The sequence below is a fragment of the Nerophis ophidion genome, linkage group LG26 (genome assembly GCF_033978795.1).
Source record: "Nerophis ophidion isolate RoL-2023_Sa linkage group LG26, RoL_Noph_v1.0, whole genome shotgun sequence".
Lineage (NCBI taxonomy): Eukaryota > Metazoa > Chordata > Actinopteri > Syngnathiformes > Syngnathidae > Nerophis > Nerophis ophidion.
The window spans coordinates 21,293,345-21,365,433 of NC_084636.1; the positions used below are offsets into that span (position 1 = coordinate 21,293,345).

At 39.2% G+C, this 72,089-nt stretch overlaps 4 protein-coding genes across 14 annotated transcripts in view; 3 read left to right on the forward strand and 1 right to left on the reverse strand.

Annotated features, from left to right (window-relative positions):
• The window catches only part of LOC133543476 (uncharacterized), a 16,213-nt gene extending 10,391 nt beyond the window's left edge, over nt 1–5,822 (forward strand). For 3 of the 5 annotated variants that reach the window (XM_061888060.1, XM_061888062.1, XM_061888066.1), the window contains 2 exons: nt 1,176–1,313; nt 5,522–5,822. In XM_061888060.1, coding sequence (XP_061744044.1) covers nt 1,176–1,313; nt 5,522–5,664 — 281 coding nt within the window. In that variant the 3' untranslated portion in view covers nt 5,665–5,822. The remainder of the gene's footprint in view (nt 1–1,175; nt 1,314–5,521) is intronic. The other 2 variants (XM_061888061.1, XM_061888063.1) reach the window with 2 other exon arrangements.
• Nucleotides 5,823–13,584: 7,762 nt separating this feature from the next.
• On the forward strand, nt 13,585–32,333 carry firrm (fignl1 interacting regulator of recombination and mitosis). 5 transcript variants are annotated; one of them, XM_061888497.1, is made up of 25 exons: nt 13,585–13,754; nt 15,469–15,590; nt 18,223–18,262; nt 18,354–18,442; nt 18,557–18,661; nt 18,740–18,877; nt 20,803–20,965; nt 21,050–21,134; nt 21,257–21,395; nt 21,469–21,558; nt 21,636–21,700; nt 21,776–21,924; nt 21,999–22,131; nt 24,120–24,306; nt 24,462–24,544; nt 26,783–26,834; nt 26,986–27,075; nt 27,150–27,335; nt 27,442–27,549; nt 29,476–29,571; nt 29,649–29,762; nt 31,516–31,620; nt 31,695–31,775; nt 31,840–31,971; nt 32,040–32,333. In XM_061888497.1, exons 2-25 carry the CDS (start codon nt 15,495–15,497, stop codon nt 32,235–32,237), a joined length of 2,724 nt encoding a protein of 907 aa, XP_061744481.1. In that variant the 5' UTR covers nt 13,585–13,754; nt 15,469–15,494; the 3' UTR covers nt 32,238–32,333. The 5 variants fall into 5 exon arrangements, with proteins under 5 accessions (XP_061744481.1, XP_061744482.1, XP_061744484.1 ...); XM_061888498.1 differs by having other exon boundaries at nt 15,487–15,590; XM_061888500.1 differs by lacking the exons at nt 15,469–15,590; nt 18,223–18,262 and having other exon boundaries at nt 18,354–18,481.
• A 13-nt stretch (nt 32,334–32,346) lies between these two features.
• On the reverse strand, nt 32,347–59,782 carry scyl3 (SCY1-like, kinase-like 3). 3 transcript variants are annotated; one of them, XM_061888502.1, is made up of 14 exons: nt 59,528–59,782; nt 59,267–59,451; nt 48,556–48,741; nt 48,355–48,468; nt 45,612–45,668; nt 45,430–45,532; nt 45,254–45,365; nt 45,089–45,166; nt 43,312–43,451; nt 43,067–43,240; nt 41,841–42,017; nt 41,612–41,770; nt 37,746–38,467; nt 32,347–32,930 (listed from the first exon to the last, which is right to left on the reverse strand). In XM_061888502.1, the coding sequence occupies exons 2-14, from the start codon at nt 59,429–59,431 to the stop codon at nt 32,865–32,867; spliced, it is 2,253 nt and encodes a 750-aa protein (XP_061744486.1). In that variant the 5' UTR covers nt 59,432–59,451; nt 59,528–59,782; the 3' UTR covers nt 32,347–32,864. The 3 variants fall into 3 exon arrangements, with proteins under 3 accessions (XP_061744486.1, XP_061744488.1, XP_061744487.1); XM_061888504.1 differs by having other exon boundaries at nt 59,712–59,769; XM_061888503.1 differs by having other exon boundaries at nt 59,267–59,782.
• Nucleotides 59,783–70,367: 10,585 nt separating this feature from the next.
• Nucleotides 70,368–72,089, forward strand: part of lpxn (leupaxin) — a 19,637-nt gene continuing 17,915 nt past the window's right edge. The window contains exons 1-3 of the mRNA XM_061888012.1: nt 70,368–70,460; nt 70,955–71,022; nt 71,102–71,157. Of these exons, the coding sequence (XP_061743996.1) occupies nt 70,448–70,460; nt 70,955–71,022; nt 71,102–71,157 (137 nt within the window). The 5' untranslated portion in view covers nt 70,368–70,447. The remainder of the gene's footprint in view (nt 70,461–70,954; nt 71,023–71,101; nt 71,158–72,089) is intronic.

The following is a 72,089-nucleotide window of genomic DNA, read 5'->3' on the forward strand; positions in this document are numbered from 1 at the left end:
TCTAGAAGTCTAGCATGAAGGAGTATATAAGAGAATTGACAGAGTGTGTACCTTCATTGCTGAATGATGAGCAGAGGCAGTTTGGAGAGTTTTCTTTCGCTCGCTTTACATATTTATGTACTCACTGTCCAGGTACGTGGAAAATGTTTTCCGTGCTATTTGCTGTTTGACGCCAGGTATCATGCTAATTAGCTGCCTGAAAGCAGGTGACTCCACCGTAGAAATAGCCTGCATGTCTTCTAGCACATACGCTGCAATGGCTCTATCAATGTTGTCCTGGCTAGCAGTGCCTCCGTTAAAATCCTTAGGTGGAAGTGGAGGTGAAGTGGCATCGGAGTCTGTGTCTCTCTTTACGAGCTTTGTCGAAGCATGTTGCTTTTGTAGCTGTTTCAGCAGATTTTGAATTACGGTTTTAGGCACTAGATGGGATCTTTGATCCAAAACACAACTTACATTTAACTAAAATGTTGTTTTCTTTGTGCTCGACAAAAGCAAAGTAGGGAGAATATCTCCATGTTAAGAAACTCGACTTCAGCTCCGCCATGATGTCTTGTTAGTAAACACAGACACGACCCCCCCCGCCCCCCCACCTCTCCACTCCCCACACCCACGCCCACACTCTTCTCTCCCTTGTGACACAGGAAGATTCAGAAGGACGACACCGCAGCTGTCCAATAAAACAAACTCAGATCTTCTCAGTTTCTAACCGATACTACATAAAAAAAATTATGTAAAATAACGCAGTAACGCATTAACGGTAACTGAGTTACTGACCATAGAAAGTAACGCGTCAGACTACTAGTTACCGCCGAAAATACAAAGTAACGCGTTAGTCCCAACACTGCTCATCATACATACAGAGGTCAAGACCAAAATTATGCGACTAATGTTAATTCCTCAACCATAAGGGGTGTGTTAAAAGTACTAAGCATAACCTTGTTGTCGGGATTCATCAAATGATGAGTAGCTTTGCTGTATTTTAGTTTAAAATACAGTGGTTACTCTCTTTTCATTGACAGCTAAGAATGTCAAAATTGTATGTGTCGCTTCAACTATATAAGTAAAAAAGTTTTAAAAAATCAACCTAAAAGGCCAACAGTTGTGCTCGAATTTGGAAGTTACACTTGTTGTTGTGCGAAAGATAAATTGCATGAGTGTTTTTTTCTTTCTTTTAGAAGGTGTTTCTGTGCCTTTCACAGTTGGGGCCTCGCGGGACACCTGGTGGCTTTGGGTCTCGGTTGGAGTGTTAGGACTCGTCATACTTGTTCTGGTAGTCCCGTGTGTGCTGCTCACCAGGCAACGTAAACACAGAGGTAGACCTTTTTTTGATTACTGCACTGTTTAATGACTTTTTTTCTTATTTCTTATATATTTTTTTTTAATTATTTTTGAATTACACCTTTATTTCTCTTTTTTTAATTTATTTAAATATTAATGACATCCAGCATCAGACATCCCTATCCATTACATTATATTTGTTTACATCATATATCTATTGTTTGCCCTAAATGTCAAAATATTTTTTTGGTTTATATCCCAACGATGCCACCCTAGCCCCCCGCCCAAAAATTAAAAAAGCCACAAGAAAACAAAACGAAGTAATTATAAGGTTAACAGATAAATCAATTAAAAATATATACTAATAATCATAATCAAAAATTTAATAAAAAAATATAAACACATAGAAAAATACTAATTAAAAAAAATATATATAAAATATAGGGAGTACCGTATTTCCTTGAATTTCCGCACGGCATATAGTATGCGCCTGCTTTGAATTACTGCCGGGTCAAACTCGCTTCGCAAAATAATTAGGGCATGCTTAGTATTACCACCTGGTCAAACTCGTGACGTCACGAGTGACACTTCCCCTGTCATCATTTTCAAAATGGAGGAGGCTGATTTCAATACCGGTAATTTGAAATCGCATAAAGGGAAGAAGATTAAGAGCTATTCAGTAGGATTTAAGGTCTGAGCTTATATCACACTCAAATTTTTACTGCATGCCTTCGGTAAGATCCGGAGTGAGAAGAGGTTTTCAAATAATTAGCGCATGCTTACTTTTACCGCATGCCTTTGGTAAGCGCAGGAGTGAGAAGAGGTTTTAAATCAATTAGCGCCCCGGCGGCAATTCAAGGAAATACGGTAATCTTTTTTTTAAACAGTACAATCATTAATTCGAGAAACTAAAATAAGGCTAATGGGGCGTGAAATAATTGACCCCGTTTCCCAGTATGAAGTAAATTTCTCCAATTTATAGTTAATAAAAGCATTTTCATAAATATCCATTGTGATTCCCATCCATTGTTTCAAAGTTGGGCTCGCCTGTGATATCCATTTCCTTGTGAAGGTCTTTTTCAAGCCACTAGCTCAATATTCACAAGTGCTTATCTTTTTTCAGTAATACCTTATTTTCATCAACTATTTAGCCGGTTACCTGGGTGAAAATCAAATCTGACCTGCTTCCTAATACTGAAGCACATACTGTGGCACATATTTCAACCTACATAGGATTTCATAACCAGTGTGTGACAGACGTGGGCAAAGGCTGAGTGGTTGTTGTGGTTGAACTTGTGTTAAGCTGAAGTAGAAGTAGGATACAAGTTGGCTCGCAAGTGTTATCCTGTGTGGTCTTGAATCGTCTACCATAGAGCCGAGAGTACATGCAACATTTCGTGTTTGCTTCCTTTAGCAACACAGACTCACTGCAGCAACCACAGGGCTCAGTGCACATAAAGTCACAGCGCATAGTAACAGTTGCACACCACAGCAAACTTCAACCATTTAAATTACGACCACTCAGACTTGATGGAATTGAATAGAGCCATAAAGAAAGCACAAAATAAAAATAGCAGCACAAATATATATATGTATATATAGCGAACAATTATTTTCAAAATAAGGTGTTTTTTTTTATTGAAAAAATAAATCAGTTGGATTTTCTCGCTCATGCTTCAAGTTTCTTTGTGTGTGCATCTTCATTCAACCAGTATATTATAGAGATTTCCTTTTTTTTTCTCCATAAACACACTTTTCCTTCCAATTGATTGGTAAAGTACATTGTTCCGTTCACTATGATATAAATGATTCTTAAGCAGACACCTGCAAAGAAATGTTTATTTTTTTAACCTAGTCAGTGGCTTAGTGGTTAGAGTGTCCGCCCTGGTATCGGTAATTTGGGAGTTCAAGCCCCGGCCGAGTCATACCAAAGACTATAAAATAAAATGGGACCCATTGCCTTCCTGCTTGGCACTCAGCATCAAGGGTTGGAATTGGGGGTTAAATCACCATAAATGATTCCCGGGCGCGGCACCGCTGATACCCACTGCTCCCCTCACTTCCCAGGGGGTAATCAAGGGAATGGGTCGAATACAGTGGACAAATTTCACCACACCAAGTGTGTGTGTGACAATCATTGGTACTTTAACTTAAATTACATTCAGATAATATTATATTTTATATTTAATGCTTTAATTAAAATGTTATATATTGTATCAATGTTTGTTAGTATATGTATATATATATTATATATATAAAAAAATATGTATATAAATATATACACATATATATATATACACACACAAACACACACATTTATATATATATATATATATATATATATATATATATATATATATATATACACACACACATATATTTATACATACATATATACAAACCCTGTTTCCATATGAGTTGGGAAATTGTGTTAGATGTAAATATAAATGTAATACAATGATTTGCAAATCATTTTCAACCCATATTCAGTTGAATATGCTACAAAGACAACATATTTGATGTTCAAACTGATAAACATTTTTTTTGTACAAAGAATCATTAACTTTAGAATTTGATGACAGCAACACGTGACAAAGAAGTTGGGAAAGGTGGCAATACATACTGATAAAGTTGAGGAATGCTCATCAAACACTTATTTGGAACAGTCCACAGATGTGCAGGCTAATTGGGAACAGGTGGGTGCCATGATTGGGTATAAAAACAGCTTCCCAAAAAATGATCAGTCTTTCACAAGAAAGGATGGGACGAGGTACACCCCTTTGTCCACAACTGCGTGGGCAAATTGTCAAACAGTTTAAGAACAACGTTTCCTCAAAGTGCAATTGGAAGAAATTTAGGGATTTTAACATTTACGGTCCATAATATCATCAAACGGTTCAGAGAATCTGGAGAAATCATTCCACGTAAGCGGCATAGCCGGAAACCAACATTAAATGACCGTGACCTTCGATCCCTCAGACGGCACTGTATCACAAAAAGACATCAATCTCTAAAGGATATCACCACATGGGCTCAGGAACACTTCAGAAAACCACTGTCACTAAATACAGTTCGTCGCTACATCTGTAAGTGCAAGTTAAAGCTCTACTAAGCAAAGCCAAAGCCCTTTATCAACAACACCCAGAAACGCCGCCGGCTTCTCTGGGCCCGAGATCATCTAAGATGGACTGATGCAAAGTGGAAAAGTGTTCTGTGGTCTGACGAGTCCACATCTCAAATTGTTTTTGGAAATATTCGACATTGTGTCATCCGGACCAAAGGGGAGGCGAACCATCTAGACTGTTATCGACGCAAAGTTCAAAAGCCAGCATTTGTGATGGTTTGGGGGTGCATTAGTGCCCAAGAAATGGGTAACTTACACATCTGTGAAGGCACCATTAATGCTGAAAGGTACATACAAGTTATGGAACAACATATGCTGCCATCTATGCGCCGTCTTTTTCATGGATGCCCCTGCTTATTTCAGCAAGACAATGCCAAGCCACATTCAGCACGTGTTACAACAGCGTGGCTTCGTAAAAAAAGAGTGCGGGTACTTTACTGGCCCGCTTGCAGTCCAGACCTGTCTCCCATCGAAAATGTGTGGCGCATTACAAGGCGTAAAATACGACAGCGGAGACGCCGGACTGTTGAACGACTGAAGCTCTACATAAAACAAGAATGGGAAAAAATTCCACTTTCAAAGCTTCAACAAATAGTTTCCTCAGTTCCCAAAATTTAATTATAATTTCCAAAAAAAAAGTTTATCAGTTTGAACATCAAATATCTTGTCTCTGTAGTGCATTCAATTGAATATGGGTTAAAAAGGATTTGCAAGTAATTGTATTCCGTTTATATTTACATCTAACACAATTTCCCAACTCATGTGGAAACGGGGTTTGTATATACGTATTTTTTATATATATATATATATATATATATATATATATATATATATATATATATATATATATATATATATTTATATATATATATATATATACATATATATATATATATATACACACACAGTATATATATATATATATATATATAAATATATATATATATATATACACAGTATATATATATATATATATATATATACACATATATATATACACAGTATATATACTTTGGCTTCCCATATCATCGCAAAGTACACAGTTTGCGATGAAAGGACTTAACGTTTTACGATAAATCCTACTTAGTTCTTGACTGTTTTTTTTTCATGTTCTTCTAGAACGGAGGTTTCCAATATACATGAACACACACCCTCGCCCACGCCAACCCACAACCGCTCAGCTGAAGGTGCCTCAAAGCTCCAAGAATCTGCGCACCCCAAGTCCTGCAAGGGGCAGCAACAGCAAACAAAGCCCCAAATAGGAGCAAAGATCATACAACTGATCAAATCTTAGTATTAAGATGGCTTTGTGCTGGGATACAAGCCAATATGTTATATATATTTAATACAGAGTTTATAAATTGAGTCAATTGTGAAATCAAGCAATGTATAAATAAACTTCATCATGTAATCCTTTCCATCTTTTGGAGTATTATTTATTATTCTATCGGGAGCAGCTAATAAAAAGAGCCATTTGCTAAGTCTCCAATGATGGGACAAATTAAGACAATACTTTTTACAAAAAGGTATGAGAACAACAAAATATTTTTTATAATGCAAAACGATGAAAATGGCTGATAAACCGAATGCATCACGATGTAGAAATAAATATACTGTATGTCGAAACCAAGAAGAAAAAACGCCTCTTTAGTTCAAGCAAAGGCCTTTGATGTCAATTTGAATATACTAAAATGTAAAAAAAACATGTCTGTAGAGCTATAAACTATTTTACATTTGCCTCATTGCTCTTATCTAAACAGCAGGAAAAAATAAAGAATAACTGATGAAGTGGCGGCTTGTCCAGGGTGTTTACGCCGCCTTCCGCCCGAATGCAGCTGAGATAGGCTTCAGCACCCCCTGCGACCCCAAAAAGGACAACCGGAAGTAAATGGATGAATATATGGGCAGTGGATAACAATTCCATTGCAATAAGACGCTTTTGTGGCAAATTGTTGTCAATGGCAAATATTTATTGCAAATAAACCTTATTCTATGTTTGTTTGCAGGTCGCAGGCGGACATATGATATTGTACAAATAAAGTCAATGAAAATGTGACAACAAACTTGATAGGAAAAAATATTATATTTTTTCAATATTTAGATTTTGTTGTAATTTAGAATGCTGATGAGTTAGACATGGAATTTAGAGTTGATGTACAAGGAGTCAGTTTGATAAAAAAAATTCCAATCTCTATAAAATCCTTGGTCACACAAAATATACTATTCTTAAAAAACAAATGCTTGTCTGACAAAACTTTTGAAAGATGTGGATTTTTGTCTTAGTGGATGCACCAACCAATATCAAGAATGCGCTATTAAAATAATACTTTCCAGCCACAATTAAAGAAGAATATTCACTTAAAAATGGACTAAAGTATAAATACAGACAATTAGGACAAACACTTTACTTATTCAATACTTCCAAAAGTTAATGAAATACATTTTCAGATCTTTAAAGGAATTTACCCAACTGAATGATTTTCTGAAGCAAAAATGTAACCTTAGTGTTGACTTTTCTGGCTACTTTTTGTAATGTTAACATTGAAAATGTGATTTCTTTTTTTGTATTTGTAATGTGATACAAATGTATTCATTTTGGCAGCAGATGAGCTGCTGGCTTCATTGACTGATTTCGGGGCATTTTTGTAAAGCACAACAACATGGAAATGATTAGTTAATGTAGATTATTTAAAGGAAAACAATATTATTTATGTCAGACGAATGAGTTAAACATGGAACATTTCAAAAGCTAAACACATTCCAAATACTTTTTAAATTCCATCCATCCATCCATTTTCTGCCGCTTATTCCCGTTCGGGGTCGCGGGGGGCGCTGGCGCCTATCTCAGCTACAATCGGGCGGAAGGCGGGGTACACCCTGGACAAGTCGCCACCGTTTTATTTATTTATTTATTTTAATTTTATAAACCTTTATTTATAAACTGCAACATTTATAAACATCCATCCCATCCATCCATTTCCTACCGCTTATTCCCTTTCGGGGTGCAGGGGGCGCTCGTGCCTATCTCAGCTACAATTGGGCGGAAGGCGGTGTACATTCTGGACAAGTCGCCAACACAGATTGTTCAAAATAAGTACAAAAACAGTGCAAATCAGCACCAGGTGGTTGTAAACTCAAAAAAGTAACTAAAATAGAATGCAAATAAATAAATAAATAATAATATATATATACATATATATATATATATATATATATATATATATATATATACATATATATATATACATATATACACACACATGTATATATACACATGCATATATATATATATATATATATATATATATATATACACACACACACATATACAAAACCTGTTTCCATATGAGTTGGGAAATTGTGTTAGATGTAAATATAAACAGAATACAATGATTTGCAAATCCTTTTCAACCCATATTCAGTTGAATGCACTACAACATCAAATACAAGGTATTTGATATTCAAACACATAAACTTTATTTTTTTTTTTTAAATAATAATTAACTTACAATTTCATGGCTGCAACAAGTGCCAAAGTAGTTGGGAAAGGGCATGTTCACCAATGTGTTACATCACCTTTTTTTTTAACAACACTCAATAAATGTTTGGGAACTGAGGAAACTAATTGTTTAAGCTTAGAAAGTGGAATTCTTTCCCATTCTTTTTTTTTGTAGAGCTTCAGTTGTTCAACAGTCCGGGGTCTCCGCTGTTGTATTATACGCTTCAAAATACGCGACACATTTTCGATTGGAGACAGGTCTGAAATGCAGGCGGGCAAGAAAAGTACCCACACTGTTTTTTTACGAAGCCACGCTGTTGTAACACGTGCTGAATGTGGCTTGGCATTGTCTTGCTGAAATAAGCAGAGGCGCCCATTAAAAAGACGGCACTTAGATGGCAGCATATGTTGTTCCAAAACCTGTATGTACCTTTAAGCATTAATGGTGCCTTCAAAGATGTGTAAGTTACCCATTTCTTGGGCACTAATGCACCCCCATACATCACAGATGCTGGCTTTTGAACTTTGCGTCGATAACAGTCTGGATGGTTCGCTTCCCCTTTGGTCCAGATGACACAAGGTCGAACATTTCCAAAAACAATTTGAAATGTAAACTCGTCAGACCACAGAACACTTTTCCATTTTGCATCAGTCCATTTTCGATGATCTCGGGCCCAGAGAAGCCGGCGGCGTTTCTGGATGTTGTTGATACATGGCTTTCGCATTGCATAGTAGAACTTTAACTGGCACTTACAGATGTAGCGACAAACTGTATTTAGTGACAGTGGTTTTCTGAAGTGTTCCTGAGCCCATGTGGTGATATCCTTTAGAGATTGATGTCGTTTTTTGATACAGTGCCGTCTCGGGGATCGAAGGTCACGGTCATTCAATGTTGGTTTCCGGCCATGCCGCTTACGTAGAGTGATTTCTCCAGATTCTCTGAACCTTTTGACGATATTATGGACCGTAGATGTTGAAATTCCTAAATTTCTTGCAATTGCACTTTGAGAAACCTTGTTCTTAAACTGTTTGACAATTTGATTACGCAGTTGTGGACAAAGGGGAGTACCTCGCCCCATCCTTTCTTGTGAAAGACTGAGCATTTTTTGGGAAGCTGTTTTTGTACCCAATAATGGCACCCACCTGAAATCATTGTATTCCGTTTATATTTACTTCTAATACAATTTCCAACTCATATGGAAACGGGGTCTGTGTATATATATATATATATATATATATATATATATATATATATATATATATATATATATATATATATATATTTATATATATATATATATATATATATATATATATATATATATATATATGTATATATATATATGTATATATCAATCAATCAATCAATGTTTACTTATATAGCCCTAAATCACTAGTGTCTCAAAGGGCTGCACAAACCACCACGACATCCTTGGTAGGCCCACATAAGGGCAAGGAAAACTCACACCCAGTGGGACGTCTGTGACAATAATGATTATGAGAACCTTAGAGAGGAGGAAAGCAATGGATGTCGAGCGGGTCTAACATGATACTGTGAAAGTTCAATCCACAATGGATCCAACACAGTCGCGAGAGTCCAGTCCAAAGCGGTTCCAACTCAGCAGCGAGAGTCCCGTTCACAGCGGAGCCAGCAGGAAACCATCCCAAGCGGAGGCGGATCAGCAGCGCAGAGATGTCGAGGCGGATCAGCAGCGCAGAGATGTCCCCAGCCGATACACAGGCAAGCAGTACATGGCCACCGGATCGGACCGGACCCCCTCCACAGGGGAGAGTGGGACATAGAAGAAAAAGAAAAGAAACAGCAGATCAACTGGTCTAAAAAGGGAGTCTATTTAAAGGCTACAGTATACAAATGAGTTTTAAGGTGAGACTTAAATGCTTCTACTGAGGTGGCATCTCGAACTGTTACCGGGAGGGCATTCCAGAGTACTGGAGCCCGAACGGAAAACGCTCTATAGGCCGCAGACTTTTTTTGGGCTTTGGGAATCACTAACAAGCCGGAATCCTTTGAACGCAGATTTCTTGCCGGGACATATGGTACAATACAATCGGCAAGACAGGATGGAGCTAGACCGTGTAGTATTTTATACGTAAGTAGTAAAACCTTAAAGTCACATCTTAAGTGCACAGGAAGCCAGTGCAGGTGAGCCAGTACAGGCGTAATGTGATCAAACTTTCTTGTTCTTGTCAAAAGTCTAGCAGCCGCATTTTGTACCAACTGTAATCTTTTAATGCTAGACATGGGGAGACCCGAAAATAATACGTTACAGTAGTCGAGGCGAGACGTAACAAACGCATGGATAATGATCTCAGCGTCCTTAGTGGACAGAATGGAGCGAATTTTAGCGATATTACGGAGATGAAAGAAGGCCGTTTTAGTAACGCTTTTAATGTGTGCCTCAAAGGAGAGAGTTGGGTCGAAGATAATACCCAGATTCTTTACCGTGTCGCCTTGTTTAATTGTTTGGTTGTCAAATGTTAGAGTTGTATTATTAAATAGAGTTCGGTGTCTAGCAGGACCGATAATCAGCATTTCCGTTTTTTTGGCATTGAGTTGCAAAAAGTTAGCGGACATCCATTGTTTAATTTCATTAAGACACGCCTCCAGCTGACTACAATCCGGCGTGTTGGTCAGCTTTAGGGGCATGTAGAGTTGGGTGTCATCAGCATAACAGTGAAAGCTAACACCGTATTTGCGTATGATGTCACCTAGCGGCAGCATGTAGATGCTGAAGAGTGCAGGGCCAAGGACCGAACCCTGGGGAACTCCACACGTTACCTTAACGTAGTCCGAGGTCACATTGTTATGGGAGACACACTGCATCCTATCAGTAAGATAAGAGTTAAACCAAGACAGGGCTAAGTCTGACATACCAATTCGTGTTTTGATACGTTCTAATAAAATATTATGATCGACGGTATCGAAAGCAGCGCTAAGATCGAGGAGCAGCAACATAGATGACGCATCAGAATCCATCGTTAGCAATAGATCATTAGTCATTTTTGCGAGGGCTGTCTCCGTCGAGTGATTTGCCCTGAAACCGGATTGAAAGGTTTCACATAGATTGTTAGACGCTAAGTGTTCATTTAACTGCTCCGCAACAATTTTTTCGAGGATTTTTGAAATAAAGGGAAGGTGAGACACCGGTCGGTAGTTTACCATGAGGTCAGGATCGAGGTTAGGTCTTTTAAGAAGAGGATGAATAACCGCTTTTTTGAATGCTAGGGGAACAGTGCCCGAGGAAAGTGATAAGTTTATAATATTTAGCACTGATGGACCTAATAATACAAAGAGCTCCTTGATCAGTTTCCCAGGAAGAGGGTCAAGTAAACATGTTGTTTGTTTTATTCCATTTACACGTTGTAACAATTCCTCTAATGTTATTTCCTCAAAACGAGAGAAACTATTTTGGAGGGCAGTATCCGCCGTATATACAATCGTGTCAGTGTTAATAGAACCCCGTTGTAGCTGGGGCGCATTGTCTTTAATCTCCTTTCTAATGACTTCAATTTTCTTACTAAAGAATTGCATAAAGTCATCAGCTGAGTGGGTGGAGCTACTGGAAGGAGTCCCTTGTTGGGTAAGCGATGCTACCGTACTAAACAAAAATTTAGGATCGTTTTTATTACGGTGGATGAGATTTGAGTAATAATTAGCTTTAGCTAAGGTAAGCATGCGTTTATAATTTATTAAACCATCACTAAATGCTTGATGGTGCACCTCAAGTTTAGTCGTGCGCCATTTGCGTTCCAGCTTTCTGCATAATAATTTCTGAGCTCTAGTTTCTTCTGTAAACCACGGGGTGCGCTTTTTTGGAGCCTTTTTTAACTTTAGCGGTGCTATGTTATCAATGGTTTCGCGCAGGGCGTCGTTAAAGTATATATGTCTATGAACAAGCGGTAGAAAATGGATGGATGGATCTATATATATTTTTATACACATATATATACACACATATATACACAGATACATATACATATTTAGGGCAGCACAGTGGGATCTTTCTGTATGGAGTTTGCATGTCCTTCCCGTGACTGCGTGGGTTCCCTCCGGGTACTCCGGCTTCCTCCCACTTCCAAAGACATGCACCTGGGAATAGGTTGATTGGCAACACTTAATTGGCCGTAGTGTGTGAACTAGAGTGTAGAACACCAAACCTACTGTGAAGCATGGGATTGGAAACATCATGCTTTGAGGCTGTTTTTCTGCTAAGGGGACAGGACGATTGATCCGTGTTAAGGAAAGAATGAATGGGGCCAAGTATCATGAGATTTTGAGCCAAAACCTCCTTCCATCAGTGAGAGCTTTGAATAGTTGACCAAATACTTATTTTCAACCATAATTAACAAATAAATTCTTTAAAATTCCTACAATGTGAATTCCTGGATTTTCACATTCCGTCTCTCACAGTTGAAGTGTACCTATGATGAAAATTACGGACCTCTGTCATCATTTTAAGTGGGAGAACTTGCACAATCGGTGGCTGACTAAATACTTTTTTGCCCCACTGTATATTTATATACATATACACACACACACACACACATATATATATATAGCATTCTATTTTAGTTACTTTGAGTTTACAACCCCCTGGCGCTGATTTGTACGGTTTTTGACATTTTTATTTTCTTAGCGCAGTGACGTAGCGCTACTGTTGTGAAACCGGAAGTGTGTGTGATTGTTTCGAGAATGGGTATCGCTTTCTGACAAGTGACGTGACTGTTGAGTCCTACATTTCCGATTACTTTTATCCAATATTATTTAACTCTTTGTTACACCACCTCCTTGAATATAATTTATTTTATTTTGACAAGCCCGGTTGGATGGGTTTTATTATATTTTGATTTCAACTGTTTGGTATATTTTATTTAGCCTTTTTTGTAAATTGTTTCTTCATTATTTATGTTGTTCTTGTCCTGTGTGAATTAATGTTGTACTATTTTTGTATTGATATGTCAATTTTTCATCTTAAAATGTGTCAAGATATTGGAATAAACATGTTTTTTGTTTGTACACGAACTATGTTCATTGTTCAAAAGGAGGAAAAGTTAGAAACGGAAGTAAGAGGCGTGGAACGTGACGTCACATCCCGTTCAAGCATCTTCTCATATTCGACATGATTATTATACATTGTTTCTTCCCTATTTATGTTCTTCCTATCTTCTCCTGTATCAATTAATGCTGTACTATTTTAGAATTGATACGTCAATCGTTCATCGTAAAATATGCCAAGATATTGGAATACAAATGTACGAGCTATGTTCATTGCTCAAAAAGAGAAAAAGTTAGACACGGAAGCAACATAGAAATGTTGGTCAACATTATTATGCTGCAGGCAAAACTGTTTCTACACAAATGTCGATTTATGAAAGCAAGGCCTACTTTTTCTAATTGGCTTAATGGTTTACAATCATCAAGCAAATCTTGGAGGATGATTAAGAGTTCAAAAGCCCTTAAATGTATATCTTTTTTAAAAACAGAGTGATTTAGGTAGCCCTTTTTTATCTGTATTATTATTATTTATTCATATTGAATATTTTGCCTGTATTTGCTTTTGTCTTCTGTCCTTGCTAAAAGTGCTTTGATTCTTGAGTGAATTTTAATCAAAAAATGTTTAATAAAAAATAAAAGTTAGACACGGAAGCTGCGTCAACCGTGACGTCACATCCTGTTAGAGCACAACGCGCGAGACGTTAAACTAGCAACTTTCTCATATTCGACATGATTATAAGTTGTGTTGTTGACGTGAGGTGAAGCTACTTCGCAGTATTTTGATGCTGTTAATGCTTTACTTGGGAAAGTGACGACAGCAACTCTCGACTAAAGCTGTAAGTACGATAATAATGTGTTACTATATCGCTACATTAAAGACAGACGAGCTAAGATTTATTTAAGACGAGCTAGCTAGTTAGCCATGTCTTCCCCTTAACACTATCAGCGGATTATTCATCCATCCATTTCCTACCGCTTGTCCCTTTTGGGGTCGTACACATGCTATATTCAATGCATATAGAGCTAAAGCAGGGTCTTTACAAGCTAACAGAGTAATACAGTCGTGATCAAAAGTTTTCTTCCACTTGTAAAGAACATAATGTCAGGGCTGTCATGAGTTTCCAATCATTTCTACAACTCTTATTTTTTTTTTGGGATAGAGTGATTGGAGCACATTCTTGTTGTTCACAAAAGAAAACATTCATGAAGTTTGGTTCTTTTATGAATTTATTATGGGTCTACTGAAAATGTGACCAAATCTGCTGGGTCATAAGTATACATACAGCAATGTTAATATTTGGATATTGTGGCTCATTTTTTGTTCCATCTGACCACATAACTTTCCTCCAGAAGGTCTTATCTTTGTCCATGTGATGTCAGATAAAACAAAAATTGAGCTGTTTGGCCAAAATACCCAGCAATATGTTTGGAGGAGAAAAGGTGAGGCATTTAATCCCAGGAACACCAAACCTACCGTCAAGCATGGTGGTGGTAGTATTATTGTTGAAAGCACAATACCAATGGGCGCAATATGCAAAATGCGCAACCGCATTTTGCAAATTTAATGACAAATCAAAATCAAATCAAATGTTTATTGGATTCATCGCTATACAGTGTACATCCACGACTAAACTACTGACTAAACTACTACCACAACTTGGTTTACTATTTATAAAATATAATAATGTAGGGTTACCTAGAACTTGAAATAGGCCACCCGGCCTGAATCCACACTTCCCTCGCCAAACACCTTCGTTTCCCAACCCTCACGCTTGGATAAATAGGCCTTGATGCCATCTACGAAGTGTTGGGAGACTGTTTTGCTGTTAGATTGCGTCCAAATTTGCAAAGTGCGCGAAATGCTTACAACATGATACTCAGGGCCTGTTTTGCTGCCAGTGGAACTGGTGCTTTACAGAGAGTAAATTGGACAATGAAAAAGGAGGATTACCTCCAAATTCTTCAGGACAACCTAAAATCATCACCCGGAGGTTGGGTCTTGGGCGCAGTTTGGTGTTCCAACAGAACAATGACCCCAAACACACGTCAAAAGTGGTAAAAAATGGCTAAATCAGTCTAGAATTAAGGTTTTAGAATGGCCTCCCCAAAGTCCTGCCTTAAACGTGTGGACTATGCTGCAGAAACAAGTCCATGTCAGAAAGCCAACAAATTTAGCTGAACTGCACCAATTTTGTCAAGAGTAGTGGTCCAAAATTCAACCAGAAGCTTATGGATGGCTACCAAAAGCACCTAATTGCAGTGAAACTTGCCAAGGGACATTTAACCAAGTATGAATATTGCTGTATGTATACTTTTGACCCAGCAGATTTGCTCACATTTTCAGTAGACCCATAATAAATTCATAAAAGAACCAAACTTAATGAATGTTTTTTGTGACCAACATGTGCTCCAATCACGCTATCACATAAAAACAAGAGTTGTAGAAATGATTGGAAACTCAAGACAGCCATGACATAATATTCTTTACAAGTGTATGTAAACTTTTGAGAATGACTGTATGTCACTCAATAATTGACTTCATTTTGACAGCTTCCTGCTGGTTGACAGGCTTCATCATGTCTCAGACCAACACTTCTCTCCTGGAAGAGGTGGTGCAATGGAGCCAGGAAACATGCCGCCTACAACTTAAGTCTGTCTTGCCTAAACTTACTATATCCTCCTATAATGTTGCATAACTAATCACAGCACAGCAAACTGCATATTCTGAAAGTTTGTTGAATCACAAACATGACACTAACTGACTAATATAGTTATATTAAGTTATGCAGTCAGAAATTGGAACAGAAAAAATATTTTATGCCAGGGCAACTTTTGTGTTTTCTTAAGGACATGCTGCGAAAACGAGTCAACGATCTTCTGTTTAAACGGGTACTGCACTTTTTTGGAATGTTGCCCATCATTCATATACCTTTATAAAAGACAAGAGCATGTGTTTTTTTTAGCATTCTAAATAGTAAATAAATGCGATCAAAAGTCTGCTTACAATGGACACTATTGGAGTCGCTCTATTCTGCCTATAAAAACCTTAAAAAAAAACAAACACCTCCATTAAGGTTTTATATACATGCTCTAAGTAGATATGGAATGTAGTAACAGGCACATTTATAATATTTACAAAGTATGATCATTTTAAGCACTTTTAAAAATGCATCACAACGTTCCCTTGTTTTTCCCCAACATCACTGATTATACTCAGTGCAGACTTCATGAGAGCCAACAAACATAATACACCATCACTTACTGTACAATGTCTGCTGTCATTAGGATGTCGACTGATAGGATGTTGTTATATTGCCGTTTAGATGAAGAATGACTCACTGAGACATGGCTTGGCACTGGCGCACCTGTTCTCACTGAGGCTTCCCTACCAAACTTTAACTTTTTATTTTCTATTGGAAGAGGCAGAAGAGGAGTGCATCAATTTTATATAACTTACTGACCTAAATGGCACACAAACCTTAATGATTGGGACGGCGTGGCGCAGTGGGAGAGTGGCCGTGCGCAACCCGAGGGGCCCTGGTTCAAATCACACCTAGTACCAACCTCGTCACGTCCGTTGTGTCCTGAGCAAGACACTTCACCCTTGCTCCTGATGGGTGCTGGTTGGCGCCTTGCATGGCAGCTCCCTCCATCAGTGTGTGAATGTGTGTGTGAATGGGTAAATGTGGAAGTAGTGTCAAAGCGCTTTGAGTACCTTGAAGGTAGAAAAGCGCTATACAAGTACAACCCATTTATCATTTATTATCCACAAGGGAAATTGTTCCACACAGTAGTTCAGTTACAAAGGATGGATATGGTAAGGATGGAAAGGATAATACAGGTATAAAGTAGAACACAAATGTACCAAAGTAGCAATATGAAATAAAACCTATGTAATATTTACATATTATATATATATAGTATATGATATATTATGATATTGTATTATATTTTTAGGGCTTCACGGTGGAAGAGGGGTTAGTGCGTCTGCCTCACAATACGAAGGTCCTGCAGTCCTGGGCTCAATCCCAGGCTCGGGATCTTTCTGTGTGGAGTTTGCATGTTCTCCCCGTGAATGCGTGGGTTCCCTCCGTGTATTCCGGCTTCTTCCCACTTCCAAAAACATGCACCTGGGGATAAGTTGATTGGCAACACTAAATTGGCCCTAGTGTGTGAATGTGAGTGTGAATGTTGTCTGTCCCTCTGTGTTGGCCCTGCGATGAGGTGGCGACTTGTACCGGGTGTACCCCGCCTTCCGCCTGATTGTAGCTGAGATAGGCGCCAGCGCCCCCCGCGACCCCAAAAACGGAATATGCGGTAGAAAATGGTTAGATGGATGGATTATATTTTTATATAATGTATAACAAATCCCAATGACCATGTACAATATTGTAGTATATGTAACAGCTGCAGCATAAAATGAAGAGTAGATCCAGCAGAAAATATACATGATAAACAAAGAGAAGTAGCTAACATAGATGCGGTCAGGTAATAGACAGTAATAACACCTACACATCATTTGAGTAAAGCAGACTTTAATTTACGTTTATTTACAAGTTTGAATGTATTAAAAAAAATACATCCGTTGTTATGTTTTTCATAATGATTGGGAACTATTAGCAAAATTCTCCCAAAAGCACTGTTCTTTAACAGAAATGATTTGCAAAAAAAAAAAACCTAATCCTTCTATCCATCCATTTTTTACCGCTTGTCCCTTTTGGGGTCGCGGGTCGTGCTGGAGCCTATCTCACCTGCATTCGGGCGGAAGGCGGTATACACCCTGGACAAGTCGCCACTTCATCACAGGGCCAACAGATAGTTTAAACGACCTACTACCAAAATGCTAATTATAGCTCCTTGATATGTTTAGTGCTCTGGAGATTTTAGAAATCTGCTGCAAAAAGTTTAGTCCATCCCCATTTTTTTTAACTTAACTCAAGGGAAATTATTGTGTTTGTCAGATTTGACTTGCGTGCTGCCAGTTAAAAAAAGAGATAAAATCATGCTGAATAAGAGCTATAGCCTTCCAGCGAAATTTTTATTTTAGCCTTTGAGCTTTCTGCCACAAAACTTTCCATCCATCCATCCATTTTCTACCGCTTATTACCTTTGGGTCCAAGTTTTTATAAATATTTGCTCTGGCCAAATAATAATATAACAGATTGTAATCTGTCCTCTAACTCAAAATATTGATAACTCAGATTTTCAATTTCAGCCGTCATAATTTTGCTAATATTTCTATAAACAGTAGTGTGTTTAAAGCATGCAAATTATATGCTCATAATTTTCCTTAACTGTTCACACTCTTTACATAACAAGTCTGATGGTTGGGATGATCATATACGTAAGTTCTACTTTCAGTAGTCTTTATTTGCAAATTTTAGATCTGTTAGTGATTATTGTGGATCGTTTTTAACAATGTTATTTTCCCACAGGTGTACTGAAGATAATCATAGACTTGTTCCTCCCTCATATTGCTCTAACAGACATGGAGAATGAATGTTTCTCCAAGATTCTACCAAAGGTTGCCTTTGTATTAACTTTGTAAATCCAGTTGCAAATTGTAAGCTGAAATTTGAGGTTTAAAAAAAGTATTTTTGTCTTTGTGATTGGTTTTCCGTCTTCATAACGTTTCCAGGCAGTGACAATTTTTGACAGTATGAGGAAAGACATTTTAATCCAAGTTGGAGGCCTGTCGAGTCAAAACACAGAGCTGTGTTCCTTACTAAGGAACATTTTGAAGGTATGTTACTGTATATTTCACCAAATCTTTTTGAATGTACTCCCAATGCGTTGACAAGTGCTTATGCCTCATTTTTAGTCAATGATGCAGATCATTGATGCTTTGTCTACATGCGTGCGTCATGTTGGCACATATGAAGTTCTAGACCTTGTGGCTATTCGCACCTTACCAACCTGCATTCTGAAGGTGTTGCGAGACACTTTCCAGCACTGTAAGGTGAGTTTATTTGCCAGTGCAACACTACACTGCCAATGTAACTTAACATTTAATAATATTGGTTCTGTTTATTGATATGTCCCGTGGTTTGCATTTTGATACACAGTACAGTACGACCTTGATTTACGAGCTCAACTGGTTGTATAACCAAGCTTTTAATTCAAAATACTCAAATCAGCACCAAATATTGAAATGAGTTGAATCAATCAATTTAATCTGGGTTTTGCCCCCCCAAAACACCACCATTTTAAAATGTAACATGCTTTTTGAAGAAAAAAGGACAAACTTTTAAATAGCAAATATTGTTTTAAATTCAATACAATGTACTATAAACAACTACAGTGAAGTAATGTAGTAAGGTTTTGTGGAACTAAAAATATCGATGTAATCATAGTAGTATCGACTAGATACGCTCTTGTACTTGGTATCATTACCGTGGATGTTAGGTGTAGATCCACCAATGACGTTTGTTTATATTGTAGCGTCCCGGAATTTGTTCTTTAATGTTTATGTTGTGTTGCAAATATTCTCCAAAAATGTGTTTTTCATTGCTGTTTAGTGTTGTTTTAGTATATAGCACATGTTTATGACAGTTGTTCATACCGCCACCCTTAGTGTGACATGTATGGCTGTTGACTAAGTATGACCTTCATTTATTTGTGTATAGTGTGTTCAAATTTAAGAAGTTCCTCTTGATGGTCAATGGGTTATAGGGACACCTTGTCTTGACCCTTGGGACTCTGTCAATTTGAGACAGTATTTAACACTTCCAATGGTGTGTAGTAAAGCACGTAACGCAATCACTTCTACATGGATGATGATGGAAATGGATTTGCTTGATGTGTTGCCATGGAGACAAGGATTAGTGATTTAGAAGGACTGGACTCTCACCGTTATGTTAGATCCACTATGGATTGGACTTTCACAATATCATGTTAGACCCGCTCGACATCCATTGCTTTCGGTCCCCTAGGGGGTGGGGGGGTTGCCCACATATGCAGTCCTCTCCAAGGTTTCTCATAGTCATCATTGTCACCGTCACCGACGTTCCATTGGGTGAGTTTTTCCTTGCCCCTATGTGGGCTCTACCGAGGATGTCGTTGTGGTTTGTGCAGCCCTCTGAGACACTTGTGTTTTAGTGCTATATAAATAAACATTGATTGATTGATTGATTGATAAAACACTGCTAATTGCGGACGGATGTTAGCCGTGCGGCTACCCAAGTCGTAAAGCACCTCTTCCCAAGGGCGTTTCAGTGTTATAACTTTAGGGCTATATAAAAAAACATTGATTGATTGATTGATAAAACACTGCTAATTGCGGACGGATGTTAGCCGTGCGGCTACCCAAGTCATAAAGCACCTCTTCCCAAGGGCGTTTCAGTGTTATAACTTCAATTTTATTTTTAGTTAATAATCCAAAATTAATTCGTTCTCCCTTTTCAGTGTACACACATTGTCTACTTGTAAGTACTCTGTGATTGTGCGCTGCCGAATATGCTCATCTGCATGACACGACGTGAGAACAACGATGGGTGGGGGACTGGTACTTTTTAGAGGCGGTATAGAACCGAATATGACTCATTAGTATCGCAGTACTATACTATTACCGGTATACCGAACAACCCTACAAAGTTATGTTGATTTCTAGGCATGAAACTATTGCATGCTCGTAAAATCGGATGTTTTGGGGTGGAACTTATGGAGTTGACTTTAACAATTGCTATGCCTGGTAGCAGCAGGGAGGCTCGTAACTCACATTCATGCTGACAACTTAAAGTATAACAAAACGCTAAGTAAGTTTATATGTCAAAATACTCATAAGTTGAGGTACCACTGTAGTACCATCCCATTAGTCATGAGAAACCACAAAAATCCTGCTTGAGAACAAGCAAATAAAAATGTTATTTTGTATGTTATTAATAGGAGAGTGAGGCGGTCTACTGTGGGCGCCTGTCCCTGGTCGCTGATCTGCTACAGGGACTCTTCAAGGAGGCCTACGCACTCCAAAAGGGTCTGTTGGAGCTGCTGGACAAAATCTCCCTTGATAGCACTGCCTCTGAGGAGGAAGTCAATGACATTGTCACAGGTTTGCTGCACAATATTGACCCAGAATAATACCTATTTACTTTTTGTTTTACTAATTACATTTTTTTTTTTGTCATAATTTCAGTTATCCACAGCCTCTTGGATATTTCCTCGGTTATTTGTAACCTGGACATGGCGCTACATGCAAACACCTGGAAGTTTCTCATCAAGTCAGTCTAACAAACTCCGGCGCAAAGCCATGTCTACACTCTCATATACTGTATATACCGGTAGTTAGGTGACTAATTTGGCTGCGGAGCGACCTATTGTAAATTATCACCACTTTGCTCAGGCAGAGTTTGAAATACCAGACACTGGTGGAGGAACATCTGCATCATGGTGACATCAGCACGAGCCTGTCTAACAACCTGTTGACTTCTTTCCACAACGCTGTAGATCTGGCTGAGCAGATAAATCGTGCTGGTCTTCAGGTGTGTGGCTGCATACTTAGCAAGTATGTTTTGAACCAAATGTATCTTAACCCTCTTAGTTGTTGTCTTTTAGGAGGCAACTCAGAGCGCCGAACACAAGCTGTTTCAGAAAACTGCAAAGATGTGCAGATTTTTTGCCAACACTTTAGTTCATTACATCAAGGTAAGAAAAAAAGCTTCCACTAATCTTGTTTTTAAAAATGTGCTATTTAAACACTATCCCTTACATTCTTTGTACAGGAATTCAAGACTTTTTTAACAAAGTCTTGCAGGGAGTTTCATCAACTGTACCTCCAGATCGTCAGGTGCATTATTATCTAATTTCTTTTGACACATCAAGTATTATTGACAAATTTAAACAATGGGGGATGTCTTTTCAGTAAGTTCCCTCCTAGCTTGTGTGCGCCAATGTTGCCCCCCACTCTTTATGAGGAGCTTAATGTGGCAGCTCTGGTGCCCATGGATGCGCTACTTGTCCAGCTTTTACCACTCAGGCCTTTTGCTGAAGTGGTTCTCCAGGAGGACTTGCGTAGGTTAACTTGACCAAATTAAATGTACTATTTTTTTCGATTTTTGATAATATTCTTTCGCCACCTTGTGCAGACATACCAAAGGAGCATGAGCTTCCTCAGTGCCTTTTGCTCACCAACGTCTTGAGTCAGTTGCCCTCCCAGCCAGAGGAGGAGGTGCTGCAGCTTTGGCACACTGGCAGTCAGTTTTCTGAGGAGACACCGAGGTAAAGTTCTCACAGTCTTTACTTTGTGCGCATAGAACTGTGCTTTTTCCACAAAACGGGAGTACTGTATATCTGATGTAGGGGCCTGATGACATTTGCATAATTCGCCAAGTTTAAAAATAGTTTTGTGGTTTGTGTCGTAAGAATTCTGTGACTTTGACTCATGTGTTTACTTACTATTAACAGAACATCAAGTTATTGGCTTACAGGGGTGGTTTTGATTTTATTCAGCAGTACAGCAGATGCTTTTGGGTGTGTCTAACAACAAGCTCGGGAGATTTAAAGAGGATCTATATAGTGGAGCTGCGGTCCACTCCAAGGTTTCTCATAGTCATTCACATCGAAGTCCCACTGGCTTTTGAGTTTTTCCTTGCCCTTATGTGGGCTTTGAACCAAGGATGTTGTTTTGGATTCTGCAGCCCTTTGAGACACTTGTGATTTAGAGCTATAAAAATAAACCTTGATTGATTGATATTATGCGACAGCAACTTTTCTTACCTATTGGGACCTGTTTTTTGTATTTGGTCTGCATAAGTCTTGAAAGTTTTCCATCAAACCACATTCTTAAAACATCCTCCAAAATTTGGAATTTGCCCAATTGGTTTGTTTTTCCTCCGGTGTGACGTCAATGGATATCTCCATATACTGTAGATATTTACCCAAAGCGCATCCGCAATTGTAGTCTGATGCAGTAGTCAATAATTTCTCTATCATCTTGTTGTGGGGCAGACAGGCGCTATACAAATATATAAAAAGCTGTTTCCATCTACTAATATAAAGTAGCGTATAACTTGAACTTATATCCGTCAATAAACTTGCTATGAAAGTGCTAAAAACTACAACATGGCTGGCGGGCAGAAGATGCAATTAAAGTGGTGGCACGTAAATAAAACTGCCTACAAAATGGCACATCATGAAGAGACGGTCAGAAAGCGGCTTGAAAATGGTCTGTAAAACATAATATTTGCAACATTTTGACCAAAGAACCACCATAACATGTGATTTAGACCACAAGGAAGTGTTTTTTTAAATCTAGGGGATAAAAAAAATCACAATATGGCCCTTTTTGAAAAAGATAATTTAACATATGGTTATATGGTTGTCAAGAAACTCAACCCAACACTGAACAACACCTGCTTGAAGCCTACCAACCTGAACAACCTACAGTACATCTCTTCGCTGGCATTGCCCCTGCAGACGTGAGACGGGAAATTGCCAACCGAGTAAAGTTCACAAAAGCTACCAGTGATGAACGCCACCTACTCTACGGCTGTGACCCTTCAGTTCAACATCTGAAGTCAAGGAGCAGCTTCCTCAGTAATGTCCAGCCCCTAAAAACATCTCGGGAAGATATGAGACCCCAGCTATGGACACAAAGACTGGAAAAAGAACCCCTCCTATTGACATGGGAATCCACCCTTCTGAAGACCTGCCCTGCAGGTCAGAAACACCATGGATCCAGTGGAAGACACTAAACCGCCTGAGAACAGGAACAGGGCAATCAAAAGCTGTTATGGCCAGATGGGGCTACAAAAGCGGCCCAACCACCTGCGAATGCAGCACTGCCTTGTCTGTTCTCAGCTACCCAACCAGTGCAGCTTAAAAGATCTCGCAGATTTCAACGACAATGCAAAAGACTGTCAAGAAATGGGAAACTCATACAACCACATGCTTCAAAGACACAAAAAGCAGATGTATGTGGTTGTGGTAAGGGGCAGAGTTACAATGTCACCTACTGTACAGTGTTGGAATGACCTGCTGCACAGCCAGTCCCATCATAAAGTGTTAGTGAGTGAGGACGAACGCGCCAAATCTTAAAAATAAAAATCCTCATGTCGGGGTCAAATTTTAATTGTGGCGGGCCACTGCAAATAGGTGAAGGTATGTGAAACACTGATTTATCATATATTATTAGGTTGGTATCAAACTGGTGATTGTGCAGTGTATTATGTACATGCATTGAGGAATATTGGGGTATCTGTTTCCAGGCTGCCTCTCTACCAGGGTGTGTTTAACAGTTTTCGGCGTTGTTATGTTGAACGGAAGGTCCCGGTGTCGTTGCCCGGGGTGATGATGAAAGGTCAGGCCCAGGGTCAGGTATCCCTGCACCATCACGTCTGCGTGCAGCTCTGTGCCAGCATAGCTGTGCTCCCGACACGATACTTCCCTCTTCTGGTGAATTCTACACACAACATAAAATTCCTTTTTGGGCAAAATGTGGAGTTGTTTTGTAAACATATTCTAGGATCTGTCAGTTTAAATTCCATTTTACTGCATTTTCCTCATTTCATGATAACATTTCTGTCCGTTTCCCTCTTTCTTTGTTCCAGGAGCGGTGTTTAGTTGAGGCCATACTACAGGCTGACAATCACACGGCTCTTTTGGCCACAGACGTGTGGTGCTTCACTGCTCGGTGAGAAGTAACTACGGCCTTTGTAGAATAGCACGTGTTGTTAGTACTAAACATTAGGGTTAGTACAGTGATACCTACTAAGCGTCCTACGCGCACAACAAATTTATGCAGCGCTAAAAAATAGGTCCAACTTGAACGCCAAACAAAATAAACATTGTTTTCTGTACCAATTTGCAGTGCAACTCTGAGTGACAGGTAACAACACAATCATGTGGTAAAAGGTTTTCAAGAGGACATGGAAGGGGTCCATCAACAATCACTTAGAGTGCCTACGCACAAACAGAAGAAGTGCAAGAGAAGCATCTAACAATTTGTGGTGATGTTGTTACATTAGCTGTACATTAAATGATAGCTAACATTACCTATGCAAATTTCTATTATTAGCTAATTAGCTATCCATATTGCTATTGTTAGCTAACACAGAAAGATAATGCAGTTAAGTACGAACGTAGTCACAGTAGGTCATTATGTGTTGAAAACTTAGAGAGTGGGGATCTAATGCTTAAACCACAGTTGAAAGTTGCCGCCCTTCAGGCAAAAGTTGCAAAAAATTTTAACCATCCATCCATTTCCTACCGCTTAGCCCTCTCTGGGTTGCTGGGGGCTGGAGCCTATCCCAGCTGCACTCGAGCGGAAGGCAGGTTACACCCTAGACAAGTTACCATCTCATAACTAAAGTTTGTGAATTTATAAGTTTGACTTTGTTTAACTCAATACAAATAGTCCATCCTCTTCACCGAGGGATGCAAAGGTCAAACTGAGGACAGTTATATTCGTAGCAATGACGGAAGACCAAAATGTGTCAAATGTCGTCAGGCGCTTGCAAAATAATCCTTGAAGTCAGGACATTTTACTTCACAGTAAGTTCTAATAAAACCCCCAAAAACATGATGCTAAAATTATGTTAGGTTTAACTGTTTTAAAACTATGGAACCAACTGGACTTAATACACAAGCAATGCCAAACTATAAATCGATTTAAACTATTATACAAACATCGGGTCTGGGTCGAATATAGAGATGAGGGTCTTTAATTTGACTTGCTGTTGTCTCAATGTTTCCTTACCATTATTGCTACGTTGTCCATTATCATTGTTGGTACTTTGTCTATTACCATTCTTCCTACATTTTTGATACAAATTATTGTTTCAGTGTAATAATTATTGTTACCTGCGGTAATGCCACTATGATACAACTTAAAGTAACAGTGAAGCTCAATGTATTAATTACTGAATGGAGAACTGGGGGCGGGATTAAATCAATTTTCTTCTTCTCACTCCTTTTCAGGTAAAATTGGATCACCATGCTTACATACTGTACATTACATTTTGCATTACATTAATAGTATTATGTATTTTCTACCTTGTACTTTAGTTTTGTCATTGCCTAAAATAAATGAAAAATTTGAAATGAAAAAAAATACAATGGGTTTGTACAGACTGTTCCAGTCTAGTTATTTTTTTGTAAGCTTTATAATTTACTTGAAAATTTGAGTTTGAGCTTATTTCAAACATGCAAGCATACAACATGACACATCACAATTTCCAGTTTCTCTTTTCAACATGTTCAAAAAGGAGTAGGAAGAAGCAAAGCTTATTTAGTCTTATCCCGTTCCTTTTACATAAATTGCTAAAACTTTTCTTCACTTCCTGTTGTCAATTTATTCACAATATACTCCATAAGTAATCACAATTCAAAAAAAATAAATAACTGGTGAAGTAAGTTCATATGATGAGATAAGTAAGATTATTTTGAGAATGAAAGAATGGATGGATGAAATGCATTCAGAATGTTTATCATGGTTATTCTATGTACTTTGTAAACACTTTAGTTTTAAAGAGTTTCTTGAAGTGGCTCATATTAGTACATTGTTTGATTGCTTTGCATAATCCATTCCATAGTTTAATCCAACGTACTGATATACTGAAGATCTTAAGTGTTGTATTTGTGTACAAATGTTTTAAATAACAATTTTCTCTAAGATTACATTTCTCCTCTTTTTTTGAAAAGGATTGTTGTATATTCTTGGGTAGCAGGTTACAGTTTGCTTTGTGTATAATTTCAGCTGTTTGAATTTAAGTCAATTTTTTTGTCCTTATAGTTTGAGTTGAAGTCAATGTTGATTTAAAAAAGAACATAAGCTTCTTCAACCCTTTTTATTTTATAAGTAAGCTATTTACTGCTGCTTACATCTGACTTTTTGTTCTGTATTAAACCCACAACTTGTCTTTTCTTGCAGGTATGGCACAGCCGAACTTTGTCTACATCATGTCCTTCTGATTGCCTACTTGGTGGGTATTATTTAGAGACCCTGTGCAGTTTGGAGGGTGTCAGTGCTTTTCTCTACATGCATATGTCGGAACAACAATGTTATTACTGCCAAAAAGGATTGTGCTTTTTATCATAATATGTACTCTCTTCTATTTCTGCATCCTTCCTCAGGTGAAAGCCTGTCCAGCCGAGTGCTACCAGTCTTCCCACCTGGGCCTGCTGCTCAGACGCATGCTTTTCCTCATGACACCCACCCACCAGGTGAAGCGCATGTTTGATCAATGCCTATTAACAAGTACATATGCCAAGATAATTAAACATGAGTAATAAACCAGATGGAGCTGCTAGAACGCTTCCCTACATCCAAGTCAGAAAATCTCCCCGTATGGCGCCACGTCCTCCTCCGAGCCCTTTCAAATGACGCCCGTAAACGCGTGGAGGTGGATGTCATCGCTTTAACTCAAAAAGCTCTGACCGAGTGGCAGATTGAAGGTTACAAACTGGGCCAAGTGGACAAAGTGGTGAGGACAGTAACAGGCTTGATGCATTGATGGAAAATGCACAAGTGTCATATTAGTGCATGTGGAAAATAAATGCTGTACTACTGTAGTGTTTTTGTCTTTCCAGAATGCTGTGTTACAATGCCTCCTAGTGGTGGTTCGAGGAAAGTCCCCTTCCGAGCCGTCTACGTCGAAGATAGTCACACAACTGTGGGCGAGGATGTGCCCACATCAGGTGAGCAGGGTATCATCTGCGGGGTCTGTAAAAGACTAAAATCTATTCATTTGAATTTAGGCCTCTAAATGTAAAAATTCCTTTAAATTTAATAAAATCTTGATTTTGGAAGGTCTTAAAATTTGGTTCATGTATCTGGGTGGGAATTTTCCAATATAAAGCGAGCTGGGCTGCACAATTTTCATAAAAAAACATAATTGCGATATTCTGCCAAAAATTGTAATAGCCATCTGATTTGCAAGTTTTAGATTTGTATTTGTTTGAATGCTGTGGATGTCGTTCCCTACCCGCTCCACGATAACCACGTCACAGGAGCCAGCAGGTTTTAACAAAGTTTTAACGTGCATGTAAATCGAAGAACAATCGTTTCAGATGTTTTCCTCTCCAGTCTCTCCCATATCTTTCTCCTGCGCTGCCCGTTCTGTTAAAGACAACAGATGATTATATCACCACCTACCACCTGTGAAATCTAATCACCTACCAGCTGTGTCTCGCTGTCCAGCACATGCCCCGCCCCTAGCCGATGGTGCGCCGCCCTCAACACCATTGACAGAGGCGTTGACCTTTGCTCCTGCAGGTGCGCCGATCGCACTCTCCCTGCACAAATGTATAAAACTGTTCAAATAAGCTCAGATACCACATCAGGGCAAGATAAAACTCAACCCAATGGGAACAATGGGAAGCTTTGGAAGGGACCGCAGATGTGGGGACCCCCGCCCGGTGACCGGTGCAATGGATGCAGAATGGATACAGTTAATAATGTGAGAGCCCAGTTCATAGTGGAGTCAGCACGGGATCATTTTGCATGTAGACACGTCAGTGCGCAGAGGAAGTCACCGACTGATGCATAAGGAGTGGTCCAACTCGGGTCCCGACTTCATAGTGTAATAGTCCAGTCCATAGTGGGGCCAGCAGGGAATCATCTTAAATGGAAACAAGTCAGCAGCGCAGAAATGTCACCGACTGAGGATTTAGGACTGTTTTTATTGAGGCGGACAAGATTGATAATGAGTTTCAGCTAAGGTAAGCGTGCGTTAGTATTATTTACTATAAACCTAATTGTTTTTGTATTGTTTGTTTCATAAATTTACCATAACATCACTGTGGAGTAATTTTTGTTTTAAAGTCAAAAAACTTCAACTAATTTGTAGTTTGGCGCGATTAGCGGTTTGTGTCTGCGCTCGATTAACTTAAGGATTTAGAGCTAACTTTCTTAACAATTGAGGGAGCTACAACCAGCGTAGCCTAACCAGCCACTTCTCAAGCAGGATATCCGGTTGCATCTGCGGGGTATTGTGTGTTTAATTTTGAGGACAAAATTAAATGTATTCTATTTTGGAATAAGGCTGTAACATTAGATGTGTAAAAAGTGAAGCGCTGTGAATATTTCCCGGATGCACTGTACATTGCAGGGCTTCACGGTGGCAGAGGGGTTACTGCGTCTGCCTCACAATACGAAGGCCCTGAGTAGTCTGGGGTTCAATCCCAGGCTCGGGATTTTTCTGTGTAGAGTTTGCATGTCTTCCCCGTGAATGCGTGGGTTCTCTCCGGCTACTCCGGCTTCCTCCTGGGGATAGGTTGATTGGCAACACTAAATTAGCCTTAGTGTGTGAATGTTGTCTGTCTGTGTTGGCCCTGCGATGAGGTGGAGACTTGTCCAGGTTGCACCCCGCCTTCCGCCCGATTGCAGCTGAGATAGGCACCAGCGCCTCCCGCGACCCCAAAGGGAATAAGCGGTAGAAAATTGATGGATGGACTGTACATTGCAAGCAATTGTGCCTTATTTCCCCTCATATCTTTTTTACTGGTATAGTTGTTGAATAATTTACATTTTGTTTATCATGGTTCTTAAATCTGACATACTTGCAGAGACCATGGTGAGACATGCAGCTGTTGCACTACTTACTGGATGTATCTATTGTACAGGTGCAGACCCATGATGTGCTGCAGTGTACTCTGCAGCTCCTCTTGTCAATGACGGCAGTCTTGGTGAAAAGCATAGGACCTCAAGTCATTCTTCAGGTAAATGTGGTTTTAAAGACTGCATCGAGAACACACTGGACATTGTCTGGGATTAATTCGGTGGTGTTGTGTCCTAGGCTCTGGTGTGTGTGGAGGCTGTCGTGTCCCAGAAGTGTGCAGACCAACTTCTCTTGACTGTGCTGGAGTTCCTTTCGTCACTCGGGAAGGTGTTCATCCCTCCTAACAGCCAGGTGCTGACACTATTTAACAACACTATTATCAGTGATGGGCATTAACAAGCTACCTCGCTTAACCGCATTTTCTAGTAGATTGGTGATAGCTTAGCTACTTTTTTAACGAGTCGCTTTTCTTGTGGCTTAGCTACTTTTAGAGCCAAGTAAAGAGGTCACTTACATCAAAAGCTACAAAGAAAGAAACTGGACTGCAAATTCAGGCCCACCCAAAATATGGAGAAAATACAATGACCTGGATCAGGGGTCGGCAACCCGCGGTTCCGGAGCCGCATGCGGCTCTTTGGCCACTCTGATGTGGCTCAGCTGCACAATCGCCTACCCCCCCGATTGTTATGGGGGGATTCCGGTTCTCGGAGCCTCTTCCGGACATCAATCGGGGTCAACATTCTTCGATTTTCACTCGGACAACAATATTGAGGGCGTGCCATGATGGCTTTACTTTTAGCCCCTCTACATTTTGACGCGTTTCACAAATTAAAGAAGACAATGGGAGCCGCAACCATTCTCACGACTAACCGCTGGTGGTCACCCATATAACAGTAATAAGGGCATGCCATGAAGCCATTGCCTTTAACGCCTTCTACAACATGTACAGACATCTTGTCAGTCCAGTAACATATTGTATGTGGCTTCAGCAGACACACGCACACGACTGCAAGGCATACTGGGTGACACAGAGTACACTGAAGGTTGTGATATAAATAACTTTAGCACTCTTACTAATATGCAGCACACTGTGAACCCACACCAAACAAGAATGACAAACACATTTCGGGAGAACATCCTCACAGTAACACAACATAAACATAACACAACAAATACCCAGAATCCTTTACATCCATGACTCTTCCTGACTATATTATACACCCTCGTCCACCTCTACCGACGCACGGAAAAGGGGGGGGAAGCGGGTTTTGGTGCTAGCGGGGTGTATAATATAGCCTGAAACAGTCATGGATGCATAGCATTTTGGGTAATTGTTATGTTGCATTTATAATGTTACAGTGCGGATGTTCTCCAGAAATGTGTTAGTCATTCTTGTTTGGCGTGGGTTCACAGTGTGGCGCATATTAGTAAGAGTGTTATAATTGTTTATATCACAACCTTCAGTGTACTCTGTGTCACCCAGTATGCCTTGCAGTCGTGTACGTGTATCTGCGGAAGCCACATACAACATGTTACTGGACTGACAAGCTGTCTCTACATGTTGTAGAAGGCGTCAAAGATGCAATGGCTTCATGGCACGCCCTTATCACTGTTACATGGGTGACCACCAGCAGATATTCGTGAGAATGATTGCGGCTGCCTTTGTCTTCTTTAATTTGTGAAATGGGCCAAAATGGCCCTTTGAGTGATAAAGGTTGCCGACCCCTGACCTGGATGAATGAGAACATCCATACATAAGGAGAAAATCCCATGATGATTGGTTGGTGTTTGTGTGATGAGTCACCATACATCCATTTTCTACCGCTTGTCCCTTTTTTGAGGGGGTGCTGGAGCCTATCTCAGCTGCATTCGGGTGGAAGGCGCTTACACCCTGGTCAAGTCTCCACCTCGTCACAATTGGCTAAATCAGAGGCAAAATAAGGCGGGTCATTGAAGTCTGACACAGGATTTAACAGTATCCAATGACAGTACTGGCCTGAATATAAGACAATATGATAAAACTCCTATATTCGCAGTCAACAGATTCAAACACTCAAAGATACATGCCGTCATCCTATTGTGCTTTTTTTATTTATCCCGCTAGAGTGAAATTCTGCCGAGGTTGAGCAGCCTGTTTGGCTCGCTGCTGTCAGAAAATTCTTGGCTGCTCCATCAACACGCTTTGGAGGCCTTTGCTCAATTTGCAGAGGTACAGCTGCCACTCTGCTTCTTCTACGCTCTCCTCAAACCTAACTTTCCACACCCTGTTGATGTTTCATTCAGATAACAAACCACGAAGAGGTAATTTCCCAGAGTTTGTGTGTAGAAGAAACTAAAAGCAAGGTGGTGAATTACCTTAGCAAGGTCAGTGAAGAAGAAATCTCCAGAGGGCAAGGATTGATGTAATCCTGCCTGTGTCGTGTTGCAGACTGTCAACGCTCATGAGGGGGTGGAGTTACGGCTGGAACGGATCAAGGCAGAGAAGATGGTTTTAGAGCAACACAACAAGCGTCTGGAGGCCAGGAGAGATGTTTCTACTCAGTCTGTGGATGATTCAGAGGTCAGAAGACTTTACTTCATTTTAAAAAGATTTCAAAATTGGATGTTGACCCACCCGTTATCACCCAGCCTCAGCCTAAACGAGCTCGGCAGGAGAGCCATGCGGATGAAGAGTACAGCCGGTACATCCAGACTGCTCAAAGTGCGTTGAAGGCCGTCCATGCGCTCGCACACACTGAAGCACTGCTCCCTCCTACCTGGCTGCCATCAAGACTACAGGAGCTCCAGCTGCTGATAAGTGAAATAAGCTCAATATCCCAAAACTAACAATTGTATTTTTTTGTAAGGGTAAAAAAGTATTTATTTGTCTTATATTTTTAATGCATCAGCTTTGATTAAATACATTTGAATTCTTTTCAATAATCCTCATTCGTAATCATTGTGTATTCATATTTTATTAGAAAAATGTTTAGCATTATTTCAAACTAAACGAGATGGAATTGATCAATTTCCCCACTAGGTGGCACTATTACACATTAATTGCGCTTTAATCCACTTCTGCATTGATAGCCACTAGCATTCATTTTCTCCACAACCATGATACAAAATCATATTTTCCCCAACAACCCAAAAGCCACAAATAAATTATTTCATACTTCACATTCATTCAAGGTGCAACCATTCAGGCTATCAAAACTCTTGCCATAAAAATGGAGATCTAGATCCTCATTTGTCCTTGGTGCGCATGGCACCTGTCACCTCGACTATCTGTAGAAGTTAGCAGCTGCTACTCACTTGGCAAGCAATTAAAAATGGCGTCACTAATGTCTTCCACTTGGACTTGTGAGAATGTCGTAAGAACCAACACACAAATACACTCCTTCAGAGTCATGTGGGGCAAGGGGAGAGAGGCTGCTAGGTACTTAAGATTCTAGCACTGCTGCTTCCTGATTGTCATCCCCAACCGTTCTCATCCTCCCAGTTGAGGTCCTCGCCATCGTCCCAGCCGTCTGCTTCAGTCTGGAAGAAAAACATTTCATGCTTTCATTGGCGGATTTACTTTATTTGGCCGCAACTTCCTGACTCAAATTTGAGTTTTAAATATTGAAATAATTTCACTATATTTAATCAATAACACGACTGGATTGTATCAGATCTGCAATGACTGATCCAATTTCAGTATCCATCCAGCCATTTTCTACCGCTTGTCCCTTTTTTGGGGTCGCTGGAGCCTATCTCAGCTGCATTCGGGCGGAAGGCAGGGTCCGATTTGAACATTTGGCAGAAAAATCAGTAGCAAAACCTCATTTACCATTATCACACTTTACATATTTATATAACACAAAGCTGACAACTGAAGGGAGTTTATTCCAGATTCACATCCTTTAGTGAAGATAATTATATTTATATAGCACTTTTCTCTAGTGACTCAAAGCGCTTTTACATAGTGAAACCCAATATCTATGTTACATTCAAACCAGTGTGGGTGGCACTGGGAGCAAGTGGGTAAAGTGTCTTGCCCAAGGACACAGCGGTAATGTCGACGACTGTGGAAGCGGGGATCGAACCTGGAACCCTCAAGTTGCTGGCACGGCCACTCCACCATCCTATAAAAGAGGGGCCTTCACTCTAAATAGTACCTCACCAGATGTGTAGTATACTAAATCCAATAACTCACCTCAGTAGAAAAATAACCTTAGTGTGTTGGATCTCTACCATTATTAAGTAAATGTGATCAAAAGTCCACTTACAATGGAGCTAATGGGAGCTGCTCTATGCTGCCTATAAAGCCCTTAAAAAAACTAAATACCTCCAATAAGGTTTTATATACATGATATAGGTATATATGTAATATAGTAACAGGCACATGTACTATAAGATGTAATATTTACATATTTTGATCATTTTAAGCATACGTGGCGCATTAATTTCAAGAACATATCACAGTGTTTTCTTTTTTCCCCACAGCATAACTACTACTACTACTGCTCACTGCCGACCGACTTCATGAGAGCCCAAAAAACATAATACAACCTCACTTACTGTACAATGTCTGCTGTCATTACAAAGCTGACTGATAAAATTGTGTTATATTCCGGTTTAGATAAAAAATTACTCAAACTCATAAAGAACTACAAGAAAAGGGAGGTGGATCCAAGTGTGTTTGTGTCTCTCAGCATTTCCCGGGTCTAAATTGGTTGTCAAAATGTTCCATCCATCCATCCATTTTCTACGGCTTGTCCCTTTTGTACCAACTTGTTGGAATTTGTCTCAACCTTCTTCTATCCAGGTGAGATGCATGATTTATGATCTACGATAAACTTTCAAGGAGCAGGGAAGCGCCGAAACGGCTGACCACTCGACATAGCAGCATAAAGTGGTGATCACGTTGCCGCTTATAAATAGTTTGTCTGGGTTAGCGCTTATATTACCAATGTCACTAATACTTGGTTAATAGTCTAGTCACAGATGTAAATTGAGTATTGTTGACACTTTTTGAATTGTTATTTATTGGGTTTTTGAGGCGCAATAGAGGACCTCCCATTGGCTCTGCTGTAAGCTGACTTTTATTTACAATGCTTAAAAAAAATCATCCATCATGTCTTCCATAAAGAATGTAAACATAGGCAAAAATCATAAAAAAAAAAAAGTGCATTTCCCTTTCATGTCTCTTCTCTGAGACCAATATTTTGTTCTTTTGGCCAGGTTATTGTCATTTTGCCACTGTGGTTTCTGTTAAAATAGTAATTTATCCTGTGAGTTAAGTTGAAGTTTACATTACAGTATATATTATGGTGTTTATTTATCATTGTTATTGTGTCAGTTCCTTTTATTTTATTTGTTTCCTGTGTTTTTTCCCTCCTTTTGTACATGGTACGCAATTTAAAAGAAATGTTAAAAAGCCAGATGGGGGAATGCTTCTAGCTAGTGTTTATTTTAATAAACAATCAAACTGAGCATTTTTTTCCTCTTGTATGGTGGAGAATTGTACATTAAGTTACATAATGTAGCAAGCTACTTTTGCCGCTTGTTACAATTATTCATCTATTACCCTGTAGCTAAGCAGCATTTAATCGAGAGTAACGTGTAACTTAGCTTACTACAATTCCAAAGTAGCTTGCCCATCACTGGACATAGGGCAGTAGAGATAATGTGGCGTGTGCACAGCATGTTTGGGAATGCGACTGACAGATAATCCTTGAGCTCACTCGATAAAACTTTTTTTGATGACATATAGGGATAGATTCCATTAGATAGTTAGATTTTTTGCTCAAATCTGCTTTAATGGTAAGATCTAGGCCCCTTGCAAACTCAGATAGATCACACTTTGTTTGCTGCACAACAACCAACTTGGTTTGGAGGCCCACTACTTCCTTCACATGACTGAATACAGCCTATTGTTTGTGGTATGGTGCCATCTATTGGACGAGTTTGCTCACTACAGGTGCCGGTGGGTTAAAAATGTACTTTCTGTTTCATTCCCTGAACTAGAAGTATTGATTGATTGAAACTTTTATTAGTAGATTGCACAGTACAGTACATATTCCGTACAATTGACCACTAAATGGTAACACCCGAATAAGTTTTTCAACTTGTTTAAGTCGGAGTCCTCGTTAATCAAATCATAGTACAAATATATACTATCAGCATAATATGCCTCCATAGCGTGTCTGCTCGAAAAGATTCTTTATTCATCACTCGAAGCAACGTTTGTAAGTTTTAAAATAGAAAAAACAATTCATTTTTACTAAAAATGAATTGTCATGCATATTTGGACGTGCTGTTGTAATGTAATCAAGCTGGCGTCGTTAGCATTAGCGAATATGCTAACAGGCTTACGAGTGTCTGTATTAGTATTATTGACTTACATTGGCATTACTTTTTGTATTGTTTCAGTTGTGTAAAATCACCAAAGCCTAACTGTGGTTATTGAGTCTTTATAGCTGATTGAAAAGCTTGCTTCCGTAGCTAGAGGGTCCATAACGATAACTTCTTTTGTGTTTGATGAGCTGTTTTACTGCCATGCGGCAGGTATCGTTTGGAAACAACTACAGTATGTAAATAAACACTTGCAAAACTTTTCATACAGGTCATACATGCGGCTTATAGTCATGTGCGGCTAATATATGTAAACTAGGGGTGTAACAGTACGTATATTCGTATTGAACCGTTTCGGTTCGGTACGAGGGTGTATCGAACTTGTTTGTATTCTAAATTTTTAACAAGCTGCTCTGCTTTCTGCCTCTGTCCGAGCACTGTGAGCACTCAGCATTGTCCCACCCACACAACCATCTGATTGGTTACATACAAAGCCAATCAGCAGTGCGTATTCAGAGCGATTTAACAGCCAATCAGCAGTGCGTATTCCGAACGCATGTTGTAAATGCTTCATTGTCGAGCAGATATGTGCTTTTATCAGCGGACATCGTACCCTCCCCAAATGATAAAAAACACTTCCCAGTCACAACTATCACTATGAGCCCGTTGACCTTCTAGAAACTTAAACTGCAGCTCGGCTCGCTCACAGTTCTGGCTTGAGGTGATGTGAAGGCTAATTAGCTTTTAGCGTTACGTTAGCTCATTTTGCTGTGTGTGTGTGTGTGTGTGTGTGTTAGGGGCAGCAAAGCCATGTCTGTCTGTTATTTCACATGAACTAACATGAACTCCATAGATTTCAGGGATGAGTAGTCTCTCCTATTGCAATTGTACTATTTTTCAGCTATAGTTACATTAATCAGTAATGTAGCAGCCTAGTTTGGAATGGCAGGGTGCCTGCTATCACATTTTGACAAAAATGTTCCCAATGTTAAAAGGATAAAGCCATTGTTTACAAATTTGGTAAATAAATAACCAAAACATTTATATTTGGTTTTCTTACTGTATCGAAAATGAACCGAACCATGACCTCTAAACCGAGGTACGTACCGAACCGAAATTTTTGTGTACTGTTACACCCCTAATGTAAACATATTTATTATGTCTTCTAAAATTTGGTGGGTGCAGCTTAAAAACCGGTGCATTCTACAGCATGAAAAATACGGTAATTTTAGAATTATGTTATGCATTAAACAAAAACCCTCTTATAAATGCTTGATTCCTGAGTAAGAGTACACAAATAAGTGGTTATATATACAGTACAGGCCAAAAGTTTGAACACACCTTCTCAGTCAATGCGTTTTCTTTATTTTCATGGCTATTTACATTGTAGATTGTCACTGAAGGTATCAAAACTATGAATGAACACATGTGGAGTTATGTACTTAACAAAAAAGGTGAAATAATTGAAAACATGCTTTATAATCTAGTTTCTTCAAAACAGCCACCCTTGGCACACTCTTGGCATTCTCTCGATGAGCTTCAAGAGGTAGTCACTTCATCCTTAACTAGCTTTTTTTTATCTTATGTTGTATTTTTCCTTTGTATAATGTTTGGTAATGCATGTATTTTTATTTTGTATGCTTCTTTATGGACCACAGGTAGACTAGCAGTCGCCTTGGCGTCAGCTAAAGGGGATCCATTCAATAAACCTGAAAGGGTTTTCACTCCACAGGTGTGCTTGAAGCTCATCAAGAGAATGCCAGAAGTGTGCAAAACAGTAATCAGAGCAAAGGGTGGCTATTTTGAAGAAACTAGAGTATAAAACATGTTTTAATTATTTCACCTTTTTTTGTTAACGCCACATGTGTTCATTCATAGTTGTGATGCCTTCAGTGACAATCTACAATGTAAATAGTCATGAAAATAAAGAAAACGCATTAACTGAGGAGAGGGTGTGTCCAAACTTTTGGCATGTACTATAAATATTAAAGTGTACAAAAAAACAAGAAGACTCACCTCGGTCACACTGGCAGCTGCAAACTTGGCAGAGAGCGTTGTTGTTGTTGTGTCAAAGGCCGAGTTTTCTGCTGTCCGTCCTGCGTCACCTCTGTCTCTTAGTGTCAACACAGCCGAGGAGGACAACTTGATGTCCGGCACCATGTCCGCAAACAAATCCAGCTCTGGGTCAACTTGGGGCTTCTTCTTCACTTTAATGGTGAACTCTTCCCCAAGACCTCCGACATTTCTGTGTTTCTGGGGCCCTGCTGGGTGAAGGTCAGCGCTGCTCTCCTCTTGAGTCCAAACAGTGTCCAATGATGATTCCGTCTTGCTTTGATTGGACGGTCGCGTCGTTGAGCTGAGTTTTAGATGTTTGTACAATCCCAGTCTTAGAGGTTCGGTGGCGTGTTTCACAGGTGGAGTTGGGAACACGACGGGGTCTGATAGTGGAGCGGCAGGAGAGGACTCGGAGGTTGCTTCAGTGTCCTCAAAGTCATCCCAAGGCTCGTCTTCTTCCGGGCTTTGGTTTGTTCTGATGACTGGAGCCGGTCTCCCCGAGGCCTCAATGAGGATCTGGACTGGCTCGCTTTTTCGGTCCTCGCCCTCGTCTGCGTCACTCCAGTCGGGCCAGTCCGCCGCAGGGCCTTTCAGGGTGTGTGCTGGCTCCTCTGTGCTGTAAGAATCCATGTCACTGCCCTTACGGAAGCCATTTAAAGGCAGCGACATATCTTTATTGATGCCTGTAAACAAAAAAAATGTGGAAATCAAATTATAAATGTAAAATCACTTTTTGTTTTTTGGAGGAATACCTAAATGGTGATGTTGAAAATGAACAAATTGTCATTAACACCGTGAAACAGAAGCACCCGGTTTTGCCAGGCTGGAGAACAACACTGCACTCAGTAGCTCAAAAAGGATTATGTCTTCTTGTTAATACACTTTTTAGTTTCTTCTAGTCAGTTTTGTATAACTGAAAAATATTATGTATATTTACTATAAAATATAGGACCAATGTAAACCTGCACAAGACTGGAATGCGCTGCAAGACCATTAACATGAAGCTTTTTGAGAAAGAGACCACAGTTTGGCAGAATAATTGATAAATGGAAGAAATACAAAATTACAGTCAATCGGCTTCGTTCTGGAGCTTCTTATAAGATTTTATTTGGCGAGCTAAAAATAGTTGTTGGAAAGGTGTGTGACCAGGCCAGGACTACAAGGGAGATTCTGGTAATAAAACAGAGTAAGAAGCAAAGTCACCGGTGAAAATGCATTAGTAACCAGTGTTCTACAAATGACTTACCATATTTTCCGGACTATAAGGCGCACTTAAAATACATTTTTCCCTCGAAACTGCGCCTTATAACCCGGTGTGCGTAATGTAAAGAATAAGATTAGTTTTGCTTACCGACCTCGAAGTTATTTTATTTGGTACATGGTGTAATGATAAGTGTGACCAGTAGATGGCAGTCACACATAAGCGATACATGTAGACTGCAATATGACTCAAGTAAATAACACCAACATTTTAAATGTTCCATTGAAGATATAGAGCAGTGGTTCTCAACCTTTTTTCAGTGATGTACCCCCTGTGAACATTTTTTTTATTTCAAGTATCCCCTAATCAGAGTAAAGCATTTTTGGTTGAAAAAAAAAAGATGAAGTAAAATACAGCACTATGTCATCAGTTTCTGATTTATTAAATTCTATAACAGTGCAAAAATATTGCTCATTTGTCTTTTTTGAACTATTTGGAAAAATATATATAAAAATAACTAAAAACTTGTTGAACAACAAACAAGTGATTTAATTATAAATAAAGATTTCTACACATAGAGGTAATCCTCAACTTAAAGTGCCCTCTTTGGGTATTGTAATAGAGATCCATCTGGATTCATGAACTCAATTCTAAACATTTCTTTACAAAAAAATAAATATTTAACATCAATATTTATGGAACATCTCCACAAAAAAACTAGCTGTCAACACTGAATATTGCATTGTTGCATTTCTTTTCAGTTTATAAACTTACATTCATATGTTGTTGAAGTATTATTCAATAAATATATTTGTAAAGGATTTTTAAATTGTTGCTATTTTTAGAATATTTAAAAAAAAAATCTCACGTACCCCTTGGCATACCTTCAAGTACCCCTAGGGGTACGTCTACCACCATTTGAGAACCACTGATATAGAACATTACACACGGCACTCAAAAACCTGTCCAAATGTTTTAGTATGACTTTGGTAAGCCATGAAGCCGCACCCTTGATGGATTGTCGGCCCATTAAACATCCATCCATCCAACATATATTTTCTACCGCTTATTCCCTTCGGGCTCTCGAGGGGCGCTGGAGCCTATCTCAGCTACAATCGGGCGGAAGGCGGGGTACACCCTAAACAAGTCGCCAACTCATCGCAGGGCCAACACAGATGGACAACATTCACACTCACATTCACACACTAGGTCCAATTTAGTGTTGCCAATCAGCCTATCCCCAGGTGCATGTCTTTGGAGGTGGGAGGAAGCCGGAGTACCCGGAGGGAACCCACGCAGTCACGGGGAGAACATGCAAATTTCACACAGAAAGATCTCGAGCGCAGGATGTAACCCAGGACCATCGGATTGTGAGGCAGACGCATTAACCCCTCTTTCACTGTACTGCCCCGCATTAAACATACAAGTATTATTATAATATTATAATATGTATTGCCTTATACACACACACCATAATAATACTCGCATTAAACATACAAGTATTATTATGGTGTGTGTATAAGGCAAAACACATCTTACGTTTTGTGAATGTTATCTATCTATCTGTGTTGGGCCTGTGATAAGATGGCGACTTGTCCAGGGTGTACGCTGCCTTCCGCCTGAATGCAGCTGGGATAGACTCCAGCACCACAAAAGGGACAATCGGTAGAAAATGGATGGATAATAGTACATTGTAATTTTTGTGCACAATTGTGAAGTGAATTATATTTATATAGCACTTTTCTCTAGTGACTCAAAGCGCTTTACATAGAGAAACCCAATATCTATGTTACATTTAAACCAGTGTGGGTGGCACTGGGAGCAGGTGGGTAAATTGTCTTGCCCAAGGACACAATAGCAGTGACTAGGATGGCGGAAGTGGGAATCGAACCTGCAACCCTCAAGTTGCTGGCACAGCCACTCTACCAACCGAGCTATGCCGCCTTAAAGTACTTAAAGTACAAGCCAATATTAAAAACAATAAAAGCGTTGTCAATAGAACAAAATAAAATAATAAGACTAAAACACTATCACTGGATTTTCGAAAAGTGTGTCCATTTGTTTAAGTTATCTAAAAAAACAATCCAAAGATTTCAATGTGTGCATAAGTACTTTATGAGCACATTCAACAATAACCGTGATACTTTTGGGGCTTCACGGTGGGAGAGGGGTTAGTGCGTCTGCCTCACAATACGAAGGTCCTGCAGTCCTGGGTTCAAATCCAGGCTTGGGATCTTTCTGTGTGCAGTTTGCATGTTCTCCCCGTGAATGCGTGGGTTCCCTCCGGGTACTGCGGCTTCCTCCCACTTCCAAAAACATGCACCTGGGGATAGGTTGATTGGCAACACTAAAATTGGCCCTAGTGTGTGAATGTGATTGTGAATGTTGTCTGTCTATCTGTGTTGGCCCTGCGATGAGGTGGCGACTTGTCCAGGGTGTACCCCGCCTTCCGCCCGATTGTAGTTGAGATAGGCGCCAGCGCCCCCCGCGACCCCAAAAGGGAATAAGCGGTAGAAAATGGATGGATGGACTTTTGGTCACACTACCGGTGATATGAAATTTTCATATCGTTAAGTACCTAATTAGTATTTTACCGGCTGTATTACATGGCCATCCTTTGTCATACCTAATTTTGGTTCCAGCTGGTAATTTATTTTCCCCAAAAAGCTTCCTGTGTTGCTTTTGATGAGGTTTCCAGTTCCTGGTGCTCTGGGGAACAAATTCAAAACTTTTGATGGTTGCGCCATCTGAGGGTGTGAGTCTCCAACTATATGGATGGGTGATGCTGAAAAAAAATAAAAGCAATAAGTTCAAACCCATTTCTGCTTTGTGTTGGTGTCCGTTCATGAACTTACTCTCTGGGGTGGCCTCAGCAGATCTGGTAAATTTGGGGGTGGTGCGTTTAAAAACTTTGGTTCTCTCTCCTCCAACCACCACGTGAGCTCCGAGCAGAGGAACAAGCACAGCCAGACTCTGCAGTGTCATGGCAACCAGAGCATCATTTGTGTCTCTCATTCCGAGCAAAATCTGCAGTCAAATGGGAAACGACAAACAGATTGACTCAAGTTACTTACCTATGCACAAAATCATACACGTCAAATGTAGAGTACATGTATAACATCAACATGCCAGAAAACAAGTGTTTATTCTCGGTACATTGATGGCGACTATTATTACTACTTTTATGATGCCGCAATTTGATGAAAATAAAAGTTCATCCTACGATTCGTACATTCTCTTGTATTTTTCGAAGTATGAGTCGCTGCGGAGTATAAGTCGCACCTGCCGAAAATGGATAATAAAGAAGGAAAAAAACTTATATAAGTTGCACTGGAGTATAAGTCGCATTTTTTGCGGAAATTTATTTGATAAAACCCAACAGCAAGAATAGACATTTGAAAGGCAATTTAAAATAAAGAATAGTGAACAAAAGACCGAATAAGTGTACGTTATATGACGCATAAATAACCAACTGAGAAGGTGCCTGGTATGTTAACGTAACATATTATGGTAAGAGTCATTCAAATAACTATAACACATAGAACATGCCATACGTTTACCAAACAATCTGTCACTCCTAATTGTTAAATCCTATGAAATCTTATACGTGTAGTCTCTTGCGCGAATGAGCTAAATAATATTATTGGATATCTTACGGTAATGTGTTAATAATTTCACACATAAGTCGTTCCTGAATATATGAAAAAAAACTGCGACTTATAGAACGAAAATACGGTAGTAACGTGACTATCATGGCCTCTTTTTCTATCCGAGTTTAGCAGCTTATCCAAATTGGTCAGGGTTGTACAGTGTGACAAATTTACTTGCAAACATGCCCAAAATTAGACCATTAGATATGGAAAAAAACAAACTGTCGCACATGTGCGAATAGTTATTTCTACCATTTCATCACCGTTTGCACCTAAAATCCATCCAAATTTGATCAAATAATAGTAAAATTTCCGTCCATCTGTATAGCATGTTTGAAATAAACTCAAACCACAACCAAACGGACAAGTGATTGACGCTAAAGTGTCACTGATCACTCCTTTGTAAATAGGTTTCACTGTACTTGCCTGAGGTAGGATCTGAATCTTCAGCTCATCGTAGGAGAAGAACTGCGCGTAGATGTGCAGGTGCGCTAACAGCACAATTCTCATGTGCTCCTCGTTGACTTTGAAGAGTTTGAGAAGCTGGGGGATGACGTGTTTGCGGTAAAGAGCCACTGACAGCAGGCATTCATCGCTACCAGTATCTGTGCGAGTACATACGAAGAGAAGCTTATTTTTGTTGTGTCGCGCTGCTGACGTAGTCCACTTATCTTACCGTTCTTTGGCTTTAGGAGATGTGGCAAGAAGCTTTTGACGGCCATTGGCTCGGCAAATACCAGGGAGTTGAGGAGATTGGGGACAAGACGTGCAGCAATTAGCTCCTCTGGGAGGTTCTGGACTCGGTCGAGGAGAAACCTGCGCGCGCACAAAAACAGATCAAAGTTACTATAAAGACTAATGTTGCTAAGTCCTCAAGTAGTGGCCTGTATTCCAATAGATGCTTTCACCGTAATAATCCCTGCGTCTCGCTTCCACGTGATTAAATAAACACCCTCGAGTGGCTGTAATTACTTGTAAAATGACTGACACTGACCACTACCAACCAAAGAAAAAGTGCCACTGCATGGAAAAAACACTTAATATTTCAAGATTGACACAAGAAATGTTAACTGGAAAAAATTAATAATAGGTCATAAAATATTATACATTCTCAGGGCTCCAATTTAACCACAGCAACTGCGGCAAAAGCCGCAACCGCCCTCGTCAATTGCCCTAAGCCCTAAAAAAATGACCAACATCTGCGGAATGAACATGCCTTGACCGCCCTTGATTTTGTTCTTGTTAATGGAGGAGGGATGTAACAGTAAACGGTATAATGATAATTTGCAATAAAATTCCAGACTGTCTAATGTTTTAATTACCGAAAAAACTTCATTTATTAATGCATTTTAGGCAACACGGAGTAAGGCGCATGCGCACTAGCGTCGTTTGGCTTGATAATCATGGCGGACTAACGACAAGGATGTTGCTCCGGAGATTTCCCCTTGATGTAAACGGAGCCAAGCGCTTGGTTTAACATCATTTTCCCTCGCTTCCCGCCGTGCGTTTAAGAGCACACTGCGATCTTTAGATGGAGACAGGTTTGGACAATATCGGAGACAGATGTCCCCACACGAAAAGTATACAGCGAAGGAGAAAACTATTTGATGATTTGCAGCAGGTGATGTTTTATTTTAATATCAAAAAGTAAACACAAGGTTTTCATACATTACTTGTGTTTTTTTATGTCACAAATGTATTACTTCAAAAAACGTTGTGTTAATGTTTTATTGTGTATAGTTAATTCCTATACGACATATTCCTGCTCAAACTCCTTATGGATTTGTCCCCGATACAAAATCTTAAAAAGTAAAAATTCGAGGCCTGAATTCCTTTTCACACGTTATTTACATTCGTATTACTTTCCAGGGCATTGAGCCGATCGCAAATGAACTGTTCAGACTGCCTCTTATCCAAGCAGGCATCATCAGTCCATACTCCACAGACTTAGGACTGCTCTAGCCTGAGGGTCTGTTGCAGGATCCAAAGTATTTAACCTCTACCAGAGAGGACCTGCTCAAACATGTTTACCATTGTTCATGTAATACAACTGAATGAAACGCTAACCAGGGTGATTCCATTTTAGCAACTGTTGTTGTGCTGGAAGAGGTGCCACTTCTGTCACTTTACACACCACAATATGGCCAAACTGTTCTTACTGGGCATGTGCCCTTTTGTAGAGGATAAATACAATAAATACTGCACCAGTCCAGTGGTCCTGATAATACAATGAGCTGGATGAATGAGATTAGTCACAGGCATAAGTATTATTAGTATTTTTTACATAGAAATATATGAAAATATTAACCTTTTTAAATATCATGCTTATGTACAAACAAAATATAATTTAGAAAATATGTAATAAAATTTAACAATTACTCTCTGCCACTGCGTAAATAATGGTAACAATGTGAGAATATACTTTAGCACAACGACAACAAAGGTTTTCTCACTTGAAAAACTCGTTTTTTTCTTCCTCTGTCTTCAGAGTAAGGCTGGTCAGAAAGTTGACCACGTCCAGAAAGTCGTTCCTGTGCACATGAACACGCATGCTGTGTGTCACAACAAATACGTTTGCAGCCTGATCTGACGACGGCAAATAAAACAAACGCTCGCACCTGAAAAAATCATGAGCCAGCAGGGATCTGAGGGGAGGCCGACATACGGGGTCAGAGTTCAGCGGGCCCGCCTGCAGGGTCTTTATCAGACTGTCGGACAGCTCCTGTGACACTGCACAGAGAAACAACTTTAGGATAAGACGTACGTAATGTTTATTAACGCCACTTTTACTCACCATAACCATTTAAGAGAGGAAGGAGGGCCTCCAGCATGGAGCCGAAAGAGTAACAGTCTCGAGAGTGAGCATGTTTGTCTGGAAGCATTTTAAAGCCGTCCACCTGTTAACAATACAATGATCTTTCATTATAGAATTTGTCAACAACACATTTATTTTTATTAGGCGCTTAGTACGCTAACCTGTTCTTCTGGAGGAACAAAGCCGGCCTCTCTCACATTCTGGATGCTCGCAAGAAACTGAGAAGAAAAGCATCAAATGTCATGAGAGCCTAAAATCTTTTGAGTCGCAAAAACAAAGATTTACATATTTTGACAAATCACAGAAAACTGACTTAACCATTACAGTTTTATGTATTGCATCATAATGAACATTCATTGTTGCAACCACATTCCTGGTAATCACAGAGAGGTGGGAATGAATTGGTTCCAAGTTTGAGTGGCGCGCTTACGCTTGATAAAGCACCCTCAGATCCAGAGTGCAGTTGAGGGGATTTTGATAAAAACTTGTTCTCAAGGTAAGCAGATGTGATAAATGTGATGGTCAAAAGAAATTATTATTGAAATATTTCTTGCCACCTTATGTTGCATATTTTTATGAGATTTCCAGTTAATTTTATCATCTATTATTACAGCCAAAAATCTAGTTGCTTTTACCCTTTCAATGTCTATTCAGTCTATTTGTATTTCTGTATGATACTCTTTTGATGTGCGTAAATGGAAAAGAATGCAGTGCGTCAGGATGGATGCAACGTGGAGTTATGCTGAACGAAATGTGACGGCAAGTTTACTGTTGGCCTTGGCCTGCCATCAGAGTAGGCCTATGCAATATATAATATATTATTAAACATAATATATTTCAATGGTGGTCCGTGCGGTCAAACTAGACATTTTTGCAGAGTAATGCAAACAATCTGTCCCGACTCCCGACTAAGATATTGCTGCGTAACTATCCATCCATCCATATCCTACCACTTGTCCCTTTTTGGGGTCTCAGGGGGTGCTGGAGCCTATCTCAGCTACAATCGGGCGGAAGGCGGATTACACCCTGGACAAGTCGCCACCTCATTGCAGGGCCAACACAGATAGACAGACAACATTCACACTCACATTCACACACTAGGGCCAATTTAGTGTTGCCGATCAACCTATACAAATACAATTGGCTCGTGGACATTAGTAAAATGTGGCATAATTACTTAGTAAACCATCTTGCAAGAAGCATAAACAAGAGAAACCTATGTAGGTCTCTCGCGTAGGACTCGTCGATTGCCATTTGAAGTTCCTTGGAATAGGATTCAGATTCGTATCTGGCAACCTCAGTCATGGAGAGTACTACAGAATTTTGACCGTGATTGCACATTTCTGGCCACATTAAAACATATGGCACCTTTAAGACATTTGGTATTGTTACTAATTTTTTTCTGTGCTACAAAAATATTTCTGTGCTACTATTTTTTTTTTCCATTTAGTGGCACATGTGCTACTACTGAAGAAAGCTAAGCATAGAGCTCTGTTGGAACTTACTGGTCAATGTTGACAAAACAGTCTTGTGTAAAATGTGGACTAATAAACACTGAAGTACTTATTCTATAGACATTAGAGCAGTCGGGATGGCATAAAATGAGAAACAAGAGGAGCAAGATGCTGGCCGACAGCAGATACCAGAATGCCCACAAACTATGTATGTCCGTCTCTAATGCAGGCGACCCAGGTTCGAGTCCTGGGCAGAACAAAAAGAGCACTGACTAAACTAGGCGGGTTACACAGGAACCTTATGATTTGATGTTTTGGCACTGTTTAACAGGAATATTCAACACTGTAACAACATCTATAAATCAGAAAAGAGGAACATTATCATACAGCAGTTCCCCTTTAAAGTGCTGGACATGTATTTAAGATGTTTCTACCAAACAGTACAGCTGGGGAATGGTCTAGATCAGGGGCGCTCACACTTTTTCTGCAGGTGAGCTACTTTTCAATTGACCAAGTTGAGGAGATCTACCTCATTCCTATTTATAATTTATATTTATTTATGAAAGAGACATTTTTGTTAACAAGTTAATGGTGTTTAATGATAATACAAGCATGTTTAACACACATAGATTCCTTTCTTTCATGAAGACAAGAATATAAGTTGGTGTATTTGATTCTGATGACTTGGATTGATTGGAATTAGACAGTGGTGCTGACAACGTCCGCATTTTCAAATGGAGGAAAAAAAAAAGTCCTCCTTTCTGTCCAATACCACATGAAAGTGGTTGGATTTGGCATCTCATTTGTCCAACTTGCATACTCGTTTTTAAACACTTTGTTATGAGAGTAGCATATGTGTGTGGCCCTTTAATGTCTGGCAGCAGGTGAGTGACGTCAGTGAGTGTGCGGGTGGGCAAGCAAGTGAGAAAGCGGTCGCTGAGGGCGGGGGAGAAATACATTGGCATCAAACTCCGTAGCTTGCTAGCTTGTGCACGCTAGCTTTCTGAGACTCTTATTTTGTTAGCACAGGCAGGATGAAACAGGTCTTTTATGGTGAAGACAGGAACCGTGCAGTCGGTCTTTAGAGTTTTGACAGTAGGTACGGAGTCTCTAGAAATAAAATGTGTTTCTCTGCGTCCGCCCTGTTAGTGATTTTTTTCTTAAATATGAGCTCGCAGCAGCCAGCGTCATCTCACAAGATGAGAGACACTAGTGATTTAGGGCTATATAAGTAAACATTGATTGATTGAAGATTCTCGGGTGCCGAGAATGTCAAACAACTGACGAAAGTGAAGTCTTGGTATGATTGATGTTTGCTCATTTTTATGTATATTTTTTAATGCCTGGCTTGAGATCGACTGACACACCCTCCGAGATCGACGTAATGCCCACCCCTGGTCTAGATGTCATCAATTTATCAATCAATTGAAGTTTATTTATACAGCCTTACTTCTGGAGTTGCTTCAGAGAACTTGCAGACCGTCTCCATCCCTCCTAGCTTCCAATGTCCATCTTCACTGACAAAAACGGACGAGATGCACACGTTGTTGTGGCTCGATTTACCCTGAAGGATGAGGATGACAGATCAGCAACCGTAACACGGCTAATCCAGCTGTCACCAGCATGGGAGGATGCGTGTAATATCACTCACCCTCTCGTGCAGGAAGACAAGCGCCTGCAAGAGGTCGTAGATTCCAGCACAGATTTCTTCAGGGGAGAGGCTGTCCAGCAGTAGCTCCAAAGGTTTTACACGCTCAGTCACCAGGTGGATGCTGCCGTCCTGCACTGAGCAGGACAGGAAGCGCAGCAGGCACGGGTGCCGTAGGGTCTTAAGGTGCTGCAGAAAGTGCGCGTGCCAATGTATTAGTATAGCAAAGAATGCTAAACACACAGTAACAGTAGCTTTACCATATAAAATACCAAACATCAGAGGTATTCAACTATTCACATTTTCAGAACACTAAGCACTGTGGGCCGGACCTTTTCCTTCAACATTATTCTCACTTTGAACACAATGTCAAATTTGACATGACTTCCTTTGAAAATTAAAGTTTGTTGAACAAAAATAAAAATAAAAAAGTGCACTGAATTTGATAACTTCCTTTAATTAACACAACAACAATTGAGGGTAACCCCCTATGGCTGACGGATTATGACAAAAATAATAATCACTATAATTATTTTTGATTGATATTGTAATCACGATTAATTACACGATTATTCATTTTTGAAAACATTAGTATTTATTGTCCCACTAAAACTTTAAATATAGTGTTAAAAACAGATAAAAATAGTAACAAGTAAGACAATAGTAATAGTTACAATAAATTTAAATAATAGCAATATAAAAAAAACTATAAAGTTAAGTTATTCCGTTTTGTACTGAATTCAGTTTTTTACCATTCATTTTACGCCCATATATTGTGTGCTTTTTTTGTCAAATAACATTTTATAAAATGTTTTTTTTATTAAAGTAAATCAAAAATCCTCACATTTATTGGCGCAATACATCTTTGAAAAGTTTTGACCATTATTTCATGTCAAAGCAGAACAAATTATGTAAATGCTATTAGTGTATCATGTATCTGTTGGGTACTTTTTGGAAGTTGCCCACTGGGCTATTATTGTGAAGGGGGAAAGTGTGCTGTGCTATTCTCAGCTTGACCAGTAAAGAAAGGACTTGAGGCTGTTAAAAAAAAAAAAAAAAAAAAAGCGCACGGCCGCTACTCTCAAGTTTGTGAACCTGACCGCAAGCCAAAGGATGTGAATATGTGTCACAACTAATAAGTGTTGCGAAAGCTAGTCCGTCCCAAATAATATCACTTCTGCTGTGACTGAAGAACCCTTTTTCGACGCATGGGCTTGGACACAACAATTGACGCCATCAGGCACAAACTCATGCTTCTGGGATAGCTATCTCATTGGAAACCAAACATCCATTTACAGAGTACATTTGTCCAGTTCTCTGATAGGTTGCCTTTTTGACAAAACAAAAAAAAGCTGAATACTGGGATAAGGTTGAGAGAGCGGAAGAGAGGGGGCGCTACAGAGCGTGTCGGTCTGACTGCAGACAGCAGTAATTATTGAGTGTTAACATGGATAACAGCAAACAAGTAAACACTTTTATCGTGCACAAAATACGTTTATATTCGTTCAAACCTTTTTTTTGTCACTTGAGTTTAATTTTGCGCTTGCAAAACATATCTTTTTGTCCTCAAAATCTCCCTTTGCGACCTCAACATTAAGACACAAATTTACCACCATAGTTTTTTTTTGTTTTTTTATTAAATCAACTTTAAAAATACAAGATACACTTACAATTAGTACACTCATTCACAAAAAAGGGTTGTTTCTTTCGGTTATTAATATTCTGGTTCCTTTAATATAGAACAATGCAGTCTGCAAGGTATACAGTCTGTAAAGCACACATATTTTGTGTGCTGCTGGTCTACTAATATTTTCATTAATTACTATTTTTTATGTCATTGTTTTAATATAGTTTTACTTTATTTTTTATTCCAGAAAATGTTTATTTATTAATTTTATTGTATTTATTACCGCCATAGTTTAGGGCAGGGCAATTGAGTGTGTCGGGGATCAATGAAGACTATCAAACACATTATTTTTCCTAACAAATGTCCCTTTTCCTCACATTGACAACCTTTCACTTAAATGATTGTTAATTCCTGTGATATTCTGTGAATTATGTAACTCTGTCCGGGGTCACGTAACCGTGGAAATCCTATGTCTTACTTCTTTTGTTGAGTTTAGAGATTATTAATTAGGCATACTAGCGTTATGGCCAGTGGTTCTTAACCTGGGTTCGATCGAACTCTAGGGGTTCGGTGAGACAGCCTCAGGGGTTTGGCGGAGCCTCCACCGCGGAGGTCAAGACACCCCCGACTCATCGCGTAAATAAAAACCTCTCCCTATCGGCGTATTATGGATACCACCAAACAATGCTCCCTCTAATTTTCCATCTGATTTGCAAGTGTGTAATTTGTTGTGAGTTCATGCACTGTGTTGGGTTTGTTCTTTTAACAAGGTTCATGCATGGATCATTTTGTGCACCAGTAAAAAAAAAACATACAACTTTGTCTTGAATTTGAAAAACAAAAATAAAAAATTATTTTACACAACACTAAATTGGCCCTAGTGTGTGAATGTAAGTGTGAATGTTGTCTCTGTGTTGGCCCTGCGATGAGGTAGCGACTTGTCCAGGGTGTACCCGCTTTCCGCCCGATTGTAGCTGAGATAAGCACAAGCGCCCCCTACAACCTCAAAGGGAATAAGCGGTAGGAAATGGATGGCTGGAGAAAAAAAGGGTTCAGTGAATGTGCATATGAAACTGGTGGGGTTCGGTACCTCCAACAAGGTTAAGAACCACTGCGTTATGCCAAATAAGTAGTAACTGGTGACATCTCAAACTTCTACCAGACATGCTCTTTTTGTTCTTTCGGTTTCACCGTCACAAGCTCAGGAATTTACATGCACTTTTTTTTTGTTTATCATCATAGTTTGATAATTGAAATCGAAACTAAAATCCAATTAATTTTTTAGCCCTAAAGGGGGCATTAGCCGCTACCAATGACGCTATAGAGCATGGGTAGGGAACCTATGGCTCTAGAGCCAGATGTGGCTCTTTTGATGACTGCATCTGGCTCTCAGATTAATCTTAGCTGACATTGCTTAACACAATAAGTAATGAATAATTCCACTGGTAATCAGTGTTAAAATAACGTTCAAAATATAAAAAAATTCTCAGGCATTTTTATCCATCCATCCGTTTTCTATCGGACCTGTTCAAGAAGTCAAGAATGGTAAGAAGTATTTTATTCATTATCAGTTAGCTTCAGAATAAAAAGGTTACAAAAAAAGACTTACGGACGTGTTATACCCTAATGTGGGTTTTACATAAAAATGCACACATTTAGTTGTATTCAGTGTTAAAAAAATATATGGCTCTCACGGAAATATATTTTGAAACATTTAGCTTCCATGGTTCTCTCAGCCAAAAAGGTTCCCGACCCCTGCTATAGAGTGTTAAGGACGGGGTGTTATTTTTGTTTGTCACTGTCAAATTTGTAGAATACAGCTAGAATGTTTCATCAAAATACATGATCACGATATAACAATAATTCCGGTATTAAAAGCTCAACTGTAGGCCAAACTTATATAATTCATATCGTCTATACTTTATCGCACAACCCAACATAGTGCCTAATTGTGTTTATAGGGATCAACTAGAAAAAAACTAAAAAATCGTTTCAGGTAAAAAAACATACCTGGCGACTTCATACGATGACGTCACAATTATATATGCTTATATGCGCTCCCAACTGCCTCACTACACTCTGGCCCTTCTTTCTAACTGGTCTGGCTGGTTGAGTAGCTGCTCCTCTTCTTGCTGTAGGGCAGTGACATAAGCATATAATAGCATGCTAAATCTGATGTTGTCTTCATCAGGAGCTCCTGCCATAGTGAAAGCCCGTACATCAGCCCCTTAAATATACCAGGGCCCTCAGGAAACAAGCTTGCATACACACATAAACCTGCCATATGCCCTTTTTCACGGCAGAGTTTAGATATATCAAGACTGACGGAAATGTGCGCTGCCTCCCGACAATTTCATAGCACATTTCTACAGGCTGTGGATACTTCAGCTACACACAGAGGTAATGCTGGGTAACACAGTTCAGATGAAAAAGTGCAAACCTTTACTCCTCACACTGATTGATATGCTCATCAGAGACATATGAACAAGTATGTGTGAATGCCTTGTTCCAATCCGGCTTCAGAACTAACCACTCCACTGACACATGCCTTCTCTATCTGATCGACCACATCAAACATGAGGTGGACGCAGGCAAATACTGAGGCATGGTCATGCTGGACATTCAGAAGGCCTTTGACACCGTTAACCACGCTATACTGTTGGATAAGCTCCGAGCAATCGGATTCGACGAAACCTCATCGAGCTGGATGCAATCTTACTTGGAGGGGAGGAAACAGGTGGTAGAGGTGAACGGCACCATGTCCCCTCCCCTCTCAGTAAGCTGTGGAGTCCCCCAAGGCAGTATACTAGGACCTTTACTGTTCCTAATATACGTAAATGACATGCCATCAGCATGCCACTGTGAATTGTTCCTGTTTGCGGATGACTCGGCCCTGCTGGTATCCGGCAAGGACAAGTCACAGGTGGAACAAATCCTCAGTGCTGAACTCCTCAATATTTGCACCTGGCTCGCTGACAACAAGCTATCCATACACCTAGGTAAAACGGAATCCATCCTATTTGGGTCCCATATCAAACTTAAGAAGGTCAGTGACTTCACTATAAAAGTGGGTGACATTGTTATCACCAGGAAGGATGAGATCACCTACCTAGGTTCCATTCTAGAGGCTAATCTTTCCTGTGATAAAATGGCAACCAAGGTGATAAAAAAGGTCAACCAAAGAACGAGATTCCTCTACAGAATCTCCTCTCTGGTCAACAAAAGCACCTTGAGGATTCTAGCGGGAACTCTCATTCAACCCTTCTTTGATTACGCTTGCACCTCCTGGTAACCCAGCACCTCCAAAACCCTCAAATCTAGACTCCAAACATCCCAGAATAAGCTAGTCTGGTTACTTTTAGACCTCCACCCCAGATCACACCTCAATCCAACCCACTTCTCCAAAGTGAGCTGGCTCTGGGTGGAGGACAGAGTAAAACAACTGAGCCTAGTCTATAAAATCCGCTACACCTCTTTGATACCGAAGTACATGTCAAACTACTTCCTTAACCACCATAACCACAACACCAGGGGGAGCTCCACAAACCACGTTAACCCCAGATTCCGATCTAACAAAGGTCTTAACTCATTCTCTTTCTATGCCACATCAATGTGGAATGCACTCCCAACAGGTATAAAAGTAAGTGCATCTCTATATTCCTTCAAAACCGCTCTAAAACAACACCTCCAGGCAACTTCAACACTTTACTAATACCCTCCTCCATTCACATCCCATCTCCCCGGATTATAAACAACTCAAATGTACTTCTAATGTATATACTTGTTCTTATGCTATCTGAACTCACTATGTTCTCTGCTGTCTGTACATATCCTACTAAATAAGACCTACACTGTTTCAATGTCCACATTTCTCTGTTGATGCAATTGCTGATGACTGAAGTTCTGATATCAACCAAAGCTCCTCATCCCAACCCCCGGATTGTGAATAATGTAAATAATTCAATGTACATACTATGATTAACTTGTGTGATGACTGTATTATGTTGATAGTATATATTTGTACCATGAATTGATTAACGTGGACCCCGACTTAAACAAGTTGAAAAACTTATTCGGGTGTTACCATTTAGTGGTCAATTGTACGGAATATGTACTGAACTGTGCAATCTACTAATAAAAGTATCAATCAATCAATTCCACGTTAAACTTAATGTAGCTTATGTGAGCAGGCTGTATAAACACATTTCAATACATGTAAAATAAAAAATAAAAAATCAGTCACCCGCCTCTTTTAATGTTTTATTACTCATTGTAGCCACTATCATTTCAAACGTGTAGCACACATTTCTCTTCTTAAAGTGCCCTCTTTGGGGATTGTAATAGAAATACGTCTGGATTCATGAACTTAATTCTAAACATTTCTTCACAAAAAAATAAATCTTTAACATCAATATTGATGGAACATGTCCACAAAAAAATCTAGCTGTCAACACTTGTTGCATTTATTTTCACAGTTTATGAACTTACATTCATATTTTGTTGAAGTATTATACAATAAATATATTCAAAAAAGATTTTTGAATTGTTGTTGCTATTTTTAGAATATTTTGAAAAATCTCACGTACCCCTTGGCATACCTTCAAGTACCACCAGGGGTATGGGTACCCCCATTTGAGAACCACTTACTTAAAGTGCCCTCTTTGGGGATTGTAATAGAGATCCATCTGGATTCATGAACTTAATTCTAAACATTTCTCCACAAAAAAATAAAACTCTAAACATCAATATTTATGGAACATGTCCACAAAAAATCTAGTTGTCAACACTGGATATTGCATTGTTGCATTTCTTTTCACAGTTTATGAACTTACATTCATATTTTGTTGAAGTATTATTCATTAAATATACTTATAAAGGATTTTCTAATTGTTGCTATTTTTAGAATATTTAAAAAAAATCTCACGTACCCTATGGCATGCCTTCAAGTACCCCCAGGCACGCGTACCCCCATTTGAGAACCACTGGGTTAGACCCTGCCGAGCTCATGCACATGGCTTTTTTCAATATGATTTAGTTATGTACAAGGGGGCGTGTTCTGGGCGTGCAATGAATTTCAAAATGTTTGGAATGTAACAAAGAATCGTGCTTGGATTTGTGCGTGCAAACACTTTATTACGTCTGAATATTTTTAGTAGGCACGCCACACAACTCTGTTTACATGAGAACCCAGGTTTTCCAATTGGCACCTAAAATTATTTGTAATAGCAACGGAACGAATAGAATTGGAGCTTGCATGTTCTCCCCGTGACTGTGTGGGTTCCCTCCGGTTACCACCTCTGCGGTCGCTTCCAAGCTTTCTCGTTGTTCTCATTACTATGAATTGATTAACGTGGACCCCTACTTAAACAAATTAAAAAACGTATTTGGGTGTTACCATTTGGTGGTCAATTGTATGGAATATATACTGTACTGTGCATTCATAAAGGTTTTCAATCTATCAATTGCCCACTTCTTAGGTCCTCTCCAAGGTTTCTCATAGTCAGCATTGTCACTGGCGTCCCAGTGGATGTGAATTCTCCCTGCCCACTGGGTGTGAGTTTTCCTTGCCCTTTTGTGGGTTCTTCCGAGGATGTCGTAGTCGTAATGGTTTGGACAGTCCTTTGAGACATTTGTGATTTAGGGCTATATAAATAAACATTGATTGATGATTGATTGACATATCTGCGATGAGGTGGCAACTTGTCCAGGGTGTACAACCGCCTTCCGCCCAATTGTAGCTGAGATAGGCACCAGCACCCCCCGCGACCCCAAAGGGGAATAAGCGGTAGAAAATGTATGGATGGATATTCGACATATTCCCGCTTGAAGCCGAACCACCGCCAGACGATGGGCCCCGTGCTGTTTTTCTTGGGAATTAATTTTTCCTTCATTTGTTATGAGATTTGCACCTTCTTTCTCTTACAACAACCAGCTAGCATCCCAGCTAACTTTAGCCACACCGCTACCTCTCTGCTGGGCGAGGGCGTGCACGTATGTGACGTATGACGTGACAGTATGTGACGTATGTAAGAATGTGCGCCTGCATGTCTGTGAAAAGGAGACACAAGAAAGAGCGAGGAGAGCCTGTAGTGTAATGCCCGCAGCTAAAAACAACTGCGTGAGAACGTCTACTCGAATATTACGATATAGTCATTTTCTATATCGCACAGAGACAAACCCATGATTTATATCGCATATCGCCCAGCCGTAGTTTAAAGACCTACTGAAACCCACAACTACCGACCGCGCAGTCTGATAGTTTATAAATAAATGATGAAATATTAACATTGCAACACATGCCAACACGGCCGGTTTAGTTTACTAAATTACAATTTAAAATTTCCCGCGGAGTTTCTTGTTGAAAATGACGCGTACGCGTGACATATCGGGTTGTAGCGGACATATTAGCCCAGCACCACACACGGCTAAAAGTGGTCTCTTTTCATCGCATAATTACACAGTATTTTGGACATCTGTCTTGCTGAATCCTTTGCAATTTGTTCAATTTATAATGGAGACTATAAAGAAGAATGCTGTTGGTGGAAAGCGGTGGATTGCAGCTGCCTTTAGCACCGAAACACAGCCAGTGTTTCTTTGTTTGTTGTGAAGCTTTAACACAGAGCGGTCAAGCGAACATGTTCTCTACGTCAACCAGCACATTTTTGGATGGGAAAATTGTGAGATTAAGTCGGCTCTTACCGGAGACTTCAGTGGATATTGGGACCGCCTCCTCAAAAAGGCAGCTGTGATCTTGGCTCCTCGGCTTCTCTCAGAGACACTGGCGTTCACCGCAGCCATCCGACTTTCAGGTATGACTTTACAATCTCACTAAAACACTATTAAAACCATAAGCAGATAAGGGATCTTCCAGAATTATCCTAGTAAATGTGTCTAATTACATCTGAAACGACGCCTGCCGCCGCCTGGAGCCGTTGCCTTTTCTTGTTTTTTTTCTAGTACTTCACTCTAAACGTCCTCATCCACGAATCTTTCATCCTCGCTCAAATTAATGGGGAAATTGTCGCTTTCTCGGTCCGAATAACTTTAGCTGCTGCTGGCTATGATTGTAAACAATGTGAGGATGTTAGGAGCTGTCATGCCAAATTTCTTCCCCCCTACAAAAACCTTCACTCCGGAAAAAGAAACAATCGGAATGAAACTGGACTCACTGGTGACGGTGGCAGAGAAGGGAACTGTTGACAAACTAGTGAGCATCCTGGATGATGCCAGTCACCCTCTGCATAGTGTTATCAGTAGCCAGAGGAGCCTGTTCAGTGCTAGACTGCTTCATCCCAAGTGCAGGACTAATAGACTCAAAAACTCCTTTGTCCCACACACCATTAGACTGTACAACTCCTCTCTGGGGCGGGGGGCACAAGGATGGCAGGGGATGCAAAACAATAACAGTGCAATACGTTTTCATAACATGGTCACTACTGCCTACTTTCTCTTGTTATATACTTATTTTACTGTTATATTTTTATTCCCATTTTTGCTTTTTATTTTTTATTCTTATTGTAATATTTCTCTATTTTGCTTCCATTTAAACCCCCATTATTTACTTTTTACTTCTTTTAAATTGATCTCAACGCTGTACACTGCTGCTGGAATTTTAATTTTCCTGAAGGAACTCTCCTGAAGGAATCAATAACGTACTATCTTTAGTGAACAGAATGGAGCGAATTTTAGCGATATTACGGAGATGAAAGAAGGCCGTTTTAGTAACGCTTTTAATATGTGACTCAAAGGAGAGAGTTGGGTCGAAGATAACACCCAGATTCTTTACCGTGTCGCCTTGTTTAATTGTTTGGTTGTCAAATGTTAGAGTTGTATCCTTAAATAGAGGTCGGTGTCTAGCAGGACCTCTATTTAAGGAGACCATTATCCATGCGTTTGTTACGTCTCGTCTCGATTACTGTAACGTATTATTTTCGGGTCTCCCCATGTCTAGCATTAAAAGATTACAGTTGGTACAAAATGCGGCTGCTAGACTTTTGACAAGAACAAGAAAGATTGATCACATTACGCCTGTACTGGCTCACCTGCACTGGCTTCCTGTGCACTTAAGATGTGACTTTAAGGTTTTACTACTTACATATAAAATACTACACGGTCTAGCTCCATCATATCTTGCCGATTGTATTGTACCATATGTCCCGGCAAGAAATCTGCGTTCAAAGGACTCCGGCTTATTAGTGATTCCCAAAGCCCAAAAAAAGTCTGTGGGCAATAGATCCTTTTCATTTTGGGCTCCAGTACTCTGGAATGCCCTCCCGGTAAAAGTTCGAGATGCCACCTCAGTAGAAGCATTTAAGTCTCACCTTAAAACTCATTTGTATACTCTAGCCTTTAAATAGACTCCCTTTTTAGACCAGTTGATCTGCCGTTTCTTTTCTTTTTCTCCTATGTCCCACTCTCCCTTGTGGAGGGAGTCCGGTCCGATCCGGTGGCCATGTACTGCTCGCCTGTGTATCGGCTGGGGACATCTCTGCGTTGCTGATCCGCCTCCACTTGGGATGTTTTCCTGCTGGCTCCGCTGTGAACGGGACTCTCGCTGCTGTGTTGGATCCGCGTTGGACTGGACTCTTGCGACTGTGTTGGATCCATTATGGATTGAACTTTCACAGTATCATGTTAGACCCGCTCGACATCCATTGCTTTCCTCCTCTCCAAGGTTTTCATAGTCATCATTGTACCCGACGTCCCACTGGGTGTGAATTTTTCCTTGCCTTTATGTGGGCCTACCGAGGATGTCGTAGTGGTTTGTGCAGCCCTCTGAGACACTAGTGATTTAGGGCTATATAAGTAAACATTGATTGATTGATTGATATCTATCTATGATATGTTTTTTCTCCTCGTATGCACTCTCATTGAGGCCACAGGGGCAATTATTTGGCAAGCCTATGCCACGACACGCTTGGGCAGCGAGTACTTATTTCGCTTGACACCGGACTTCCCTGCTTAGGCTGCTGCCCCCGCGACCCGACCTCGGATAAGGGGAAGTAGATGGATGGATGGACACCACAGGGTTGATGTCAACGGCTGGAAAGTGTCTCAAAACGCACCGTCACACCTCAGCAAACATACCTTAGCCGCTTTGTTGACCTTATCTTCATTGCCACGCTGGTGGACAAACACGGAAGCGGCTCGTCCGTCCTGCAGTACCGCAGAGAACATGGTGAGTCCAAAAGGCAGACTCAGGAGCGGCTCCTCCGGCGTGCAGTTCCGCACAGTGCTGCTCTCGGCGCCCATGGCCTCCTCTCACCCCACGCCTGTGGACACAGCGTGTCAGTCCACGGATTTAGAAATTAAAAAAACACTTTTAGTTGCGACCAGCATGGCATGCACCTGTCAGGTGGCTGCTAATGGGGGTTAGCCAGCGTTTTAGTTTCCTGGCTGCGTTGCCATTGCTACGTTTCACCGCAGCCTAACCGCTCGCAAAGAACCATAAAGCGCTTCAATATAATTTAATTTCAAGCGAATAACAAACGTTGTCAAATATTATGCTTTTTAAAAGCAAGAAAGAAACTACCTCGCATGGCTTGTCAAATAGACTGCTATGCTAGCGTGCTGTAAACACGAATACTTCCGGTATGGACGAAGCCATAGTGAAAGGAAAGTAACTGTTAAACATTTTTTTTATATTTTTAATGTACGGTCGTTTTTTAAAATTATTATTCCTGATTTATAATCATACAACAGATATAAACTCTAAAATGCACTCAAACACTTTTTGTGGTGAAATAAATACGAGAACAACAGGAGACACCCCTGTTTTTAGCGTTAATGGTCTCGCCTCGAGTGGTGTGAGGTTGTGACGTAGGCAAGTGGCTTCCATATGTTAGCTGAAAATAAATGTATTAATTGGATAAGACACTACTTGAAAGACCCTACCTCAATTTGGAACTTTATTTCTCATCATGTATTTTATAACCTTGGAAGCCCAACATTTTTGCTATTGTGTAACTATAACATTGATAGGATTCCTGTTGCGGTCTCAAACTTCCACAAACAAGCCCTTCTAGCATGGTCTCTTATATACAAGCACACTTTTTCACCTACCAAATATTTCATTTGGAACAATAAAGACATATGTCACAAAAGGAAATCTCTTTTCCTCAACAATTGGTTCAACAATAACATTATTTTAGTGAGTCAGCTTTTCAATAAGGAAGGTGAACTTTTTAGTTACCAATAATTTCTCAACCATTGTAAGATACCTGTGACTCCCAAATAATTTGCCATTGTACTTTATGCCATTCCAACAGGTGTTATTATGTGTTTACAGGGCTTACACACCTCCTCTTTCTGCTGTAAACATTGTGAATGATCCACTTGACACTCCTTTGATCAGAAAAATAACAGAAAAATCCGCAGCTTATTCCAAAATGTAATTGCCCTCTGGAATAATGTTGTACATGACATCTGTTGGGTCAAAACGTGGTCCCTTCCTAACAGGTATTTACTTATCAACAAAGTCAAAGAGATATCTTTTAAAATCATTCATCGTTATTACCCTGTAAAGCAGAGGTCACCAACCTTTTTGAAACCAAGAGCTACTTCTTGGGTACTGATTAATGCGAAGGACTACCAGGCTGATACACACTTAAATAAATTGCCAGAAATAGCCAATTTGCTCAATTTACCTTTAATAAATATATCTAAATATATATAAAAAATGGGTATTTCGTCTGTCATTCCGTCTTACATTTTTTTCCTTTTACGGAAGGTTTTTTGTCGAGAATAAATGATGAAAAAAACCCTTAATTGAACGGTTTAAAAGAGGAGAAAACACGAAAAAATGAAAATTTTATTTTGAAACAGTTTATCTTCAATTTCGACTCTTTAAAATTCAAAATTCAACCGAAAAAAATTAAGAGAACAACTAGCTAATTCGAATCTTTTTTTGGAAAAAAATAAAAAAAAGAATTTATGGAACATCATTAGTCATTTTTCCTGGTTACGATTAATTTTAGAATTTTGATGACATGGGTTAAAATCCAATCTGCACTTTGTTATAATATATAACAAATTGGACCAAGTTATATTTCTAACAAAGACAAATCATTATTTCTTCAACAAAAATTTTAAAAGAAATTCAAAAGACTTTGAAATAAGATTTAAATTTGATTGTAAAGATTTCCTAGATTTGCCAGAATAATTTTTTTGAATTGTAATCATAATACATTTGAAGAAATATTTCACAAATATTCTTTGTCGAAAAACAGAAGCTTGAATGAAGAATTAAATTAAAATGTATTTATTATTCATTATAATAAAAAAAATAAATTTACTTGAACATGAACTTAAATTGTCAGGAAAGAAGAGGAAGGAATTTAAAAGGTAAAAAGGTCTAGTGTTTGAAAATCCTAAAATCTTTTTTAAGGTTGTATTTTTTTCTCTAAAATTGTCTTTCTGAAAGTTTTAAGAAGCAAAGTAAAAAAATAAATTAATTTATTCAAACAAGTGATGACCAAGTCTTTAAAATATTAGTTTGGATTTTCAAATTCTATTTGAGTTTTGTCTCTCTTAGAATTAAAAATGTCGAGCAAAGCGAGACCAGCTTGCTAGTAAATAAATAGAATTTAAAATATGGAGGTAGCTGTCTAGTAAGTGCTGCTATTTGAGCTATTTTTAGAACAGGCCAGCGGGCGACTCATCTGGTCCTTACGGGCTACCTGGTGCCCGTGGGCACCGCGTTGGTGACCCCTGCTGTAAAGACTGTGATGGTTAGATACAAGAAGGACATTGATGGTACCTGCTCCTTTTGTAACATGCATCCAGAGACTGTTAACCACTTGTTTTGGACTTGTGAAAACACTCGATCACTATGGCAGGGCATTTGTCGCTTCATCCTGGACAATATTCATGACAAATTTGTGCTTTGTTTTAAAGATGTGATTTTTGGTTTTACTCAGTATGAACAAAAAATTGAAAAGGAATTCTACCTTTGCAACCTCATTATTCTATTGGCTAAGTTTTATAATCATAAATGTATGTTTCTCAATACCCGACCTATCTTTTGTGGCTTTAAAAAAGATTTTGAACTCTACATTAAAAGGCTCTCTACCTATTTTTGTTACTTTGAATTTACAACCCCCTGGCACTTTTTTGTACTGTTTTCATAATTTTTTGTAATGTTTTATACTGTTGTTGGACTTACTGTTTGTAAATGTTGAAATTTATAAATAAACATTAAAAAAAAATAATAAAAATAAAAAAATAAATGTAATTGTGTGACTTACTAAAATTAAATCCTAATTTGTTGTTCATGTATGCACTGAAGCCTTTAGTTTAGTTAGTTTATTATTTCTTTGGTAACAAAATAAACAAACAGTTTTACATAAACAAACAAATGTACATTCATAAACAAAGAGTTGTACATTCATAAATTTAAAAAAATAAAATAAATTAAAAAATGTTGCGAACCGAAAGGGTTTAGGCTGAAGTTGAACAGTTATTGCGCCTAACTCTATAAACCAGGGGTAGGGAAACTATGGCTCGCTAGCCAGATGTGGCTCTTTTGATCACTGCATCTGGCTCTCGGATAAATCTGAGCAGACATTGCTTAACACGATAAGTAATGAATAATTCAACTTGTAATCACAGTGTTAAAAATCAAGTTCAAAATATAAAACATTCTCATGCATTTTTAATCCATCCATCCGTTTTTCTACCGCACCAGTTCAAGAAGTTGCGTTAATGGTAAGAAGTTATTTCCTATTGGTTAGTGTGTAGCTTGCCCTTCTGGGGGTTTTTCAGACCACCAAGCACCGACATGAGAGCCTTTTTCAAGGTTATAATATTGTTTTATTTTTCAATAAGTCTCTCAGTTGCTTTCCAGCAATTGTCTTTTTCTCTTTCGTTCTCGCTCGCACTCTGGCTCCAGTCCTAACCCTGTCTCTCCTCCTGGCTGCTGCTTATAACAGAGCGACAGGTGATTAGATAACAAGGCCCAGGTGGGCTGTCTACGCACCTGTCGCTGATTTCGAGGACGGTCCTGGCAACACTCCGCTTTGCTGCAGGCCCGCAGGCCACGCCCCCTCCACAGTTAGAATAACAATGTTATTACAAAGAATAAGATGCTTATTATACTCTAGAAATGTTGGTCTTACTTAAAAATACACGCGTTTAGTTGTGTTCAGTGTTAAAAAAAAAGATATGGCTTTTGTGGAAATACATTTTAAAATATTTGGATTCTTGGCTCTCTCAGCCAAAAAGGTTCCCGAACCCTGCTATAAACAAAGTCAAGTACAAGATGAGCTTCCAAAAAATATGAAATTTCCTTTTCACAACATATGATGAATACACATTGTACACAACATAAATACTGTTCAATCATATACACAGTAAAGGCATGTGAAATATCCTTGTACACATGTTAAACCTTTGCACCAATTATATACTATATTCAAACAATTACACTTCCATCCATCCATCCATCTTCTTCCGCTTATCCGAGGTTGGGTCACGGGGGTAGCAGCCTAAGCAGGGAAGCCCAGACTTTCCTCTCCCCAGCCACTTCGTCCAGCTCTTCCCGGGGGATCCCGAGGCGTTCCCAGGTCAGCCGGGAGACGTAGTCTTCCCAACGTGTCCTGGGTCTTCCCCGTGGCCTCCTACCGGTTGGACGTGCTTTAAACACCTCCCAAGGAGGCGTTCAGGTGGCATCCTGACCGGATGCCCGAACCACCTCATCTGGCTCCTCTTGATGTGGTGGAGTATTATATCTATATCCTACATTTAGTTTTTAATTAACATTGATCATATTATTAACTACTGTGTTGATTCAAGAGTGACATATTTTTCAAAGACATTGGTCTTAAAGTTTTTTTTAAATGTGTGAATGGAACTGGAACATTTTAAGGAATCATCCAAGCTGTTCCACAGCTTGACAACGTTTATTTAATGTTAGGTTGAGACGTTGGTTTGACCATTGAAATTTGGTCATTTCCCAACCAACAATGTGGATCCAACATTGTCTCAATTTTCGAATGCAACTATTTTGCAACTTTGTTTAGAAGTCAGTTGAAAACAATACGTACAGTGCAGGCCAAAAGTTTGGACACACTTTCTCATTGCAAATTGTTTTCTTTATTTTCAAGACTATTTACCTTGTAGATCGTCACTGAAGGCATCAAAACTATGAGACCTGTGAAGTGAAAACCCTTTCAGGTGACTACCTCTTGAACTCATGGAGAGAATGCCAAAAGTGTGTGAAAACGTAATCAGAGCAAAGGTTGGCTATTTTGAAGGAACTAGAATATAAAACATGTTTTCTGTTATTTCACCTTTTTTTGTTAAGTACATAACTCTACATATGTTCATTCATCGTTTTGATGCCTTCAGTGACAATCTACAATGTAAATAGTCATGAAAATAAAGAAAACACATTGAATGAGAAGGTGTGTCCAAACTTTTGGCATGTACTGTATATAGAATAGAATAGAATAGAAAGTACTTTATTGATCCCTGGGGGAAATTCAATATATTATCAATGTTGTATCAATGTCTATTGCCTGCTGGGTAACTAACTCACTAACAGACTTCAAAAGTTTCAATCAATCAATCAATGTTTACTTATATAGCCCTAAATCACAAGTGTCTCAAAGGGCAGCACAGGCCACAACAACATCCCCGGTTCAGATCCCACATCAGGGCAAGGAAAAACTCAACCCAATGGGATAACAATGAGAAACCTTGGAGAGGACCGCAGATGTGCGGTCCCCACACTCCGGGCGACCGGTGCAATGGTCGTCGAGTGGCTCTAGCATAATATTGTGAAAGTCCAGTCCATAGTGGATCGAGCATGTCCCCAACCGATGCACAGGTGTGCGGTTCACCCCAGGTCCCGACTTTGGACAACCAGCACTTCATCCGTGGCCACCGAACCAGTGCCCCTCCCCTCCACGAGGGAGAGGGGGGCAGAGCATAAAAGAAAAGAAACGGCAGATCAACTGTTCTAAAAGGGGGGGCTATTTAAAGGCTAGAGCAGTGGTTCTCAAACGGGGGTACGCGTACCCCTGGGGGTACTTGAAGGTACGCCCAGGGGTACGTGAGATTTTTTTAAAACATTCTAAAAATAGCAACAATTCAAAAATCCTTTATAAATATATTTATTGAATTATACTTCAACAAAATATGAATGTAAGTTCATAAACTGTGAAAAGAAATGCAACAATGCAATATTCAGTGTTGACAGTTAGATTTTTTGGTGGAAATGTTGATGTAAATATTGATGTTAAAGATTTATTTTTTTGTTTAAAAATTTTTAGAATTAAGTTCATGAATCCAGATGGATCTCTATTACAATCCCCAAAGAGGGCACTTTAAGTTGATGATTACTTCTATGTGTAGAAATCTTTATTTATAATTGAATCACCTGTTTATTTTACAACAAGTTTTTAGTTATTTTTATATCTTTTTTTTCCCCACATAGTTCAAGAAAGACCACTACAAATGAGCAATATTTGTGCACTGTTATACAATTTAATAAATCAGAAACTGATGACCTAATGCTGTATTTTACTTCTTTATCTCTTCTTTTCAACCAAAAATGCTTTGCTTTGATTAGGGGGTACTTGAATTAAAAAAATATTCACAGGGGGTACATCGCTGAAAAAAGGTTGAGAACCACTGGGCTAGAGTATACAAATGAGTTTTAAGATGGGACTTAAATGCTTCTACTTGGGTAGCATCTCTAACTGTTACCGGAAGGGCATTACATAGTACTAGAGCCTGAATAGAAAACGCTCGACAGCCCGCAGACTTTTTTTGGGCTCTGGGAATCACTAATAAGCTAGAAAATGCAGTTTTCTTGCCGGGACATATGGTACAACACAATCAGCAAGATAGGATGGAGCTAGATGGTGTAGTATTTTATACGTAAGATGGCGTCACTGTAGTGGCTGCTGGTTGCAGGAGCTCTGTGCTCTTTGTGTGTCTTCCTCTTGTTTTTAATGTTTTTTGCCTTTTATATCGGGGCCCCTTCGGGATTGCACGACAAGAGGGGGCACTTTCATGACTTTCGCACTGCTTTTTGGGGGCATTTTTGAGAACTTTTTGAATCTACCTTGGGTAGCACTAGAGACGAGATTCTGGCTCTCTGCCAAAGAGCTTCAGGATGGACAAGCTTCTATAAATATAGCAAATATGAAATATAACATAAATGTTATATTTTATATTGCTACTATGGTACAATTTTTAGTCTACTTTGCACCTTTTGTTTTTTGTCCTCTTTTTGTGCCCTTGTGTGCATTAGCCTTTCCAACATTATCCTTTCCATCTTTTGTAACTGAAGGTGTGTAACAATTTCCCCTGTGGATCATTAAAGTTTGTCTAAGTCTAAGTCTTTGCGGAGACCTGGCTAGATGGACATGTGTCAGGGGCTTCTGTCTCCCTGGACGGATTCTCGCACATCCGCGCGGACTGAACATTGGCCAAGAGCAGCCTAGGACGACGTTGGCCCTCTCGGTTGCTTTGTTTGGTCTGTTTTTGTCTCTGGCCGTGTTGTCTCCTACCTCGGCAGACATAAAGCATGGCAGAGGCCATGTCGGCTTTGTAATGGTGGTTTTATATTGATTTGTTTGTTCATCAAGGTGTATTTGTATATGCGCAAAATGTATTATTTATTGCGCTTTTATGTGGTTTTTCATTTTGTCTTAATTTTGTAGCTGTATCTACAAAATTGAAATGCCAGCTGATTGCATCAGGTCTTTTATTTTCTTTGTCCTTTGTGATCTTTAATGTTTCTCTCCTGTTGTCATACCAAGATGTCACTGAAAAGATGGCCGCCACAGTAGTAGACTCTCTCGTAGTTGTTGCGTTTTTCGTTATTTCTTACATTGAACAAAGAGAGCATAGTCTACCACGTCAAATTCCGTACTCGGACAAAAAAGCTGATTCTGACTCTGACATGCAAACACTATTGAATACGTATTGTGATGGAGTTAATCGATAAATAATAAGGCAAAAACGAGACAATACAAGGAAGTGTAAGCCAGGGGTGTCCAAACTTTATCCACTGAGGGCCGCACACTGAAAAATCAAAGCAAGTGGGGGCCATTTTGATATTTTTTATTTTAAAAAACAATACAATACATGTATAAAAAATATACATTTCGGCCTCCACTCAGGCTTGATCTCAGGGACCCCAAAGGGTTTTGGTCAAAAAATATAAAAAATGTGTTATAATTCAGTATTATTATTATTTTTCTATTATTCAAGTTTTAAATCTCCAGATCAACATTAGGTCTATCTGTCAATATAATGATTTTCAAGATTTAATTTGTATGCTCTTTTTGTCAAAGAAAACCCAATTTTTGATGGGAAAAAACACAAAATATGCAATATTATCACCCAATATTTTTTTTAAGTGGAATATTTCTAAATTATATAATAATTGGAACTTTAAAAAAGTCAATAACTAATAACATCATTGATTTTAATTCATTATTATTTTTTGAGCAAAAACAAATCACACCAAAATTATTGGGGATCCAAAAGGGTCCTACTCACTAAAGTGTTAAAAAATAATTTATACATTTTTTTACTGTTTACTTTTAACACAATAATCTCGAGATCAACTTCAGATCTATCCGTCAATTATAAGTTTTGTTGTTGTTTATTTTTTTTGTTTGTTCATTTTAGGCCCTTCTTTAAAAACCAGCTCCGTTTTTTATATGGCAAACACAAAATATGCAACATTTTCCCCCACAAATATCTCAAAGTGAAAATTTAATGTGACGTAATTGGAGCCTTGAATAGGTCAATAATTCATAATGACATTGATTTTGATTTATTATTATTTTTTAACACAAAGCATGGCAGCTTTCTGTTATTGGAGTAAACATTGCAACATTTTCTTGTTACATTTCACCCATTTTCTCCTTCATATCACTTTTGACGTTTAAAAAATGTTTCAATTGTAATTTTACAATGTGCCGTGGGGCCGTTAAAAAAATACCATCGGGCCGCAATTGGCCCCCGGGCCGCACTTTGGACACCCGTGCTGTGAGCCAACCGATTCAGCACCTTCTGCATCCTGACCTCGGCGAGAACCTGAGTCCTCGGAATGAGACTGCGAGAGCCTATAGGAATCAAGCCAAAATCCTGCGCTGTCTAATTTTATTCTTAAATTAATGACAAATTGGGTTCCAACATGTCACCAACAAATAAAAAATGAGCCGCGGCCTGCAAATGACCGCCAGGCCTCATATTGGACATTATACATATAAAACCCCCGCAAATTAAATACATTTATTAATAAATTAAAGACAACTATCCATCCATTTTCTATGTAACAAAATATGTACTGACAGAAATTTTTTGAACAAAAGATTGATGGAATTAAATTCAATAATGCCGCAATATTATTGTTTATCCCTCCTTAAATGACATTAGTGGGATGAGCTGGAAGCATTGCTTGCAATGTGACCCTAGGATGCAGAGATGGCAAGCGGTGTGCAATTAAAAAGTTAATTTATTAGCACACAAACGTAGAGCAGCTAGGGAGTGCATAGAAAGCAAACACCTCAGTAGCATAGCCATTTGTTAGAATAATCATGTATATATATTATCACACAAATTTAGTATGCTTCAAGTCTGTTGCTATAGTTATTAGCTATTGTGTTCAAGCTGCATTTTTTCTATCTGTGCAAGGACAAAACTTCTTGTCTGAGGGGTGGCCTCAGCCGCAGATGTTATCTTTGTTTTAGCCCACTAACAGCCAAAGACTTCAAGGACCTCAACGAAATAAGATGACAGCACGCAGACGAAGCAGAAACAAGGAAATCACAAGGCCCAGCACATTAGGTCACATATTGTGCGTACTGGACCTGCTTTGCATAATATATGTGACCTCTCCTTTTAGATGCGGCCTCAGTGATGTTTACTATGGAACTCCTGAATAAGTAGAGGGACGCGGGAGTTGAACCTTAGAGCAGTGGATCTCAACCTTTTTTCAGTGATATGCCCCCTGTGAACATTTTTATAATTTCAAGTACCCCCTAATCAGAGCAAAGCATTTTTGGTTAAAAAAAAAAAAGACAAAGAAGTAAAATACAGCACTATGTCATCAGCTTCTAATTTATTAAATTGTGCAACAGTGCAAAATATTGCTCATTTGTAGTAGTCTTTCTTGAACTATTTGGAAAAAAAAATACAACAAAAACTAAAAACTTGTTGAAAAATAAACAAGTGATTCAATTGTAAATAAAGATTTATACACATAGAAGTAATCATCAACTTAAAGTGCCCCCTTTGGGGATTGTAATAGAGATCCATCTGGATTCATGAACTTAATTCTAAACCTTTCTTTACAAAAAAAAATCTTTAATATCCATATGTATGGAACATGTCCAAAAAAATCTAGCTGTCAACACTGAATATTGCATCGTTGCATTTATTTTCACAGTTTATGAATTTACATTCATATTTTGTTGAAGTATTATTCAATAAATATATTTCTAAAGGATTTTTGAATTGTTGCTATTTTCTAGAATATTTAAAAAAAAATCTCACGTACCCCTTGGCATACCTTCAAGTACCCCCAGGGGTACACGTACCCCCATTTGAGAACCACTGCCTTAGAGCGTAGGTGAGACTGTGACTGAGTGTGCAGCTCCATGCGTTCTCCTCATGAGCTAAATTGAACTCTGTCTCTGCATGGTCCCTTGCTTCTTGTCTGTTTAATAGATGTCATCAGTGTTTGAACCTGACACCATTAACCACTGAAATAATACCTGGACCTGCGTATACAGCATCCTGAAGTTCAGAACAGAGAAAAAATGGCAAGAAAATGAAAACACACAGGAAGTGGAAACAAGAAAAAATTGACTACAGAAATAACACCAAGCAAATACAAATAACTGCCATGGAAGATCATGACAATTAGCCAATTATTTGCCGTAATAGTGAGCGGATGTAGGAAAAAATAGTACTGTAGTACTTGCATTCCAAATATTTAGTACTGGCCGTAAAAGTCGTTATGTTAGTCTACAATTCAAACACAGTTTTGAGTCAACATAAAAGTGAATATCATGACACGCTTGTTGCTGAAATACAAAAAAAATGAGATCAGCTAATCCATCCGTCTCGACCAGTGATCTCATTTTGAATACGAACAGTTCTTGGATCAGCAAAAAAAAACAAAAAACTGAACTTATGACAGAGGAAATGAAGACATGACACGTGGTCGTTACCTTGGTAACAAAGCAGTTGCGGTGCGAAAAACAATCTTCAAACACATTGTTTTTCAAAGCAGGAGGTAACATGGATGAGCTCGGTAAGACTACTTTTTCCTGCTGCATTTTCTTGATTATTGTCAAATTGATCAGCTGACTTTATATTCCAAAGCAATAGATGCTATTTACTGTAGAAGAGGTGAAATAAGAGTGGCCATGCACTGAGAAATAGTACAGAAATTATATATATTTTTAAGGATAATACTCTACACTATGATCTTAATTTAACTGTCTTTATAACTGTGGTTGTTTTTCTAAAATAATATTTCAAATACAACCTGTTCATGACAAAGATTAGTGCGATATGGTTGCTCACTGCAAAATAAAATCACAACAAAAAATAATGTGAATATTATCCTTCACAGTGACTTTCATGTATTTGTCACACGGGTTTTACTTCTGTAAAGATTGTTACACCACTTCCTGAGGAAACCGTTTTTGAACACATGTCTACTTACAGGAAATGTAATCAAGCAAATCATTTTAACCGTTAACACCAAAAAGTGGAATGACATATGTTGTTTTTCGGTCATAGATTTGCTGTTGGAGGAGATAGCCCTTAATCCAACTGCTTCAACAAGCAGTAATTCAACTGCCAGTGAGGTAAACATAAACCATAACCACGAACCACAGCACAGTGAAATATGGTAATAAGGTATATTGTGTGGGTGTTTGGTTACAGGTGCAAGCTGCAGCCAACAAAGGAACCAGGAAGAGATCACACCTAAAAGTGTTCAGGTATTTATAAACACTCAAAAACAGTCCCACCGAGTTGTTTCACATTATACAAAAGTGGCTTCTGTGGTGAATGCGTATATTTTGAAGGGTTCTTTTTTTATTCATAGTCATGTTTAAAACAGCTAATATTTTCCCATGTGTACTCTTTTTGCTTGTATCTTATGTCCGCAAGTAAACTCTGTGCTTTACCTTGAAGGGGTTGGAATGTCCATTTGTTGCGTCTGATCAGTCTTCCTCTCAGGGAATAAAAGTCACTGGTCAATCCCAAGTTATTCTCAGATGACATATATGTTGAGTAAGAAGGACCATCAAGATAGAATAGGAATATTATTAAGTTTTATTCAAGATTTAGGAGACCAGTCCTTACAAATGCGCTAATACCAGCATCCAGAAGTGGTCTGAAAATCAAACGGGAAGAGACAACTTATTGAATACGAAAACAGCCCCCACCCTGCCCAGAAAGGAATACAGCCTATTTGTTCTAATACTGATAAAGGTAAAAAGGGAGTATTCTATACTCCCATATTCCAACTCCTGCAAGTTAAAGCACAGAGTTTATTTGCGGACATACGATACAAGCAAAAAGAGTACACGTGGGAAAATATTAGCTGCTTTAAACCTAACTATGAATAAAGAAAATACTTGAAAATATAAGCAGTCGCCACATTTTCCAATTTTCTAAAAATAACATAGATTTTTTGGGCTTCCCAAATTTAATACATTTTCACACTGACCTCTTTCAAGTTCACACCGTCATTGATTGCACGTCCGCAAGGCGAACTAGTTGCCACCTATCCTATCTATGTGATTTATTATTTAAAATTAAGCTTTTATGTGTTTCACACTTAAAATCGCTGTGTTTGGCCCATTAGCACATTTTCAGATCCGGCCTGAAATATCGTTTTATGTGGACCGCGAAAGCTCAGAAATAA

What these genes read in the sequence shown, in the direction of transcription:
- scyl3 (XM_061888502.1), bottom strand. Translation starts at nt 59,431, where the DNA reads ATGGGCGCCGAGAGCAGCACTGTGCGGAACTGCACGCCGGAGGAGCCG. An exon ending in TCTCCTAAAGCCAAAGAACG is followed by an intron (nt 43,241 to 43,311) that starts GTAAGATAAGTG and finishes GTACTCGCACAG; the next exon opens with ATACTGGTAGCGATGAATGC. An exon ending in TGCTGAGGCCACCCCAGAGA is followed by an intron (nt 41,771 to 41,840) that starts GTAAGTTCATGA and finishes ATTTTTTTTCAG; the next exon opens with CATCACCCATCCATATAGTT.
- firrm (XM_061888497.1), top strand. Translation starts at nt 15,495, where the DNA reads ATGTCTCAGACCAACACTTCTCTCCTGGAAGAGGTGGTGCAATGGAGC. An exon ending in CTTTAGTTCATTACATCAAG is followed by an intron (nt 21,559 to 21,635) that starts GTAAGAAAAAAA and finishes TTCTTTGTACAG; the next exon opens with GAATTCAAGACTTTTTTAAC. An exon ending in AGTCTGTGGATGATTCAGAG is followed by an intron (nt 31,972 to 32,039) that starts GTCAGAAGACTT and finishes GTTATCACCCAG; the next exon opens with CCTCAGCCTAAACGAGCTCG.